General features: G+C 34.5%; 2 protein-coding genes across 4 annotated transcripts; one reads left to right on the forward strand and one right to left on the reverse strand.

Moving 5' to 3' along the window:
- Positions 1 to 28,875: 28,875 nt before the first annotated feature.
- Positions 28,876 to 30,129, forward strand: LOC144552029 (protein RGF1 INDUCIBLE TRANSCRIPTION FACTOR 1-like). Its single transcript, XM_078300135.1, has 5 exons — positions 28,876 to 28,945; positions 29,053 to 29,235; positions 29,332 to 29,406; positions 29,509 to 29,646; positions 29,735 to 30,129. The coding sequence occupies exons 1-5, from the start codon at positions 28,943 to 28,945 to the stop codon at positions 29,975 to 29,977; spliced, it is 642 nt and encodes a 213-aa protein (XP_078156261.1). The 5' UTR covers positions 28,876 to 28,942; the 3' UTR covers positions 29,978 to 30,129.
- An 8,378-nt stretch (positions 30,130 to 38,507) lies between these two features.
- On the reverse strand, positions 38,508 to 40,796 carry LOC144551591 (Exostosin family protein). 3 transcript variants are annotated; one of them, XM_078299622.1, is made up of 3 exons: positions 39,708 to 40,796; positions 39,314 to 39,633; positions 38,508 to 38,641 (listed from the first exon to the last, which is right to left on the reverse strand). In XM_078299622.1, the coding sequence occupies exons 1-2, from the start codon at positions 40,769 to 40,771 to the stop codon at positions 39,315 to 39,317; spliced, it is 1,383 nt and encodes a 460-aa protein (XP_078155748.1). In that variant the 5' UTR covers positions 40,772 to 40,796; the 3' UTR covers positions 38,508 to 38,641; position 39,314. The 3 variants fall into 3 exon arrangements, with proteins under 3 accessions (XP_078155748.1, XP_078155747.1, XP_078155746.1); XM_078299621.1 differs by having other exon boundaries at positions 38,508 to 38,681; XM_078299620.1 differs by lacking the exon at positions 38,508 to 38,641 and having other exon boundaries at positions 38,883 to 39,633.
- Positions 40,797 to 72,089: the final 31,293 nt, after the last annotated feature.

Here is a 72,089-nt window from a genome sequence, read left to right on the forward strand (position 1 = left end):
TTTGCTGCACTCTTGTAGTGTCAAGATAATATGGCATTACAAGCCTAATACAACACTCCAATTGATGGTGTTTGGAGCTCTCTATTAGTGTTTATGTATAGCAAGATAATAGGGCATTTACAACCCTCATACAACACTCCAATGGATGGTCTTTGGAGCACTCTAGTAGTTTTTCCATATGGCAAGATAATAGCATATTTACATCCCTAATACAACACTCTAATTGAACGTGTTTGGTGCACTCTTGTAGTGTGAAGATAATAGGGCATTTATAACCCTAATATAACACTACAATTGAAGTTGTTTGGAGCACACTAGTAGTGTCTCCATATAGCTTGATAATAGGGCACTTACAACCCTAATACAACACTCCAATTGAAGATGTTTGGAGTCCTCTAGTAGTGTCTTTATATTTCAAGATAGTAGGGCATTTACAACCCTAATAAAACCCTCCAATAGAAGGTGTTTGGAGCACCCTAGTAGTAGCTCCTCATTGCAAGATAATAGCGTATTTACAACACTAATGCAACACTTCAATTGAAGGTATTTGCTGCACTCTTGTAGTGTCAAGATAATATGGCATTTACTAGCCTAATACAACACTCCAATTGATGGTGTTTGGAGCCCTCTATTAGTGTCTATGTATGGCCAGATAATAGGGCATTTACAACCCTAATACAACACTCGAATGGATGGTCTTTGGAGCACTCTAGTAGCTTCTCCATATGGCAAGATAATAATGTATTTACATCCCTAATACAACACTCCAATCGAACGTGTTTGGTGCACTATTGTAGTGTGAAGATAATAGGGCATTTATAACCTATAACACTCCAAATGATGGTGTTTGGAGAACTCTAGTAGTGTATCTATAAGACAAGATAATGGAGCATTTACAACCGAAATACAACACTCTAATTGAAAATGTTTGGAGCACTATAATAGTGTCTCTATATAGCAAGATAATAGCGCATTTACAACCCTAATGTAACACTCGAATGGAAGGTGCTAGGAGCACAATAGTACTGTCTCCATATGGCAAGAGAATAGCACATTTATAATGCAAATACAACACTCCAATTGAAGGTGTTTGGAGCACTCTAGTAGTGTCTCTATATTACATGATAATAGCGCATTTACAACCCTAATACAACTTTCCAAATGAAGGTGTTTGGAGCACTCTAGTAGTGTCCCAATATGGCATGATAATAGGGCATTTGCAACCCTAATAGAATACTCCAATTGACGGTGTTTGGGGCATTTTAGTAGTATCTCAAGATGGCTAGATAACAGGGAATTTGCAACCCCAATACAACACCCCAATTGAAAGTGTTTGGAGCACTCTATAGTGTCGCTGGATGGCAATTTAATTGGGCATTTACAACACTAATACAACATTTTGAATTGAAGGTGTTTGGAGCACTGTATTAGTGTCTATGTTTGGCAAGATAATAGGGTATGTACAACACTAATACGGTACTCCAATTGAAGGTGTTTGGAGTACTCCAATAGTGTCTCTATGTGGCAAGATAATAGAGCATTTACAATCCAAATACAACACTCTAATTGCAGGTGTTTGGAGCACCCTAGTAGTGTCTTAGTATGCAAAGATAATAGAGCATTTACAACTCTAATACAACACTCAAATTGAAGCTGTTTGGAGCCATGTAGTAGCACCTCTATATGGCAAGATAATAGGTCATTTGAAACCCTAATACAACACTCCAATTGAAGGTGTTTGGAGCACTCTAGTGGTGTCTCAAGATGGCAAGATAATAGGGCATTTACAAACCTAATATACCACTCCAATTTAAAGTGTTTGGAGCACTCTAGTAGTGTCCTCTATATGGCAAGGTAATAAGGAATTTGCAACCCTAATACAACACTACAATTGAAGTTGTTTGGACCACACTAGTAGTGTCTCCATATAGCTTGATAATAGGGCACTTACAACCCTAATACAACACTCCAATTGAAGGTGTTTGGAGTCCTCTAGTAGTGTCTTTATATTTCAAGATAGTAGGGCATTTACAACCCTAATACAACCCTCCAATTGAAGGTGTTTGGAGCACCCTAGAAGTATCTCCTCATTGCAAGATAATAGCGTATTTACAACACTAATGCAACACTGTAATTGAAGGTATTTGCTGCACTCTTGTAGTGTCAAGATAATATGGCATTACAAGCCTAATACAACACTCCAATTGATGGTGTTTGGAGCTCTCTATTAGTGTTTATGTATAGCAAGATAATAGGGCATTTACAACCCTCATACAACACTCCAATGGATGGTCTTTGGAGCACTCTAGTAGTTTTTCCATATGGCAAGATAATAGCATATTTACATCCCTAATACAACACTCTAATTGAACGTGTTTGGTGCACTCTTGTAGTGTGAAGATAATAGGGCATTTATAACCCTAATATAACACTCCAATTGATGATGTATGGAGAACTCCATTAGTGTCTCTATAAGGCAAGAAAATATAGCATTTACAATTCAAATACAACACTATAATTGAAGGTGCGTCGAGCACTATAATAGTTTCTCAAGATGGCAAGATAATAGGGTCTTTAAAACTCTATTACGAAACTCCAATGGAAGGTGTTTGGAGCCCTATAGTAGTTACTCTATATGGCAAGATAAAAGGGAATTTGCAACCCTAATACAGCACTCCAATTGAAGGTGTTTGGAGCACTCTAGTAGTCTCTCTTGATGGCAATATAATAGCGTATTTACATCCCTAATACAACACTCCAATTGAACGTGTTTGGTGCATTCTTGTAATGTGAAGATAATATGGCAATTACCACCCTAATATATCACTCCAATTAATGGTGTTTGGAGGATTCTAGTAGTGTCTCTATAAGGCAAGATAATAGAGCATTTACAACCCAAATACAACACTCTAATTGAAGATGTTTGGAGCACTATAGTCGTTACTCTATATAGCAAGTTAATAGGGCATTTGCAACCCTAATACAACACTCCAATTGAAGATGTGTGGAGCACTATAGTAGTGTTTCCAGATGGCAAGATAATAGGGCCCTTACAACTCTAATACAAAACTCCAATTGAAGGTGTTTGGAGCCCTCTAGTCGTTACTCTATATAACAAGTTAATAGGGCATTTCCAACCGTAATACAACACTCCAATTGAAGATGTTTGGAGCACTATATTAATGTCTCTAGATGGCAAGATAATAGGGCCCTTAGAACTCTAATACAACACTCAAATTGAAGGTGTTTGGAGCCCTCAAGTCGTTACTCTATATAGCAAGTTAATAGGGCATTTGCAACCCTAATACAACACTCCAATTGAAGATGTTTGGAGCACTATAGTAGTGTCTCCAGATGGCAAAATAATAGGGCCCTTACAACTCTAATACAACACTCCAATTGTAGATGTTTCGAGCACTATAGTAGTGTCTTCAGATGGAAAGATAATAGGGCCCTTACAATGATAATACAACACTCCAATGGTAGGTATATGGAGCCCTCTAGTCGTTACTCTATATAGTAAGTTAACATGGCATATGCAACCCTAATACAACACTCCAATTGAAGATGTTTGGAGCACTATAGTAGAGTCTCCAGATGGCAAGATAATAGGGCCCTTACAACTCTAATACAACACTCCAATTGAAGGTGTCTAGAGCCCTCTAGTCGTTACTCTATATAGCAAGTTAATAGGACATTTGCAACCCTAATACTCCAATTGAAGATGTTTGGAGCACTATAGTAATGTCTCTAGATGGCAAGATAATAGGGCCCTTAGAACTCTAATACAACACTCAAATTGAAGGTGTTTGGAGCCCTCAAGTCGTTACTCTATATAGCAAGTTAATAGAGCATTTGCAACCCTAATACGACACTCCAATTGAAGATGTTTGGAGCACTATAGTAATGTCTCCAGATGGCAAGATAATAGGACCCTTACAACTCTAATACAACAAGCCCTCTAGTCGTTACTCTATATAGCAAGTTAATTGGGCATTTGCAACCCTAATACAACACTCCAATTGAAGATGTTTGGAGCACTATAGTAGTGTCTCCAGATGGCAAAATAATAGGGCCCTTACAACTCTAATACAACACTCCAATTGTAGATGTTTCGAGCACTATAGTAGTGTCTTCAGATGGAAAGATAATAGGGCCCTTACAATGATAATACAACACTCCAATGGTAGGTATTTGGAGCCCTCTAGTCGTTACTCTATATAGTAAGTTAACATGGCATTTGCAACCCTAATACAACACTCCAATTGAAGATGTTTGGAGCACTATAGTAGAGTCTCCAGATGGCAAGATAATAGGGCCCTTACAACTCTAATACAACACTCCAATTGAAGGTGTCTAGAGCCCTCTAGTCGTTACTCTATATAGCAAGTTAATAGGGCATTTGCAACCCTAATACTCCAATTGAAGATGTTTGGAGCACTATAGTAGTGTCTCCAGATGGCAAGATAATAGGGCCCTTACAACACTAATACAACACTCCAATTGAAGGTGTTTAGAGCCCTCTAGTCGTTACTCTATATAGCAAGTTAATAGGGCATTTGCAACCCTAATACAACACTTCAATTGAAGATGTTTGGAGCACTATAGTAGTGTTTCCAGATGGCAAGATAATAGGGCCCTTACAACTCTAATACAAAACTCCAATTGAACGTGTTTGGATCCTTCTAGTCGTTACTCTATATAGCAAGTTAATAGGGCATTTGAAACCCTAATACAACACTCCAATTGAAGATGTTTGGAGCACTATAGTAGTGTCTCCATATGGCAAGATAATAGGGCCCTTAGAACTCTAATACAACACTCAAATTGAAGGTGTTTGGAGCCCTCTAGCCATTACTTTATATAGCAAGTTAATAGGGCATTTGCAACCCTAATACGACACTCAAATTGAAGATGTTTGGAGCACTATAGTAATGTCTCTAGATGGCAAGATAATAGGGCCCTTACAACTCTAATACAACACTCCAATTGAAGGTGTTTGGAGCCCTCAAGTCGTTACTCTATATAGCAAGTTAATAGGTCATTTGCAACCCTAATACAACACTCCAATTGAAGATGTTTGGAGCACTATAGTAGTGTCTTCAGATGGCAAGATAATAGGGCCCTTACAACGATAATACAACACTCCAATGGAAGGTATTTGGAGCCCTCTTGTCGTTACTCTATATAGCAAGTTAACATGGCATTTGCAACCCTAATACAACACTCCAATTGAAGATGTTTGGAGCACTATAATAGTGTCTCCAGATGGAAAGGTAATAGGGCCCTTACAACTCTAATACCACACTCCAATTGAAGGTGGTTGGAGCCCTCTAGTCGTTACTCTATATAGCAAGTTAATAGGACATTTGCAACCCTAATACAACACTCCAATTGAAGATGTTTGGAGCACTATAGTAGTGTTTCCAGATGGCAAGATAATAGGGCCCTTAGAACCCCAACAAAACACTCCAATTGAAGGTGTTTGGAGCCCTCTAGTAGTGTCTTTATATTGCAAGATAGTAGGGCATTTACAACCGTAATACAACCCTCCAATTGAAGGTGTTTGGAGCACCCTAGTAGTATCTCCTCATTGCAAGATAATAGTGTATTTACAACACTATTGCAACACTGCAATTGAAGGTATTTGCTACACTCTTGTAATGTCAAGATAATATGGCATTTATAACACTAATATAACACTCCAATTGATGGTGTTTGGAGAAGAACTCTAGTAGTGTCTCAATAAGACAAGATAATAGAGCATTTACAACCCAAATACAACACTCTAATTGAAGGTGTTTGGAGCACTATAATAGTGTCTCAAGATGGCAAGCTAATAGGGCCTTTACAACTCTAATACAAATCTCCAATTGAAGGTGTTTGGAGCCCTCCAATAGTCACAATATATGGCAATATAATAGGGAATTAGCAACCCTAATACAACACTCTAATTGAAGGTGTTTGGAGCATTCTATTAGTCTCTCTTAATGGCAAGATAATAGCGCATTTACGTCCCTAATTCAACCCTCCAATTGAACGTGTTTGGTGCACTCTTTTAGTGTGAAGATAATAGAGCATTTACAATCCAAATACAACACTCTAATTGAAGGTGTTAGGAGCACTATAGTAGTGTCTCCAGATGGCAAGATAATACGGCCCTTACAACTCTAATACAACACTCTAATTGAAGGTGTTTGGAGCCCTCTAGTCGTTACTCTATATAGCAAGTTAATAGGGCATTTGCAACCCTAATACAATACTCCAATTTAAGATGTTTGGAGCACACTAGTAGTGTCTCCATATGGCATTATAACCGGACATTTACAACCCTAATAAAACACTCCAATTGAAGGTGTTTGGAGAACTCTAGTAGTGTTTCCAGATGGAAAGATAATAGGGCATTTTCAACACTAGTACCACACTCCAATTGAAGGTGTTTAGAGCACTCTAGTAGTGTCTCCATATTGCAAGATAATAGGGCTGTTACAACCCTAGTATAACACTCCAATTGAAAGTGTTTCGAGAATTCTAGTAGTGTCCTCTATATGGCAAGGTAATTGGAAATTTGCAACCCTAATACAACACTCCAATTGAAGATGTTTGGAGCAAACTTGTAGTGTCCCCATAAAGCTTGATAATAGGGCACTTACAACCCTAATACAACACTCCAATTGAAGGTGTTTGGAGCCCTCTAGTAGTGTCTTTATATTGCAAGATATTAGGGTATTTACAACCCTAATACAACCCTTCAATTGAAGGTGTTTGGAGCACCCTAGTAGTATCTCCTCATTGCAAGATAATAACGTATTTACAACACTAATGCAGCACTGCAATTGTAGGTATTTGCTGCACTCTTGTAGTGTCAAGATAATATGGCATTTACAACCCTAATACAACACTCCAATGGATGGTCTTTCGAGCACTCTAGTAGTTTTTTCCATATGAAAAGATAATAGCGCATTTACATCCCTAATACAACACTCTAATTGAACGTGTTTGGTCGACTCTTGTGGTGTGAAGAACACTCCAATTGATGGTGTTTGGAAAACTCTAGTAGTGTCTCCATAAGGCAAGATAATAGAGCATTTACAACCCAAATACAACACTCTAATTGAACGTGTTTGGAACACTATAATAGTGTCTCAAGATGGCAAGATAATAGCGCCTTTACAACTCTAATACAACACTCCAATTGAAGGTGTTTGGAGCCCTCCAGTAGTCACACTATATGGCAACATAATAGCTAATTTGCAACCCTAATACACTCCATTTGAAGGTGTTTGGAGCACTCTAGTAGTCTCTCTTGATGGCAAGAAAATAGGGCATTTAGATCCCTAATACAACACTCCAATTGAACGTGTTTGGTGCACTATTGTAGTGTGAAGATAATTGGGCATTTACCACCCTAATATAACACTCCAATTGATGGTGTTTGGAGGACTCTAGTAGTGTCTCTACAAGGCAAGATAATAGAACATTTACAACCCAAATACAACACTCTAATTGAAGGTGTTTGGAGCACTATAGTAGTGTCTCCAGATGGCAAGATAATAGGGCCCTTGCAACTCTAATACGAGACTCCAATTGAAGGTGTTTGGAGCCCTCTAGTCGTTACTCTATATAGCAAGTTAATAAGGCATTTGGAACCCTAATACAACACTCCAATTGAAGCTGTTTGGAGCACTATAGTAGTGTCTCCAGATGGCAAGATAATAGGGACCTTACAACTCTAATACCACACTCCAATTGAATGTGTTTGGAGGTCTCTAGTCGTTAATCTATATAGTAATATAATAGGGCATTTGCAACCCTAATACAACAGTCCAATTGAAGATGTTTGGAGCACTATAGTAGTGTCTTCATATGGCAAGATAATAGGGCCCTTACAACTCTAATACAACACTCCAATGGAAGGTCTTTGGAGCCCTCTAGTCGTTACTCTATATAGCAAGTTAGTAGGGCATTTGCGACCCTAATACGAGACTGCATTTGAAGATGTTTGGAGCACTATAGTTGTGTCTCTAGATGGCAAGATAATAGCGTAGTTACAACACTAATGCAACACTGCAATTGAAGGCCTTTGCTGCACTCTTGTAGTGTCAAGATAATATGACATTTATAACCCTAATATAACACTTCAATTGATGGTGTTTGGAGAACTCTAGTAGTGTCTCCATAAGGCAATATAATAGAGCATTTACAACCCAAATACAACACTATAATTGAAGGTGTTTGGAGCACTATAATAGTGTCTCAAGAAGGCAAGATAATAGGCCCTTTACAACTCTAATCTAACACTCCAGTGGAAGGTGTTTGGAGCCCTATAGTAGTTACTCTATATGGCAAGATAAAAGGGAATTTGCAACCCTAATACAGCACTCCAATTGAAGGTGTTTGGAGCACTCTAGTAGTCTCTCTTGATGGCAATATAATAGCGTATTTACATCCCTAATACAACACTCCAATTGAACGTGTTTGGTGCATTCTTGTAATGTGAAGATAATATGGCAATTACCACCCTAATATATCACTCCAATTAATGGTGTTTGGAGGATTCTAGTAGTGTCTCTATAAGGCAAGATAATAGAGCATTTACAACCCAAATACAACACTCTAATTGAAGATGTTTGGAGCACTATAGTCGTTACTCTATATAGCAAGTTAATAGGGCATTTGCAACCCTAATACAACACTCCAATTGAAGATGTGTGGAGCACTATAGTAGTGTTTCCAGATGGCAAGATAATAGGGCCCTTACAACTCTAATACAAAACTCCAATTGAAGGTGTTTGGAGCCCTCTAGTCGTTACTCTATATAACAAGTTAATAGGGCATTTCCAACCGTAATACAACACTCCAATTGAAGATGTTTGGAGCACTATATTAATGTCTCTAGATGGCAAGATAATAGGGCCCTTAGAACTCTAATACAACACTCAAATTGAAGGTGTTTGGAGCCCTCAAGTCGTTACTCTATATAGCAAGTTAATAGGGCATTTGCAACCCTAATACAACACTCCAATTGAAGATGTTTGGAGCACTATAGTAGTGTCTCCAGATGGCAAAATAATAGGGCCCTTACAACTCTAATACAACACTCCAATTGTAGATGTTTCGAGCACTATAGTAGTGTCTTCAGATGGAAAGATAATAGGGCCCTTACAATGATAATACAACACTCCAATGGTAGGTATATGGAGCCCTCTAGTCGTTACTCTATATAGTAAGTTAACATGGCATATGCAACCCTAATACAACACTCCAATTGAAGATGTTTGGAGCACTATAGTAGAGTCTCCAGATGGCAAGATAATAGGGCCCTTACAACTCTAATACAACACTCCAATTGAAGGTGTCTAGAGCCCTCTAGTCGTTACTCTATATAGCAAGTTAATAGGACATTTGCAACCCTAATACTCCAATTGAAGATGTTTGGAGCACTATAGTAATGTCTCTAGATGGCAAGATAATAGGGCCCTTAGAACTCTAATACAACACTCAAATTGAAGGTGTTTGGAGCCCTCAAGTCGTTACTCTATATAGCAAGTTAATAGAGCATTTTCAACCCTAATACGACACTCCAATTGAAGATGTTTGGAGCACTATAGTAATGTCTCCAGATGGCAAGATAATAGGACCCTTACAACTCTAATACAACAAGCCCTCTAGTCGTTACTCTATATAGCAAGTTAATTGGGCATTTGCAACCCTAATACAACACTCCAATTGAAGATGTTTGGAGCACTATAGTAGTGTCTCCAGATGGCAAAATAATAGGGCCCTTACAACTCTAATACAACACTCCAATTGTAGATGTTTCGAGCACTATAGTAGTGTCTTCAGATGGAAAGATAATAGGGCCCTTACAATGATAATACAACACTCCAATGGTAGGTATTTGGAGCCCTCTAGTCGTTACTCTATATAGTAAGTTAACATGGCATTTGCAACCCTAATACAACACTCCAATTGAAGATGTTTGGAGCACTATAGTAGAGTCTCCAGATGGCAAGATAATAGGGCCCTTACAACTCTAATACAACACTCCAATTGAAGGTGTCTAGAGCCCTCTAGTCGTTACTCTATATAGCAAGTTAATAGGGCATTTGCAACCCTAATACTCCAATTGAAGATGTTTGGAGCACTATAGTAGTGTCTCCAGATGGCAAGATAATAGGGCCCTTACAACACTAATACAACACTCCAATTGAAGGTGTTTAGAGCCCTCTAGTCGTTACTCTATATAGCAAGTTAATAGGGCATTTGCAACCCTAATACAACACTTCAATTGAAGATGTTTGGAGCACTATAGTAGTGTTTCCAGATGGCAAGATAATAGGGCCCTTACAACTCTAATACAAAACTCCAATTGAACGTGTTTGGATCCTTCTAGTCGTTACTCTATATAGCAAGTTAATAGGGCATTTGAAACCCTAATACAACACTCCAATTGAAGATGTTTGGAGCACTATAGTAGTGTCTCCATATGGCAAGATAATAGGGCCCTTAGAACTCTAATACAACACTCAAATTGAAGGTGTTTGGAGCCCTCTAGCCATTACTTTATATAGCAAGTTAATAGGGCATTTGCAACCCTAATACGACACTCAAATTGAAGATGTTTGGAGCACTATAGTAATGTCTCTAGATGGCAAGATAATAGGGCCCTTACAACTCTAATACAACACTCCAATTGAAGGTGTTTGGAGCCCTCAAGTCGTTACTCTATATAGCAAGTTAATAGGTCATTTGCAACCCTAATACAACACTCCAATTGAAGATGTTTGGAGCACTATAGTAGTGTCTTCAGATGGCAAGATAATAGGGCCCTTACAACGATAATACAACACTCCAATGGAAGGTATTTGGAGCCCTCTTGTCGTTACTCTATATAGCAAGTTAACATGGCATTTGCAACCCTAATACAACACTCCAATTGAAGATGTTTGGAGCACTATAATAGTGTCTCCAGATGGAAAGGTAATAGGGCCCTTACAACTCTAATACCACACTCCAATTGAAGGTGGTTGGAGCCCTCTAGTCGTTACTCTATATAGCAAGTTAATAGGACATTTGCAACCCTAATACAACACTCCAATTGAAGATGTTTGGAGCACTATAGTAGTGTTTCCAGATGGCAAGATAATAGGGCCCTTAGAACCCCAACAAAACACTCCAATTGAAGGTGTTTGGAGCCCTCTAGTAGTGTCTTTATATTGCAAGATAGTAGGGCATTTACAACCGTAATACAACCCTCCAATTGAAGGTGTTTGGAGCACCCTAGTAGTATCTCCTCATTGCAAGATAATAGTGTATTTACAACACTATTGCAACACTGCAATTGAAGGTATTTGCTACACTCTTGTAATGTCAAGATAATATGGCATTTATAACACTAATATAACACTCCAATTGATGGTGTTTGGAGAAGAACTCTAGTAGTGTCTCAATAAGACAAGATAATAGAGCATTTACAACCCAAATACAACACTCTAATTGAAGGTGTTTGGAGCACTATAATAGTGTCTCAAGATGGCAAGCTAATAGGGCCTTTACAACTCTAATACAAATCTCCAATTGAAGGTGTTTGGAGCCCTCCAATAGTCACAATATATGGCAATATAATAGGGAATTAGCAACCCTAATACAACACTCTAATTGAAGGTGTTTGGAGCATTCTATTAGTCTCTCTTAATGGCAAGATAATAGCGCATTTACGTCCCTAATTCAACCCTCCAATTGAACGTGTTTGGTGCACTCTTTTAGTGTGAAGATAATAGAGCATTTACAATCCAAATACAACACTCTAATTGAAGGTGTTAGGAGCACTATAGTAGTGTCTCCAGATGGCAAGATAATACGGCCCTTACAACTCTAATACAACACTCTAATTGAAGGTGTTTGGAGCCCTCTAGTCGTTACTCTATATAGCAAGTTAATAGGGCATTTGCAACCCTAATACAATACTCCAATTTAAGATGTTTGGAGCACACTAGTAGTGTCTCCATATGGCATTATAACCGGACATTTACAACCCTAATAAAACACTCCAATTGAAGGTGTTTGGAGAACTCTAGTAGTGTTTCCAGATGGAAAGATAATAGGGCATTTTCAACACTAGTACCACACTCCAATTGAAGGTGTTTAGAGCACTCTAGTAGTGTCTCCATATTGCAAGATAATAGGGCTGTTACAACCCTAGTATAACACTCCAATTGAAAGTGTTTCGAGAATTCTAGTAGTGTCCTCTATATGGCAAGGTAATTGGAAATTTGCAACCCTAATACAACACTCCAATTGAAGATGTTTGGAGCAAACTTGTAGTGTCCCCATAAAGCTTGATAATAGGGCACTTACAACCCTAATACAACACTCCAATTGAAGGTGTTTGGAGCCCTCTAGTAGTGTCTTTATATTGCAAGATATTAGGGTATTTACAACCCTAATACAACCCTTCAATTGAAGGTGTTTGGAGCACCCTAGTAGTATCTCCTCATTGCAAGATAATAACGTATTTACAACACTAATGCAGCACTGCAATTGTAGGTATTTGCTGCACTCTTGTAGTGTCAAGATAATATGGCATTTACAACCCTAATACAACACTCCAATGGATGGTCTTTCGAGCACTCTAGTAGTTTTTTCCATATGAAAAGATAATAGCGCATTTACATCCCTAATACAACACTCTAATTGAACGTGTTTGGTCGACTCTTGTGGTGTGAAGAACACTCCAATTGATGGTGTTTGGAAAACTCTAGTAGTGTCTCCATAAGGCAAGATAATAGAGCATTTACAACCCAAATACAACACTCTAATTGAACGTGTTTGGAACACTATAATAGTGTCTCAAGATGGCAAGATAATAGCGCCTTTACAACTCTAATACAACACTCCAATTGAAGGTGTTTGGAGCCCTCCAGTAGTCACACTATATGGCAACATAATAGCTAATTTGCAACCCTAATACACTCCATTTGAAGGTGTTTGGAGCACTCTAGTAGTCTCTCTTGATGGCAAGAAAATAGGGCATTTAGATCCCTAATACAACACTCCAATTGAACGTGTTTGGTGCACTATTGTAGTGTGAAGATAATTGGGCATTTACCACCCTAATATAACACTCCAATTGATGGTGTTTGGAGGACTCTAGTAGTGTCTCTACAAGGCAAGATAATAGAACATTTACAACCCAAATACAACACTCTAATTGAAGGTGTTTGGAGCACTATAGTAGTGTCTCCAGATGGCAAGATAATAGGGCCCTTGCAACTCTAATACGAGACTCCAATTGAAGGTGTTTGGAGCCCTCTAGTCGTTACTCTATATAGCAAGTTAATAAGGCATTTGGAACCCTAATACAACACTCCAATTGAAGCTGTTTGGAGCACTATAGTAGTGTCTCCAGATGGCAAGATAATAGGGACCTTACAACTCTAATACCACACTCCAATTGAATGTGTTTGGAGGTCTCTAGTCGTTAATCTATATAGTAATATAATAGGGCATTTGCAACCCTAATACAACAGTCCAATTGAAGATGTTTGGAGCACTATAGTAGTGTCTTCATATGGCAAGATAATAGGGCCCTTACAACTCTAATACAACACTCCAATGGAAGGTCTTTGGAGCCCTCTAGTCGTTACTCTATATAGCAAGTTAGTAGGGCATTTGCGACCCTAATACGAGACTGCATTTGAAGATGTTTGGAGCACTATAGTTGTGTCTCTAGATGGCAAGATAATAGCGTAGTTACAACACTAATGCAACACTGCAATTGAAGGCCTTTGCTGCACTCTTGTAGTGTCAAGATAATATGACATTTATAACCCTAATATAACACTTCAATTGATGGTGTTTGGAGAACTCTAGTAGTGTCTCCATAAGGCAATATAATAGAGCATTTACAACCCAAATACAACACTATAATTGAAGGTGTTTGGAGCACTATAATAGTGTCTCAAGAAGGCAAGATAATAGGCCCTTTACAACTCTAATCTAACACTCCAGTTGAAGGTGTTTGGAGCCCTCCAGTAGTCACACTATATGGCAAGATAATAGGAAATTTGCAACCCTAATACAGCACTCCAATTGAAGGTGTTTGGAGCACTCTAGTAGTCTTTCTTGTTGGCAAGATAATAGCGCATTTACATCCCTAATACAACACTCCAATTGAACGTGTTTGGTGCACTCTTGTAGTGTGAAGATTATTGGGCATTTACCACCCTAATATAACACTCCAATTGATGGTGTTTGAAGGACTCTAGTAGTGTCTCTATAAGGCAAGATAATAGATAATTTACAACTTAAATACAACACTCTAATTGAAGGTGTTTGGAGCATTATAGTAGGGTCTCCAGATGGCAAGATAATACGGCCCTTACAACTCTAATACCACACTCCAATTGAAGGTGTTTGGAGCTCTCTAGTCGTTACTGTATATAGCAAGTTAATAGGGCATTTGCAACCCTAATACAACACTCCAATTGAAGGAGTTTGGAGCATTCTAGTAGTGTTTCCAAATGGAAAGATAATAGGGCATTTTTAAACCTAGTACCACACTCCAATTAAAGGTGTTTAGAGCATTCTAGTAGTGTCTCCATATGGGAAGATAATAGGGCTGTTACAACCCTAATATAACACTCAAATTATAAGTGTTTGGAGCACTCTAGTATTGTCCTCTATATGACAAGTTAATAGGGAATTTGCAACCCTAATACAACACTCCAATTGATGATGTTTGGAGCAAACTAGTAGTGTCTCCATATGGCATGATAATAGGATATTTACAACCCTAATACAACACTACTATTGAAAGTGTTTGGAGCACTCTAGTAGTGTTTCCAGATGGAAAGATAATAGGGCATTTTCAACCCTAGTATCACACTCCAATTGAAGGTGTTTAGAGCAGTCTAGTAGTGTCTCCATATGGCCAGATAATACGGCTGTTACAACCCTAATATAACACTCCAATTGAAAATGTTTGGAGCACTCTATTTGTGTTCTCTATATGGCAAGGTAATACGGAATTTGCAACCCTAATACAACACTCCAAATGAAGTTGTTTGGAGCACACTAGTAGTGTCTCCATAAAGCTTGATAATAGGGCACTTACAACCCTAATAAAACACTCCAATTGAAGGTGATTGGAGCTCTCTAGTAATATCTCCTCGTTGCAAGATAATAGCTTATGTACAACACTAATGCAACACTGCAATTGAAGGTATTTGCTGCACTCTTGTAGTGTCAACATAATATGGCATTTACAACCTAATACAACACTCCAATTTAAGGTGTTTGGAGCCCTCTATTAGTGTCTATGTATAGCAAGATAATAGGGCATTTACAACCCTAATACAACACTCCAATTGAAGGTGTTTGGAGCACTCTAATAGTGTCTCCTGATGGCAAGATAATAACGCATTTACATCACTAATAACAGTCCAATTGAAAGTGTTTGGTGCACTCTTGTAGTGTGAAAATAATAGGGCATTTACAACCCTAATATAACACATTAACTGAAAATGTTTTGAGCACTCTAGTAGTGTCCTCTATGTGGCAAGGTAATAGGGAATTTGCAACGCTGATACAACACTCCAATTGAAGTTGTTTAGAGCACATTAGTAGTGTCTCCATATATCTTGATAATAGGGCAGTTATAACCCTAATACAACACTTCAATTGAAGGTGTTTGGAGCCCTCTAGCAGTGTCTTTATATTGCAAGATAGTAGGGCATTTACAACCCTAATACAACCCTACAATTGAAGGTCTTTGGAGCACCCTAGTAGTATCTCCTCATTGCAAGATAATAGCGTATTTACAACACTAATGCAACACTGCAATTGAAGGTTTTTGCTGCACTCTTGTAGTGTCAAGATAATATGGCATTTACAAGTTTAATACAACACTCCAATTGAAGGTGTTTTGACCCCTCTATTAGTGTCTATGTATGGCAAGATAATAGAGCATTTACAACCCTATATAACACTCCAATGGATGGTCTTTGGAGCACTATAGTAGTTTTTCCACATGGAAAGATAATAGCGCATTTATATCCGAGATACAACACTCTAATTGAACGTGTTTGGTGCACTCTTGTAGTGTGAAGATAATAGGGCATTTATAACCCTGATATAACACTCCAATTGATGGTGTTTGGAGAACTCTAGTAGTGTCTCTATAAGGCAAGATAATAGAGCATTTACAACCCAAATACAATACTCTAATTGATGGTGTTTGGAGCACTATAATAGTTTCTCAAGATGGCAAGATAATAGGGCATTTACAACTCTAATACAACACTCAAATTGATGGTGTTTGGAGCCCTCCAGTAGTTACTCTATATGGCAAGATAATAGGGAATTTGCAACCCTAATACAGCACTCCAATTGAAGGTGTTTGGAGCACTCTAGTAGTGTCTCAAGATAACAAGATAATAGGGCATTTGGAACCCTACTACAACACTCCAATTGAAATTGTTTGGAGCACTCTAGTAGTCCTCTATATGGCATGGTAATAGGGTATTTGCAACCCTGATACAACACTCTAATTGAAGAAGTTTGGAGCACACTAGTAGTGCGTCCATATGGCATGATAATATGACATTTACAACTCTAATACAACACTCCAATTGAAGGTGTTTGGAGCACTCTAGTAGTGTTTCCAGATGGAAAGATAAGAAGGCATTTTCAACCCTAGTACCACACTCCAATTGAAGGTGTTTAAAGCACTCTAGTAGTATCTCCATATGGCAATATAATTGGGCTGTTACAATCCAAATACAACACTTCTATGGAAGGTGTTTGGAGCACCCTCATAGTGTCCCTATATAGCAAGATAATTGAGAATTTGCAACTCTAATACAACACTCCAATTGAACGTGTTTGGAGCACCCTAGCAGTGTCTCATTATGGCAAGATATAGAGCACTTACAACCGTAATACAACATACCAATTGTAGGTGTTTGGAGCATTCTTGGAATGTCTCTATATGAAAGAGAAGATGGTAGTTGCAACCCAAATACAACACTCTAATTGAAGGTGTTTGTAGCGCTCTAGTGGTGTCTCTAGATGACAACATAAGAGGGTAGTTGTAATCCTAATAAAATAATTCAATTGAAGGTGTTTGCAGCACTATATTTGTGTCTACATATGGCAAAATAATAGCGTATGTACAACACTAATACAACAGTCCAATTGATGGTGTTTGGAGCCCTCTAGTTGTATCTCTATATGGCAAGATAATAGGGCATTTACAACCCTAATACAATAGTCCAATTGAATGTGTTAGGAGCACTATAGTAGTGTCTTTAGATGGAATGATAATAGAGCTATTACAACCCTAATAAAACACTATAATTGAAGGTATTTTGAGCACTCTAGTAATGTCTCTACAAGAAAAGAGAAGATGGTAGTTGAAACCCAAATACAACACTCCAATTGGAGGTGTTTGGAGCACAATAGTAGGGTCTCCAGATGGCAAGATAATTAGGCATTTACAATCTAAATACAACACTCCAATTGAAGGTGGTTTAAGCACTCTAGTAGTGTCTCTATATAGCAAGATAATAGCACATTTACAACCCTAATGCAACACTCGAATTGAAGGTGCTAGGAGCACTCTAGTAGTGTCCTAATATGGCATGATAATAGGGCATTTGCAACCCTAATACAATACACGAATTGACGGTGATTGGAACATTCTAATAGTATCTTTATATGGTAAGATAATAGGGAATTTGCAACCCCAATACAACACTCCAATTGAAGGTGTTTGGAGCACTCTAGTAGTGTCTCTGGATGGGAATATAATTTGGCATTTACAACACTAATACAACGTTTCAAATTGATGGTGTTTGGAGCACTGTATTAGTGTCTATGTTTCGCAAGATAATAGGGTATAAACAAAACACTAATAGAGCACTCCAATTGGAGGTGTTTGGAGTACTCCAATAGTGTCTCTATGTGGCAAGATAATATCATATTTACAACCCAAATACAACACTCTAGTAGTGTCTTACTATGGAAAGATAATAGAGCATTTACAACCCTAATACAACACTCCAATTGAAGGTGTTTTGAGCAATGTAGTAGTGACTCCATATGGCCAGATAATAGGTCATTTGAAACCCTAATACAACACTCCAATTGAAGGTGTTTGGAGCACTCTAGTAGTGTCTCAAGATGGTAAGATAATAGGGCATTTACAACCCTAATATAACACTTCAATTGAAAGTGTTTGGAGCACTCTAGTAGTGTCCTCTATATGGCAAGGTAATAGGGAATTTACAACCCTAATACAATTCTCCAATTGAAGTTGTTTGGAGCACAGTAGTAGTGCCTCCATATAGCTTGATAATAGGGCACTTACAACTCTAATACAACACTCCAATTGAAGGTGTTTGGAGCCCTCTAGTAGTACCTTTATATTGCAAGATAGTAGGGCATTTACAATCCTAATACAACCCTCCAATTGAAGGTGTTTGGAGCACCCTAGTAGTGCTTCTCATTGCAAGATAATAGCGTTACAATACTAATGCAACACTGCAACTGAAGTTATTTGCTGCACTCTTGTAGTGTCAATATAATATGTCATTTACAAGCCTAATACAACTCCATTTGAAGGTGTTTGGAGCCCTCTATTGGTGTCTATGTGTGGCAAGATAATAGGGCATTTACAACCCTAATACAACAATCCAATGGATAGTCTTTAGAGCACTCTAGTAGTGTTTCCAGATGGCAAAATAATAGGGCATTTTCAGTTGAAATACAACACTCCAATTGAAGATGTTTTGAGCACTCTAGTACTATCTCCAGTTGGAAAGATAATAGGGCATTTACCATCCAAATACAGCACTCCAATTGAAAGTGTTTTGAGCAGTCTAGTATTGTCTCAATATTGCAAGACAGTATGACATTTATAACACTAATGCAACATTCCAATTGAAGGTGCTAGGAGCACTCTAGAAGTGTCTCCATATGGCAAGATAATAGCGCATTTACAATCCTAATACAACACTCCAACAGAAGGTGTTTGGAGCACTCTAGTAGTGTCTCCATATGGCAAGATAATAGGGCGTTTACAATGCAAATACAACACTCCAATTGAAGGTGTTTTTGAGCACCCTAGTAGTGTCTCTATATGGCAAGATAAGGCACTTCCAACCCCAATACAACACTCCAATTGAAGGTGTTTTGAGCACTCTAGTAGTGTCTCTGGATGGTATAATAGGGCATTTACAACACTAATACAACATTTCAATTGAAGGTGTTTGGAGCACTATATTAGTGTTTGTGTTTGGAAAGGTAATAGGGCATTTACAAGCCAAATAGAACACTCCAAATGAGGGTGTTTGAAGTACTCTAGTAGTCTCTCCAGAAGAAAATATAAGAGAGCATTTACAACCCTAATACATCACTTCAATTAAAGGTGTTTGGAGTACTCTAAAAGTGTCTCTATATAGCAAGATAATAGGGTATTTGCAACCCAAATACAATACTCAAATTGAAGGTGTTTGGATAACTCTAGTAGTGTCCCTGTATGGCAAGATAAAAGGGCATTTACAACCCTAATATAACACTCTAATTGAAAGTGCTCGGAGCACCCTAGTAGTGTCCTCTGTATGGCAAGATAATAAGGTCTTTACAACCTTAATACAACATTCCAATTAAAGATGTTTGGAGCACACTATTAGTGTGTCCATATGGCATGATAATAGGGTATTTACAACCTTAATACAACACTCCAATTGAAGGTGTTTGCAGCATTCTAGTAGTGTCTCCAGATGGAAGATAATAGGGCATTTTCAACCCTAATACCACACTCCAATGTAATGTGTTTTGAACACTCTAGTAGTGTCTCTATATGGGAAGATTGTAGGGCATTTACCACCATAATACAACACTCCAATTGAAGGTGTTTGGAGCACTCTATTAGTGTCTCATGATAGCAAGATAATAGCGTATTTCCAACCCCAATACAACACTCCAATTGAATGTGTTCGGTGCCCTCTTGTAGTGTGAAGATAATAGGGCATTTACCGCCCTAATATAACACTCCAATTGATGGTGTTTGCAGAACTCTAGTAGTGTGTCTATAAGGCAAGATAATAGAGCATTTACAACCCAAATACAACACTCTAATTAAAGGTCTTTGGAGCACTATAGTAGTGTCTCCAGATGACAAGATAATAGGGCCTTTACAACTCTAATACAACACTCCAATTGAAGGTGTTTGGAGCCCTCTAGTAGTTACTCTATATTACTCTATATAGCAAGTTAATAGGGCATTTGCAACCCTAATACAACACTCCAATTGAAGATGTTTGGAACACACTAGTAGTGTCTCCATATGGCATGATAATAGGACATTTACAACCCTAATACAACACTCCAATTGAAGGTGTTTGGAGCACTCTAGTAGTGTTTCCAGATGGAAAGATAATATGCAATTTTCAACCCTAGTACCACATTCCAATTGAAGGTATTTAAAGCACTCTAGTAGTGTCTCCATATGGCAAGATATTAGGGTTATTACAATCCAAATACAACATTCAAATTGAAGGTGTTTGGAGCACTCTCCTAGTGTTCCTATATAGCAAGATAGTTGAGCATTTTCAACTCTAATACAACACTCCAATTGAACTTGTTTGGAGCACCCTAGCAGTGCCTCATGGTAAGATAATAGAGCATTTACAACCGTAATACAACATACCAATTGAAGGTGTTTGTAGTATTCTTGTAATGTCTCTATATGAAAGAGAAGATGGTAGTTGCAATCACAACACTCCAATTGAAGGTGTTTGCAGCGCTCCAAGTAGTGTCTCTAGATGACAACATAAGAGGGTTGTTGTAATCCTAATAAAACAATCCAATTGAAGGTGTTTGGAGCACTATAGTTGTGTCTACATATGGCAAAATAATAGGGTATTTACAACACCAATACAACAGTCCAAATGAAGGTGTTTGGAGCATTATAGCAGTGTCTCCTCATGGCAAGATAATAGGGCATTTACAACCCTAATACAACACAACAATTGAAGGTGTTTGGTGCACTCTATTAGTGTTTCCAGATGGAAAGATAATAGGGCATTTACAATCCAAATACAACACTTCAATTGAAGGTGTTTCGAGTACTCTATTAGTGTTTCTATATGGCACGATAGTAGGGTATTTACCACCCTAATACAATAATCCAAGTGAATGTGTTTGGAGCACTCTAATAGTGTCTTTTGATAGCAAGATAATAGCGCATTTACAACCCTAATACAACACTCCAATTAATCGTGTTTGTTGCACTCTTGTAGTGTGAAGATAATAGGGCTTTTACAACCCTGAACTCTAGTAGTCTCTATAAGGCAAGATAATAAAGCATTTCCAACCCTAATACAATACTTTAATTGAAGTTGTTTCGAGCACTCTAGTAGTGTCTCCAGAACGTCAGATAATAGGTCCTTTACAACTCTGATACAGCACTCGAATTGAAGGTGTTTGGAGCCCTCTAGTAGTTACTGTATATGTCAAGATAATAGGTAATTTGCAACCCTAATACAACACTTCAATTGAAGGTGTTTGGAGCACTCTAGTAGTGTCTCCATAACGAAAGATAATAAAGCATTTACAACCCTAATAACGCTCTTATTAAAGATGTTTGGAGCACTCTAGTAATGTTTCTAAAAGGAAAGAGAGGAGGGTCGTTGCAACCCAAATACATTACTCCAATTGAAGGTGTCTGCAACACTCTTATAGTTTCTCCAGATGACAACATAAGAGGGTAGATATAACCCTTACAAAATATTCCAATTGAAGGTGTTCGGAGCACTCTAGTAGTGTCTCTAAAAGGCACGATAATAGGGCATTTACAACACTCCAAATGATGGTGTTTGGAGCCATCTAGTAGTGTTTTTATATGGCAAGATAGTAAGACATTTGCAACCCTAATACAACACTCCAATTGAAGGTATTTGGAGCACTCTAGTAGTGTCTCTAGATGGCTAGATAATAGCGCATTTACAACCCTAATACAACACTCCAATTGAAGGTGTTTGGTGCACTCTTGTAGTGTTAAGATAATAGGGGATGAACAACCCTAATGTAACACTCCAATTGTTTAGAGCCCTAGTAGTTTCTCTATATGGAAAGATAATAGGGCATTTACAACCTTAATACAATACTTCAATTGAAGGTGTTTGGAGCACTATAGTAGTGTCTCCAGATAGCAAGATAATTGGTCATTTACAACCGTAATACAACACTCCAATTGAAGGTGTCTACAACACTCTAGTCGTGTTTCTATAAGACAAGATAATAGGACATTTACAATCCAAATACGACACTCTAATTGAAGGTTTTTGCAGCACTCAATTAGTATCCCTAGATGGAAAAATAATAGGGCATTTACAATCCAAATACAACAGTCCAGTTGAAGGTATTTGGAGTACTCTAGTTGTGTCTCTATATGGTAAGATTGTAGGGCATTTACAACCCTTATACAACACTCCAATTGAAGTTGTTTGGAGCACTCTTGTTGTGTCTCCAGATGGCATGATAATAGGATATTTACAACCCTAATAGAACACTCCAATTGAAGGTTTTTGGTGAACTCTTGTAGTGTCTCCATATGGTAAGATAATAGGGCATTTACAACCCAAATACAACACTCCAATTGATGGTGTTTGAAGAACTCTAGTGGTGTCTCTATATGGCAAGATAATAGAGCATTTAAAACCCTAATAAACACTCTAATTGAAGGCGTTTGGAGCACTCTAGTAGTGTCTCCAGATGACAAGATAATAGGGAATTTACAACCATATTACAACACTGAAACTGAAGATGTTTGGGGCAGTCTAGTGGTGTCTCTATATGGCAAGATAATAGGGCATTTGCAACTAGCACAACTCACCAATTGAAGGTGTTTGGAGCACTCTAGCAGTGTCACCAGATTTTAAGATAATATGGCATTTACAATCCAAATGCAAAACTCCAATTGAAGGTGTTTGGAGCACTCTAATAGTGTGTCTATATGGCAAGATAATAGGACATTTACAACTCTAATAAAACATTCCAATTGATGGTGTTTGGAGCACACTAGTAGTGTCTCTAGATGACAAGATAATAGGGCATTTACAACCCTAATATAACACTCCAATTGAAAGTGATTAGAGCACTCTAGTAGTCTCTAGATGGCAAGATAATAGGGCATTTACAACCCTAATACAACACTTCAATTGAAGGTGTTTGAAGCACTCTAGTAGTGCCTTGAGATGGCTAGATAATATGGCACTTACAACCCTAATACAACACTTCAATTGAAGGTGTTTGGAGCACTCTAGTAGTGTCTCTCTATGGCAAGATAATATTGCATTTACAACTCTAATACAACACTTCAATTGATGGTGTTTAGAGCACTCTAGTAGTGTCCCCATATGAGTAGATAATATGTCATTTACAATCCTAATTGAACACTCCAATTGAAGGTGTTTGGAGCACTATAGTAGTATTTCCAGATGGTAATATAGTAGTATGTCCAGATGGTAATATAGTAGGACATTTACAACCCTAATACAATATTCCAATTGAAAGTATTTGGAGCACTCTAGTAATTTCCTATATGGCAAAATAATATGGTTTGTACAACTCTAGTACAACACTCGAATTGAAAGTGTTTGGAGTTGTAAATGCCATATTATATTGTCATATAGAAACACTAGTAGAGTGTTCCAAACACCTTCAATTGGTGTGTTGTATTAGGGTTGTAAATGTCCTATTATCTTGTCATCTAGAGACACTACTAGAGTGCTCCATGTTGTATTAGGGTTGTAAATGCCCTATTATCTTCCCATCTGAAGACACTACCAGAGTGCTCCAAACACCTTCAATTGGAGTATTTTATTAGGGTTACGACTACCCTCTTATGTTGCCATCTGGAGACACTACTAGAGTGCTGCAAACACCTTAAATTGGAGTATTGTATTAGGGTTGCAACTACCCTCTTCTCTTTCCAAACAACTTCAATTAGAGTGCTGCAAACAACTTCAATTAGAGTGTTGTATTAGTGTTGTAAATGCTACATTATCTTGCCATATAGAGATGCTACTAGAGTGCTCCAAACACCTTCAATTGGTGTGTTGTATTAGGATTGCAAATGTCGTATTATCTTGCCATATAGAGACACTACTAGAGTGCTCACCTTCAATTGAAGTGTTGTATTAGTGCTGTAAGTGCCCTATTATCTTGTCATCTAGTGACACTACTATAGCGCTCCAAACACCTTCAATTGAAGTGTTAGGTTGCAGATACTCTATTATCTTACCATATTGAGACACTATTAGAGTGCCCTAATACAACACTTCAATTGAAGGTCACACCTTCAATTGGAGTCGACCCCGTCATGGAACAGCATGGTTACGGCATGGCACACGTGTTTGTTACTTATCGTGACTTACGTGTCCCGTGTTGTGACTATAATTGGAAAATTTGGCACGGCACACCAAATTGTTGGGTTTTTGGGTGAAAAACTGGTAAAACCCTGTACTGGCTTAAGTGCGGAAAAAGGTGTAAAACAAAAATTTTACGTCTAACCTAAGCCGAGAATCTATCTCCATAATTGATTTCTAAAACTAAATTGATTTAACAATTAAATAAATTAATATAACATTATACATTGGTTCCAAATTCGAATTGGAACTGCTGATGGCTTTGTCTCGCTGCTGCTGCTGCTCCTCGGACAACAGCACCAGATGTCTAGTGCCTCTATCAGTAGTATACCAGGAATGATCAGAGAGTGAGTATTTCTTCAGCCAGAAACAAGTTGTCTCGCGTTCTGCAGATACCCTGATTCATAACTTACGTGTAAAAGCATAATTACCGCTGACTAAGCAAGATTACAACCGCTTATCACTCGAATATATACGTCTATACGTATATATTTATAACCTCACACAAATCACTATTTGAGAGGAAATTCGAGAAAGGAAGGAAAATAGAAAGGTATGTCATTCTCCAACCCCTCCACCCCTTTATATAGGAGTAGTAGGTTACTTGCGCTCCAAGTAACGGGGGATTGAATAGTAATGGACCTGGAATTTTGGGCTTTGATCTTTTGGGTTTCTTAATTATATTCTAAATATAATTAAAGTCCAAATATGTTAGCCTATATATATATATATAATTGTTCTGAATAGTTATATATATTTGCGATTGCGGTTGTAATAACTATTACACAATGTGTCAAACACGCTTGTAATTTTAATCTTTTTAAGCCTATCATCTCTATGATATTTCTATATTAATTATAACATTTATAATTAATATTTTGCCATCTTATTTATTAATTATAACTATTTATAATTAATAATAAGATTCTCTGATCCCGTTCCTATATGGTGTGACCCGATAGGATCTGTGTTATGTTGGCAGTAGAGTTAAAACTTCTACAGATCATAGTTGGCACCTGGCAGTGCACTGTGACCCCCAATTACACAAATGATGTTGTCCAATACAATATCACGATCCTGCAGTAAACTTATTAATTTACTTGTGTTAATTCCATCGTCTCATAGTAACAGATCAGGTTCAGGGTAGGTATGTGTCATCCCTGCAAACCTAATCTTTTCTTGATCTCTGAGTAGATTATTTTATATGATTAATCTCTATTAATCATACCGTATACGTATAATCCTACTCCTATCAAGGGGCCCAGTGTTACTATCACTCGTATAATAATACGAGGGACGATAGTACTTTTGGTGTGCATCTCTTCCTCCGCACAAGTCATGTGTACTGAAATGTCACCTTTATAACTACCCTTTTATAGACAGCGTTTGATAACACTTACAAATACACATTTCTTATGTAGGAAAGACCACACCTCATACTATAGAACTTAACACGAATGAAACTGTTAATGACACAAACACATTACCATATAACGTTTTATTCTGGGTCAGTCAAATACCATGTTCATAACATGTAACCATGTGATTAAATGATAACTCTTTGTCTATGGTTTGTGAAACTTAACCATCATTTAATCCACATGCTAACCTTATAATGGCTAATTAGAGTTCCTGCTAATTACCACGGTTAGCGACTATTTAGAGTATATATCATCTTTATTATGAAGTTTCACAACTTCGGTTCTCAACCTACAATGATTCATAAAAGCAATAAAACTCATGGAACAAAATAATTTTTATTAATCATCCAATTCATGAACAAAGTATAATTCTGATTGACTGCTAGATTACTACCTAACAAAAATATCTAGTCACGGGAGTCACATGTAATTAAGACTGTCAAATCTTGACCAAATAGTGAATCTTGAATTAACTAACTTAAATTATAACAAAATTATCACAGGAGTCACGTTTGGTCATGGCATGACTCACGTGGTGTGACCATTTGCATGCCGTGACCACTCTTGACATTTTGGTCACGGCAAATTTTTTCCATTCTAATTGTTGCTTGTGCTTAAACCATCTGTATCCTTTCCAGCAACCTAAATTATATTTCACCTAAATCAGAGTGAGATTAGAGTGAAGGTAGTGATTGTCTGGACTTAGAGCCTTTGTTGCTCGCCTACCGTTGTGCTTGATTCTTTGTTTGAGCCTATAGTGCACACTTTTTTATTATGTGGACTATTAGAGTGTTGTATCGCCGGTCGCAACTTGTATTCCTTTCTTCTTGAGTAATAGGAAAGCGTGTCCAGTTTAGGTCGTAGTGTCCCTAGTGTGGGAAAAATGGCACGGCAGAGCCGTCTCTGTCACGGAACAGCACGGCACTTGTTACTGTTCCGTGCCATGACTCATGTGTCGCGTGCCGTGTGCCGTGACCACCCCTTGATATTTTGGTCACGGCATGGCACGTAATCACGTGAGTCACGGCACGGCACGCGAGTCATGTGTAATTAGGACCGTTAGGTCTTAATCAAATGGTGAATCTTAAAGAAACTAACTTAAATTATGAAAAAATAGTTAAACATGAGAAACGTGACTAGTTACGTTTGAACACGGCACGTGAATAGTCTCAGCACGCGAGTCATGGCGTGACTCGCGTGCCGTGACCACCCTTTGACATTTTGGTTACGGCACGGCACGAGACCAAAGTCACAGCACATTTTTTCCACTCTAGGTGTCCCGAAAACATAGGTTCTTTAGTTGGCCAAACTCTGTTAACAACTCCTGTGTCACCCTCTCAATTTATTTTACTGCATTTTATTATTCTTTTATTTACAAGTTCTTGATTTCGCCAAGAACTATTTATTAACACATGCGTACACATAGATTTAGTTCTTATACGTTAATACTTAGTCAATAGAGCTTTAATTTTTTAAAGGCCCTATATTCACCCACTTTAGATGTCGTTGTGGACAACAACAACATACATAATCATCTAAATCAAACAACCAAATTAATCAAACATAATTAATTATACCTAGAATTAATGACTAGTTTTCCACTTTAATACACTATCCATGTGGATCAACACCCTGATTTATACTATATGATAGATTCATATGCTTGTAAATCGAATGTAGAGCAGACAATTAGAGTTATAAATATTATTAGTTCTGATTGTTAATCCATCACCTAACAATCTTTTTAGTCCAATGTCTAACATCCCAAGGGGTAAAGATAATGACTCTGTTAAGTGGGACTTGTTAGACTACATATATATATAAGGCTTATTCTTGTTTTCTCTGTTCTATTTAGTTGATCAATGTATTTTGTGTTTGCTTAACAACAGCTATGCTGCTTTTGTATCTAAGATAGATGTAATACTGGCTAAGTAATTGGTACCTCTTTGAGGTACCAAAACTTGACTTTCTTGGTTTCTAATGGAAATGGTGGGCTATACCACTACTTTAAAAAAAAATGAATTTATATCTCTATTTTTAAATTTTGGAAAATGATAATATTAATCCACTGTATAAATTCATCCTTAATATACATGTTACTCTATACTTCAATCTTATTCGAGTTCAAGCTAAATTATTTTTCTATTGTAGATCTTCCAAATTAGCATGCCACTGACAATGAAACAAACAGTTCAGAGTTCAGACTTTAGATATCTCTATTATAAATGTTTAAGTCGCACATGGATATCGTCCTTAAAATGAAAAGTAGCCTGTACAGTGAGTGTCAATTTTATTTGATTATTTTCCTTTTATAATATTATTAATTTATAAAAATAAAAATAAAAATGCATTTGCTGGCAGGAGTGTTGTGGGAAAGTGGGAGCACCATTCCCAAAACGGGGGCAAATTGCCGTCGTTTCCATCTCTGCATCCTGATTTTCTATGTCATTCTCTTTGTTACTATTCTATAGCGAGTCAGAACGCTCCAATACACACATCTAATTACTATAGGAAGTCTATGTGAAATAACTACATGAAATCTGAACTTTACTCTGAGAGAAAAGTCGCCGTTTTTGGTCTTGTCATTATACGCCTAACCCCCTGAATCCCCTCACCTTTAACATTTTTTTTAGGGTTTTAGTCACCGTGCTAGCTTAGCTTAGCATAGCTAGTACCCTACAAGGGTGTTTTTAATAAACGAAACCAATTGTTGTTTCTGTACATGGGTACTCTCAGTTGAGCATGAATACCTCACTTCCTACTAAACTCCGGTCACCACACACACTACACTACACTACACTAGCCAGTAGCCAGAGCGAAAATACAATACAAAGGAGGTCGATTTTGGTTGGTAGAAAATGGAAAACTCATTAATTGGCCGCGCAAGAATTTGAAGTAATTAAAAAGAAAGATTGGGCTTTTATTTTTGTTATGTATACGAGGCATTCCCTCTACGCTCTGTTCCGCTTAAATATTTATCCTCTCTTTCTTTCTTTCTTTCTTTCTTTCTTTCTTTCTTCAAGAAAGCAAGCGTAAGCTATTCGCCTTAAGGTTCATTTAACATCCCTCGAATTGAAAGCAAACATGGTTAGTATAGTATAATCTCTTTCAATTAGAGCATGGTTCTCTCCAATTGCTGGTGCAAGGGGGTAAAGTTAACAGATTTCTTTTTATCTTTCTCTGTGTTTTTGAAGGTGGGTTTCTCAAGTTACATGCCCAATTGGCTTGAAGCACTTCTTGGAGAGAAGGATTTCTTCTCTCCATGCACAGTTCATGAAACAGGCAAGAAAAATGAGAAGAACATATTTTGCCTTGATTGCTGCCTCAGTCTTTGCCCTCAGTGTTCATACCATCACCACCACCACCGATTTCTTCAGGTGTATATTCATGCAAATTTAATTTCTGTTTTCTCAGTTTAATTTTGTTGTTTTGGGTAATAATTGGGCTGAATTAAGAAGTTTTTTTTTGAAAAGATTCGGAGGTACATGTATCATGATGTTGTCCGAGTTGCGGAATTTGAGAAGCTTATAAACTGCTCCTCTGTTCAGGTTAGGGACAAAAATCAATCTCTTTTGATAGTTCTTTACTCAATTTGAAATTCTCAAAATTGATGCAATCGATTCTGACGAATATATATTTTCAATTTGAAGTCTTACATAACCAACAGTCATAAAGTCATATTCTTGAATGAGCGATCACAAACTAGCAACTTTCGTACCGCCAATTCCTGCCGATACTGCGATCGTTCTTTACCGGACCAATACATCTACTGTTGCATCTCATGCAAGGTACAGCCAATTTGCTCTCTTTCTTAGTTTTCAATTTCGTCTACTCTATTTTAGATTTCTTGCCAAAGTTTGAATCTTTTTCAATTAGGTGAAAGAATTGATGAGGTGCGGTGTTGGAATTGCGAGAGAATTAAGAGAATGTGATTTCATGCCAATTGATGAAGGTCAATTTACATCGGACTCCATTTTGGAGTTACCTGAGGTCTCTTGTTGCAGTTCAGGCGGGGGCAATACCGTAAGTTTGCACAATAAGGCAGTACTGGTGCCAACCGGTATGGAGGCATCGAGCCGAAGGAAGAAAGGGATTCCGGTACGGGCTCCGCTTTTCTGATCAACTGGGTCTGAACAGTTGTATTTTGGAGGGAATTGACAGGATTCAAGAAGAACCCAAATTTTGTAAAGGAAAACATTAATTGCATTTTTTGAAGGGGCTTTTTAGGTGTTGTTTTACATCTATAGGCCCTGAAGAATGTTGTAATTTTAAATCTCCCATGGTATTACTATTAGTGTTTCAAAGGCATCCGGTGCAAAATATTAATTATTCAGTTGTGTTTTTAACTATCAATAGAGCTTTTCAACTAAAATTAAACAGAGAGGACATCAAGTTTGGGACAACTGTTTTTTTTTTAGAGTAAAATTGGATATCAAGCTACTTGGCTATTTAATATTTTTATTATACAACAAAAAAATTTCTTTATCTGAATTTTGAACTTATGATCTCTCACATAAAGATCATGTATCTTTGTCACTGGATCAAATATTAGTTCTTGAGTTTGGGATGACTATATATTAACATTTCTAATGAGTGAGGCAAGGGTAATTTTCAAGGTGCCAAATTAGTCGGCACTATGATACATGACTTGGTTTCTAAAGTCTAAACCGTCACTCATAACCATTTTATATGATTTTTATATAAAATTGTACGATAAAATTTTATATTCTTTTTAAATTTTTGTACTATAATTTTTAGATAATTATAAAAAAGTATATTTTTATATTGAGATTATGTTGAATGGTTGGGATCAAAGTAATTAGATTTAAAAAATGAAAACATAAATATAAAAAATAATCAGTTTTCGAAATCTTTAAGGCAGTAGTCAATGTACTTCAGTACTTGTCAATGTAGTAATATTCGGTCTATTCGGCCAAATATTCGGTTGCAATCTGAATAGAAAATTTATATTTAGTCTGAATATGCGGTTTAGCGTGTATTAACAATGATAAAAATACTGGTTTAGAGTGTATTAACAGTGATAAATATACCGGTTACAGTAGTTTATACCACATATTACCGTATACTTGTTTATATATATATATGAATTCTTATTTCAAATCTGTATATATAAGTCCGTATAAAAATCCGCATATGCGGTACTACATATAAACCGAATATTAAAACACCGGTACTTGTAGCTCAGCCGCTGAAATATCACTTGTTTAAGTTCGTTTCTGTTGGGTAGATAACTAGATATTCTCGTCTTTATTTATTTCTTTTCTCTGATATGCTGTCGGGTTGACTTAGATATCATAAAAAATGGTAAATTCTATTTGTTTGTATAATAGAAAATTTATAATAACTAATGGATGTACACTAATCAGATGTACATAAAATCATGAATCCATGCATTATGAAAACAAAATGCCAAAATGGATCTTGGGTGTGTCCGTGTGTGCAATTACTCTTTTTGTTTTGACTGTAGTTACTGCGGGGTTGAATTTATTGTGATATAGATTTTGAACTTAATTTTTCACCTTCCCTCCTCTGTATATGTTGTAATTTACGAGGAGAAATTTCATGGTTCCAAGTAAAACACTCTTTGATTGTTTTACAGCTGTCTACCATAAACCTTATATTTTTTTCCTTTTCCTTTTCCTTTTTTGTTATTTGTTTATTTATGAACAGGATCCTCAGCCTCTGCTAGCTTTGCAGGGGTTCAAACAATAGCACAGTGACAGAAAGGCTACTGCACCTTTGCATTAATTCCAGGAAATAAAAGTGATCTAAAATATTGGAAAGAAAATTGATAGAAGAACTCAAGAACAGGTGGTATTTGAAACTTCTTGGTACATGACAAAATTGTCTTCTAGCAAACGTGATAAATTTTCATGTGCTAACAGAGAAATCAGAATTTCAATGTTTTTTTAATAGAACAGTAGAGTTTCCAGCCTTTCAATTTCAACTTCTTTTTATTTTATTTAGTGTCTACGTAGAGTTTTTTTTTTATTCAGATTTCAAATTTATGATATTTAGTGGTAAAGTGCAACACTTTATGTGTAGAAGATTGTGATTTCAAAATTCAAATAAAGGATTCTAAATAATTATCAAATAGAATTTGAAAGTCTAAATCTTTATCTTTTTATCTAAAAAAAGGAAAGATAAATCAGCATTAAATTTGCATTTGTAAACCAGTAAAATGGGCAAAAAGACCCTGGTTTATGGTTTCCTCTTATTAAGAATGTTTTTTATTTGCTCAAAAAGTCAGCATTTTCCAAAAAATTTTTAAAAAAAACAACTCTATTTTTTTGTCAATGAATAAATTATAAATGTGGATGTCTATTTATTATGTGAATTTCTGTTTTGTAACGCCTGACATAAAAATTAAAATTGAGGTGAATAAATTAATCACTTTTATTCTTCTCTTCAAAGAAATATGGTTCATCTTCATCTATCCAATTATTATTGTAATTAATTTAGATGTCTATTTATTATCGTACACACATAAAAATTATATGAATAAAAACTAGTCATTATTTACATTTTCTTTTATCTTATTTTATAATAGTCTAATCCGTACTGCGCTTGGTATAGACGTTCAGATCTTTAGATTTAACATGCGAATGCATAATTAGATTCGGTGGAAGTACACTTTGTACTTCAATTATATTAGATCACATATTTTTATTCTTATTCCGAAGTACATCTATCAAGCCTTGTGTATCTTCTCAGAGTATCTACATGATCCAAAAGGCTCCTTTTAATAAAAATTAGAACTTATTCAATTTTAAATATTCACAAAAAAAAGTTTGTTTCAAATTTTGAACTGCAAAATAACATGATCGAAATGTTGAAAAAATAAATTAGGTGCAACATGTTATCAATTTCTTGCATAAAATATTATACGCCATAACCCGTATAATAATAGGAGCTTTAATTCAGTTTGATTTGTCAAAATATACTTAATGGTTGAAAAATAAGACTATGGAAGCTTGAAATCTAGTTCAAAGTACAAAAGAATGCTATTTTGAAATCTAATTCAAACGAATAAATTAACTTCGATCTGTGCAAATTTATTTTGGTAGAATCAATGGACACTATGCCATGTACAGTACTAAGCATGGCGAATTTTATTACGAACCTATAAATTGACATCAACTAAAAATATGTACAAGATATATATTACATGAGAAGGGATCCAATTATTACAATTTTGAGTTACCACAAGGTTATTACAATTATTTTTTACATTTTCAAAGTCTAAATCGTCGATCCAAACTGTTCAACAAAATCTCCACAATAAAATGTGCTTGCAGATCAAATTTTACATTTTACATTTTACAAAGACTAGTCAAGTTCAGACCATTGAATTTTGTACCCATCTTAATAAATAGTAAAAAAAACTTTAAAAAAAAAATGTAAAATTTGATCTGGAAGCACATTTTATTGTGGAGATCATGTTGAACGGTTTGGATCAACGAATTGGACTTTAAAAATATAAAAAATAATTGTGATAACTCAAAATTGTGGTAATCGGATCCCGTCTCATATTACATATATTATTTATCTACGAGCTGAAAAAATCGAACGATGAATGTTCAGATAGGTCACACAATTATTTCGCATTGATGTAACAAAATTTGCATCTTAAAGCGTACTATGCTTGCCAATTATTGTTTCTAAATTTTAACTTGACTACTCTCTCTCAATACTTGTCAATGAATCACAAAAACTTCAATCTACATGTTTATAAATTTATCCATGCTACATTTAGAGGTTTAATGGGCGGGCGGGTACGGGTACCCCGAGTATACCCGGGACGGGTACGGGTACGGGTACGTCTCGGGTACGGGTAGGACGGGTACGGGTATGGTCGGGTATATTTTTCAAAAATCACACCCTACCTGTCCTATACCCGTACCCGTGTACTCTTGACGGGTAGGGCGGGTACGGATATTTTTTTGTTTTTTTTTGGTTTTTTTGTTTCTGTTTTTTTGTTGGTTTTTTTTTTTGTTTTTTTTTTTTTGCTTTTTTTTTTCTGTTTTTTTCTGGGAGGGAAAAACATAATTTTTGAATTTTGAATTCGGATGAACAGTACTCGGGTACTAGGGTACGGGTATAGTCGGGTACGGATAAACTCGGGTAGGGTATGGTCGGGTATTGGTCCAAAAAAACTGGTCCGGTCCGGTTTATGCCCGTACCCGCGTACCCGAGTACCCGAGTACCCGACCCATACCCGGGCTCGGGCACGGGTACCCCGGGTGGCGGGCACGGGCGGGTATGGTCGGGTATACCCGACCCGGGTATTGTTAATCCACTAGCTACATTCTTTTTTCTTTTTCTTTTTTTGAAAATCTTAGTAGAAGCTACTAAGTAATCCACTAGCTACATTCAACAAATACAATAAATATTGTACATAAAATTTCGCTGACATACAATTTAGAGTGTGTTGTGTGTGTCAGAAAGCGCATACACTTGACCTATACTAGAAATTAGATTCTTCATCCATTTATCTTTGTGCAATAATCAGTGGTCATTATAGGTGGAAAGTACCTTGCGAGAAAAGCGTTAGTCAATTGGGTTCAACATCCAATAACTCAAACTATGCTTTTGGTCTCCAAATGAGTAGAGAAATAAGTTGAGGCGAAGATCGTCCCGTTCTAACCCATCTACTCGAATCTGTCCCTCTGCACCTTGTTCGTTTAGGTTGACTTATTTATTAGGAATTGGAGATTGTGCACGGTTCTTTGACAAACTGCATACACTTGACATGTATGAGAAATTAGATTAAATGAGTAAGAATGATTAAAAAATCTGAACTCTAAAATAACTTTTTTCTGCATACACTTGACAAGTAAACGACGTGAGCAGACCGTTGTTTTCAAGCTTTCCCCTTTTTTTCCCTTTAATGAAGATCTTCTACCCCTCTCTGGAGGAATTTTTTTTGTAAACCATAAATAATTAAATGAATTTTACGAAATCAATATGATGGCTTTTTTTTTTTTTGAAAAACCACAAGGACCGTGGGAACCCCACGGTCTCACAATTGCCTTCTCCCCAGACCGTGGAAACCCCACGGTCTCAACCATTTTTTTTTCCGGTTTTCCCAATTCTTCGCAATTGTTGCACAATTTCTGCCGTAGGAGATCCCTATTTTTTTTTCTTTTTTTCTCCATTTTTCTCCAGACCAAGTGGTCTGCACGGTCTACACAAAATTTACTCCAGACCGTGCGGACGGTCCGGTCTTCATTTTTTTTTTCAGTGTTCGTTCTGGTCTTCATAATTACGAAATAAATAATTCAAAAAATACTACATGCATCTACACTAAAAAAAACTACATGCACAAAAACCATGCATCTACATAAACCATGCAAATAAAAAATTCATTCAACAATTACTACATGCATCTATACTAAAAAAACCTACATGCAAATAAACCATACATCTACATAATTATGAAATAAATAATTCAAAAAATACTACATGCATCATCTACACTAAAAAAAACTACATGCACATAAACCATGCATCTACATAAGCCATGCAAATAAAAAATTCATTCAACAATTACTACATGCATCTACACTAAAAAAAAACTACATGCAAATAAACCATGCATCTACATAATTACGAAATAAATAATTCAAAAAATACTACATGCACATAAACCTTGCATCCACATAAACCATGCAAATAATAAATCATTCAACAATTACTACATGCATCTACACTAAAAAAAAAACTACATGCAAATAAACCATGCATCTACATAATTACAAAATAAATAATTCAAAAAATACTACATGCATCATCTACACTAAAAAAAACTACATGCACATAAACCATGCATCTACATACAACATGCAAATAAATAAATCATTTAACAATTACTACATGCATACTAAAAAAAACTACATTCAAATAAATTACTACATAAACTATTTTTTAATACTACAATTACAACATAAATCATTTATACTACTAAAAAAATACACATAAACTATTTATACTACAAAAAGAAAAAATTATACATAAACCATTTATTTATACTACAATTACTACATAAACCATTTATTCTAATCATTTATTCATAATTGTGGATATTTATATTAAAAAAAATCGTCAAACTAATAATTATTGAAAACTGGACTGAACCGTCAAAAAAAAAAAAAAGAAGACCAGACCGTTCGCACGGTCTGGAGTAAATTTTGTGTAGACCGTGCAGACCACTCGGTCCGGAGAAAAAAAGAAAAAAAATAGGGATCTCATGCGGTAGAAATTGTGCAGCAATTGCGAAGAATTGAGAAAACCGAAAAAAAAAGGTTGAGACCGTGGGATTCCCACGGTCTGGAAAGAAGGCAATTGTGAGACCGTGGAAATCCCACAGTCCTTATAATTTTTCAAAAAAAAAAACCATCATATTAGTTCCGTAAAATTCATTTAATTATTTATGGTTTACAAAAAAAACTCTCTCGAGCACACCTAAGAGATCCTTGGACCAACTTTTGGTTTTTTTTTTCACCCATTATAACCCGAGTCTGTACAGCTCCTCAAGGGGAGGCAATTTATACAGAACAATTTTCAATTTTTACATGACACTTTTTTTGGATAGACCATTTTACCCTTCAGTGAATTCGGACTCAAGATTGGCTAGGTATAGAAAGAGAATCGAGAGGATATGAACAGAATTTTTTATTTTTAAAAATAGATGAATTCTCTAAAAATTTATATCTCATAGAAATAATTAAATCGTTAATTGAAAACGTAAAGAAACCAAATTATTCTGAAATTTTTATTAATAACATGTAAAAATATTAAATTAAATTAAATGAAAATAATAAATCTTTCTGTAAAATTCAAAAAATAACATTTGTATTGAATAAGAATTATTCAGCGGACTTAAAAATATCAATTTCACTTAATAATCTAACGGACTTGAAATTAAATTTTATTTTAATATTAAATGGCCCTGCTTGATTTGATGCTTTTCAGATGACACGTGTCATCATGATTATTCAATGCTTGGTCCGCCAATCAAGTGAGCCATCAGCTATATATTTTAGTTATTAAATGAAGGATAAAATGGTCTTTTCAAAAAAAATGTTCTGTAAAAATTGAAAAGTGTTCTGTATAAATTGCCTCCCCTCCTCAAGGAGCAACCTATTTCTTTATTGTTTTTCATTCTTTCTTCCCCAAATGAAAGCACGGAATCCTAGGCACAATAATAAAAATATTTTCCTATCTCTATCCAACATCATCGGCTCTCAATTAACATACTCATGAGTCTAGCACTATAGATAGCTTCGTCTCGTGAAGCTCTTTCTATAAACATCCCAATTGATAGGTATTCTCCTTCTCTTTAGAAATTCACTTTGTTTATTCAAAGTTTTTATTCTTGTGTATTGAGCAATTTCAAGAAATTAGATTTGAAACCTCTGTTAAACCCTTGTTCTGAGCTTCTGTATTTGCTAATTATCCAATCTTCACCTTATTTAATCTTACTATTAAGTCGTTGCGTCATCATAGTTCAAACACAAATCTCACTGTATTAGATTTTGGTTTTACCTATGTTTTTTTGTCAGGGAGGATTTTGATTTCAAGGCTTCAAAAAGATTTTTTTTTTTATTATTGAAATAACTTTGCATAGTATGTAAATAAAGTTAATAATTGCATTTTTGTTTTTTTTTTAGGTAGTTTGAGGATCTCCTAAGAAATAATTTTTACTGTATTTGATATTTGTTTTTCTATCTTTTAAAATTTATTTTTTTGTTTTTAATAAAATAATTTTGTTGACCACGTGATCTTTCAAAACAAGATACTGATTGCTTTTCTTAATTTAATTAACTAATAACTTTAGCTAAATTTAATTACTTGTTAATTGTAATAAAACGGTTGAAGAAAGATAATTAAATTAAATAATAAGAAAATTGTAAGAGTATCTAGGTATTTACAATAATATACACATATTTTACTCATAGTAAGTCTTCATTCTTAATCTTATTATTTTGCCGAACAAGTGCTCCTTAGTATGGTTTAAATTCTTAATCTACCATGTCTTAAGGAAGGCTACCCAACACCCCCGTTAGAATCAAACCAAATAGGAATAAAAAAACGAATCACAAAGGAAAAAAAGAAAAAAAATTGCTAGAAGTCACTAAACTTTGTTCTTTGTTATGAATTGATCACTCAAGTTTGATTTATCATTTTATAACCACTAAATTTTTAATTTGTTCGAATCAAGTAATTTTACAACCTTTTCATCCAAAATATTAATAGAAAATATTAACTAAATATACTTGTTCCGTTCAAAATACTAAATGGAAAATTTATGTATTATTAATTTTTTGAAAGAAAAAATTATAAAGTGACTTGATTAGAAAAAATTATAAATTCAGTAGCTATAGAGAAATAAATCAAACTTAAATGACTAATTAGTAACAAAAAAACAAAGTTTAGTAACCTCCCACGAAATTTAGCCTTTATTTTTCCTTCCAATTTATCAAAATCGAACACGTTGACATTCAAATTGTAGGAAACAATTGCAATAATTTGGTTGTTCACGGTACTTATTATGAGTCTGTACTTTTACATTTATGCTGCATTTGCCTTCCTTCCTACAGAGTTTCCACAAATTAAAAAATCAAGATGAAAAAAATGAATATATTTGTTGCAATATTAGCAAAGATCATAATGACTAGGTTTAAGAATTTCTTAAAGAAAAAGATCTTAGTATGATCATTCTGATAAACTCGCCACCAGGACTTCTCTCTAAACTAAATGCTGTCCTTGATGCAAAACCAAAAGAAAACTTTTATGAGCACTATAAAATTAAGAAGAGTAATTATCAGCTTCACAAAATGCTTGCACTTTGAATTCATTTATATAAGAGGATTACAAAAAGAGATGCCAAAAGACTAAAAATAGCAAAAATTGAAATTGTGCAGATTCCATGGTGGTGTCACCTGTGGCATAAGTGCATACCAGTTTACCGGTGAACAATAACAAGATGGGAGATAAAGATGGACAAAATCTATTACCTTTATTTAAGTTCACCACATCGCATACAAAAGCTGATGGAAGTCGAACTAATCCTTTAGTTTTGCCGAGTTTTAAAGGGAGGGAGAGAGGCAAAAGAGGATTTCGATGAAAAAATAATTGCATCCTAACTTTGAGAGAAAATAACTAGGAAAATTTATACAAGGACTCAAAGCATGGTGTCCCCATTTATGCCTAAAATGTCAACTTGACGAGGCAATGGTACTGGGTATTTTGTACTCTCCATCTCTTCCCTCCTATCTTTTATAACGCACCCTTCAAAATCTCAAGATAACACTAAAGAAGAAAAAAATCTGGGCAGTAGTTAGTAAACCTAGTTCAAGCAAACATTCAACCACCTATTTAGTGTGACTAATCACAATTAATCTAGAAAAGGAAAGCAACAATCACAATAACCTCAAAATCCAAATGCTTTCTGATCCTCCTCATCGTCGTCAATGAAATATATCTGATTTGGATCCCCCTCCTTAATTGCCTCGACTCGCCTCTGCAGCCGTCTAAGAACCCCATCAATCGCCAAATCAAACGCATCTTTCACACCTTTAAAATCGTCACCACCTCCATGTTCCATGTACATAACTCTAGGCGCCATCTCCAATACTCTCTCCCTCATTCTCCTCACCTTCTCCTCAGGAATTGCCTCGAGCACATCGGCAATATGTACCCCACCAAATACGACCTCCTCTTTCGGTATGAAGACCGAGAACTCATCATACCTATCAAAGAGAGAATGTAATTAAATTTTCCCATTCAGTCTTATGTTTCATACAGTGCTTCAGGACAACCATACCTTGATTTTGGCAGGTGCCACCCATATGGCTTCTTTGCCGAGGACACCTCAAAGAACACAGGTATGCACCCGGCAATAATGGAGCTGAATGCAGACCGACGGGTCGGGGTGTCACTTGGAGGCTGGAGGCAAAACTTAGATTTCAACATAGGAACTATGGAGAGGAGCGGGTCATTGGTACACACACCTGCAGAGCAGTCAACTAGAGTGCATAAATCGGTGCGGTTAGCACATTGAGAGATGATGGTGGATCGAATGTTGGGCCGGGAAGTGGGGGAGGCAGCAGCTTTTACATTCGCGCGACCTCCTGCAAAGAGCATTAGAGTTGTACGTATCGACCTGGCAGCACGAAAGAGCCAGTCATTGAGCCGAGGCAAGGAAGAAGGATGAAATGAAGTCATATGTGGGATGGCATGTTCTTGCCATGGCCATGGCCGTGAATCGAGGGTTAACATGGTGAAATTCACAAACTCAGGACGGCGCAAAAAGGAGGTGCCCCAAGAAACCGGATTGGCCTCTGGGTTCTGGTTATAATCCCATGCCACACCCGCAAGGATGAGAAAAATGTCATGGCCATGGTGGCGAGAGAGAACCTGGGGATGGTTCGAATGGAGGTACTGGTAAAGTGCAAGGCCGTGGAGAGAGGAGGAATTGAAAAGGGGAGGCGAATAAAGGAAAGGAAGGGCGTCAAGGGAGGCATAGTAAGGAAGGAAGATGGCGTCGGCGTCAGCAGCAGAGGCGGAGAGGCAGGGGTAGGTAGAGAGAAGGCGGTGGTAGAAGAACGGTTCGAGGAAGCGGGGCTCAGTGCGGAACCAGCAGGGAAATCGGTCGAGAATGCGAGGTCCGAGGAAGTGGTTGTCGACGAATTCGCAAAAAGGTTGAGAGTCGGAGAGGGCGAGGAAGGAGGCATTGCATAAGAGGAGGAGGTCGGAGTTGAAGCGGGGAGGAAGGGGGAGGATGTGGATCCGACGACCAGCGCAGGAGTCGGCAAGAGAGGTGGTAATGCTGAGGGAGGAAAGGAATAGGAAGAGGAGGGGAGGGGGAATGGGGATTGGTTTTGCCATGGCGGGGGACAGACAGGATCTTGCAGAGATGCTAGTTGAGAGAGTTTTGGAAAGGAAGCTTGTTTTATGGGCCGGGCCAAGTGGATATTATCAGGCTCCTAATATTGCTCTTTAGATATTAGTCGGAAGTGGGCCGCCAAGTCCATTGTTACGAAATTATATTGATGGGTTTTACGGATATAGAAATTTATAAATTATTTACGAAACTCCAATTCATGATAAAATATTAGAATTATTTTAAGAACAATGCTGAAATAAATTTTAGTTGTATCGTTAAAAAAAGTTATTGGAAATTATATATTTCTTTCTAAGAATAATAATATTAATATAAGAGTAGAACTAGGGTGTTCTTAAGATCGCCAAGTCCTTTTGTGAACTGAACTCTAAAATCTATCGGATTGGCTTTCAATGACGAATTCAAACCGTTTAAATCCTTCTACCTTACGAGTGATGCATCTACATGCAAAAAAATTTAAATTTTAAAATAATTTTGTATAGAGTCAATTGGTCAAGAGGCGTCCAAAAAATGAATGCATTAAAATTAATTTATAAACCTTCTAATTTTGAGCACTTTACTTTATAATAAATTAATTCGAAACTTTAAAATTTTCACATGTAAACGCATCACTTATAAGGTAGAAGGATTTCAACGGTTTAAATTCGTCGTTTGAAGCCAATTTAATAGATTTTAGAGTTGAGTTCACAAATAGCCTTGATGAACTTAGGAACATCCTAGTTCTACTCTTAATATAATTAAATAAAACTTATTAAACAATAATATACAATACTAATTAAATATTATTTATTTACTACGATTTTGCTCACAAACTTGTTATTCAAAAATCAAAGAAATCAAATACAAATTATATTAACAAATTGATTATTAAGATGATTAATAATAAAATGACTAAAGACATAAAAGTAAAACAAAGTTAACAAAGAATATCATTTGCTCAATTTTTTAAGAAAAGAGATAAACGAGCATTCATGGAAAAAAAAAATAGAACGAGTGAATTTTATTTTTCAATAAAAATAAATATAATATGATATTTTCTTCCGAACAACTTTGGAAATTTTATCCGTGGAAAAAAAACTGCTCCACACATCAGAACAAAACCTAATTGTAATCAAGGTTCTAAATAGCGATTATCGCGTCATCGCTCTTAAGGTCCGAAAAAATTATGGCGCAATTATTGCGCAACGATAGCTAGCTATTTAGAACTCCGATAAAAAAAAAAAAAAAAAAGTCAAAATCAGCTATTGTGCAACTAAAACTAGCTGTTTAGAACCCTGATTGTAACTCTAGTTTCTATTGAAGCCAAGTATCCAAACCGCTTAATCATGTGCTAAATAAATTTGAAACTTTAAAATTTTTGCATGTGCATATATCACTCACGAAGTACATGAATTTCAATATTTGAATTCGTAGTTCATAGTCAATCCGATAGCTTTTTGGAGATGTGCTCACCAGCTCCTCTTGGTGAGCACATCACACCCTAGTTTTGTTCTAAATTTTGTAGTACGTAGGAAGAGATATGCGCAATTAAAATACGAAATTAATTTTTACGAAACAAAATATTGCAATTATTATCATTTGTGAGGGCTGATATGCAACATGGACAAATTCTTACACAACCAACGTTAGCGACCTTGCATAAATATAATACGTTACATGTGACTCATAATCATAATTAATTGCTAACTAAGGTCGAAGCAATGCGAGACTTTAAGTCTAATCTATTAAAAAATAAAACAACCGAATACAATTAATACAATTATTCCAAGTGTAGAGTGTATTATGTAAAAGAAGAAGAAGTACGTACTGTGTATTTTTATAAGAAAGCAGCTAACAGTCCTTCCAAAATCTCCGGATATTTTTAACTAATTCTGTAAACATCAATACTAAATCATGTAAACATCAATACTAAATTCTGTAAACTAATTCAACAAATCCTGTAAACATAAAAACGCGTGACAGCTGTTGGGGGCCACCTTCTGTGAACATACACATAATATCATGTAAACATACACATATTATCCTGTAAACATACACATATTATCATATAAACATACACATATAATTCTGTAAACATACATATTGTACTTGAAATTATAGCAGTTGAAATTATGGCAATTGTGACAATTAAAAACGCGTCAGAACTAAGCTAAAAAAGAAAGACTTTTATACACGGAGATTTTTGAAGGACTGTAGCCCAGAAGATATTACTTTTTTTCTTTTTATAAGTAAGACGACAGTCATAAGCGAGAGAACTAAAACATACTTTTCGTCGAAATTTGTTTTCCATTTCATCTTTGGAGAAATCTCAAACCTAAATGCCGACCATTATTTTTCTTTTCTTTTTAATATTTTTTAAGAGTACGTCTGCTGACTGCTGTCCAAATGCAATCCACGTAATTCATACGTAAAACCGGCTTATGAATTAGTTGGCGACAGCTTGCTAGATTGAATGAGTTCATTTTCTCTTGTTTGTTTTTTTACTAAAAAGAAGAAGTTGAATTTGTCGTCACCACCTCAACATTAATTTATAATAGCCAACGTGCGTCGTAACCTAACAAAAATGTTTCTATATATAATTAGAGTTAGGCTGGGTTGCTATGGATAGCATAGTGGCCTCTATGCTACGGCTCAATATTCGAGTTTTCAAAATTCAAACGGTCGATCCGAACCGTTCATCTTATTCTCCGTATTAATATCTGCTTGGAGACCAAATTTTACATTTTTATGAATTTTTTTACTATTTATTAAGTATTTTACAAAATTGTTGATCCAACGGTGGCTGCACAAAACAGTAAAACCGTTGGATTAGCGATTTTCAAAGTGGCTTAATAAATAGTAAAAAAATTCAGAAAATTATAAAATTTGGTCTCCAAGCAGATATTAATATGGAGAATAATATGAACGGTTCGGATCGACCGTTTGAATTTTGAAAACTCGAATATTGAGCCGTAGCATAGAGGCCACTATGCTATCCATAGCAACCCAGCCTAACTCATATAATTATATATCAACACCTAACCGGATCGACCAATACATGCCTCTCTCTCATTTGAATGTGCTGTCTACACTCTACAGTCGAGGATGCATTTATGCTTAAGGTGGTCCCTCGTCGGATTCAGTAGAATATTCTACCGTATGGAATGAAAAATCATCACCGTTCGTATTAATATACACAAATTGTAAATAGTTTAGTGTCAATCTTAAAGATTATTTGAAAATCACATTAGAAACTTAGGATTAATATTATCTGCATTGCTTAATACAAAACTGGAGAAATTATTGATCCTTCTAGAAACCACACGTCAACATGCTTACGTAATATATTCAGAGCATATGACAATCTAGATGATCGTTGTTGTAACTAAATTAGTACATTTCAAGTGTCAAAATTTACTATAACTGGCCAGGCCCACAGAATCAAGATTCCACCAAGTTTTTCAAATTTATGTTCCAATTAATAAAAAAATGAAAATCTCAAAATACAAAACTAAGAAGGTTCTCAAATTTTTTTTTTTTTTTTTAAAATATGAGTTGAAAATTAAGACATCCGACACATTTCAAACCATGTGCATTAATACAGATGATTTCTTTAGTTTGTGAATTTCAAATCCACGACCTCCTACTTTGAGGTCAAGCAACTTAAGAAGGTTCTGAAAGTTATATACTTGTATATGTTTTTCTGGTTAGGTGGTCTTGTCATTAAAAATATATATATATATTGAAATGTCATCTAATGTGGTATTCTTTGAACGAAGCAAGTACAGTTCTTTTTCCAGTTAATACATTGCTTGACATTTTCTTTTTCTTTTTTCTTATGTGGAAATGATATTTCTTTACGTTTAATTGAGTGAAAGGTAGACTTCAAGATTTTAATTTTTTTTTTTTATATTGAGCTGAAAATTTAATTTCTAAACAACATCTCTCATGCAGAAAACTTTCGATCCGTTTTGCTGATAGATCACGGATTTATTTTGATTATTATTATTTTTTTGAATATTTGTAAACAGCCACAAAAAATTTAGTCATTTACTAGCAGTAAAATTTGGAATTTTTTATCGACACACTAGTTTTAAGTTATATTTCAGTTTTCAAAGGGAAGATTATTTTATTGGTCAGGACAATTTATTTCACGCTTGCCCCAATTGACAGTACGTAGTGTCTCACTTGTAAACAGAGGTGAATTCACGTTTAATGAATGAATAGGTCAATCGACCTTCATTTATTTTCAATTTTTTTATATTTATACTCTATTTTAATATACTTTAAATTAAAATATTATGAATAGTGTGAAATTGATCTCATTCGTAGTAGAAATTTTTTATATATTTGACTTTCATTCACATTTGACTTCTATAGTCTGAAAGTCTAGCTCCGCCCCTGCTTGTAAATGTCATTTTATTGATATAAATTATACGTGAATTCTATATATATAGAATTATGTCAAATATGAATCTCATATAAATTTGAATTTTTGTAGATCCCACACGTACAAAAATATAAGGGGAATTTTATGTACATCCCTTAAAAACTTTGAAATTACATATTTTCCCTTTAAAAACTTCGTAATATATATCATATTTACCATTTTAAAACTTCAAAAACTCAAAAATTTACTCTTTTAATGTCTTTTCTATTAAAATTAATTTTAAATTTATAAAGTACCCATATCTTACCCTTCATTAATAATATAAAAAAAATGTAGTGTGTTATAGAAAAATGACGGTCTTCTAATTGAACAGTTTCCAAGGGAAAATTGATCATTTATCTACTTCTGACGCCTCACGCTTATACAATGACATTTAAGTATACGCTTGTGTAAGTGTCAGAAGTACAAAAATGTAAAATATGGATACTTTATAAATTTTAAATGAGTTTCAATAGTAAAACAATAAAATGAATAAATTTGTGAGTTTTTGAAACTTGAAAGATAAATATTATATTATGAATATACTCAATTTCCAAGTTTTTTAGGGGTATACATGAAGCTCCCCCAAAAATATAAAATAACGTAACACACTATACATGATGCGTGAATTCAAGACAAAAATATTCCGTACCAAGACAAGTATTCTTCTATTAAAAAAATCACAACATATGAAAGATTTGATTAAATAAGGTAAAAAAAAAAAAAAAAGTTGCTCCTAGCACTCTTCACATTTACCCAAGACAGTTTATCAATGACAAAACAACAATAATAATAAAACTTTAAGAAGGAAAATTGTTTCAAGGTTAATTTGTTCCTCATATTTTTACCAAATCTTGCCGCGCATAATGAATTTCGACTGGATCATGTCTATGGCATATGAGTGAACTAAGAAGCATGAAGTAATTCTTTATCATTAAATATTGTTTAAAATCACCAAATATCAAGTCATTATTATGACCCATGGGGTATATTAATTGAGAATGGTTCAAATGTCTTCATTTTTTGTGTCTCCATCATACCTTTCTTTAAAAGAATTTTAATAAATTAAATTTTAAAACTAAATAGTCAAAATAAAACTGTTGGATATGATTTAAATCATTTTATCTATGCAGTGTAAAAATTTATGACATTTGAACTTTATTTTGGTTGTCATCAAGAGCTTGTAAAAATATACTAATGTGGATAATTTCAAGACGTTGATTTTTTAAATGATTGATTCACATGAAAATAAAATCGAAACGTGATATATTTTTTATGAGCACATAGAGAAAATAACATAGATCACATTCAACGGTTTTATTTTAACGTTTATGATTATTTTGATTTATTAATGCTTTTAAAAATAGAGATACGATGGAGGCATAAAAAATGAATGCATTTGAACCTTCCTCATATTAATTTCATATATTTTTAATGTGATATGACATTTTATTAAATTTGTACCGAGTCTTGCCGCGTTTATCAACATTCTTAATTAAAAATCCTCTCTAGTCTACAATTGGATGGTAAGTGAATTTTGATTTGGTCATGTACTATGCATGGCTTAGAGAGTGAACAAAGAAAAATTATAATTTTTCATATAATTTTAATGTAATTTGATATTTCATTAAAAATTTTATTAAATGTAGAATGCTGTAAAATTTTAAATTATTTGATGAATTTATGATGAGCGTAATGTATAGATTATATTATAATTATTGAATTTTCAATCAAGTTATTTTTACGATTAACAAGATTACCAAATTAATTACTTGTCTAAAACTCTCCACCATTACGTATTTTAAAGTTATTTAGTGCCAGCATGGATATATTTTCTGACATTAGATACAAATTATGCCTCAGTTAATTAAGATTTCAGAAAAAAAAAAAAAAAAAGGAATTAATGGTACCTAGAACCATTTAATATTTGATGTCTAAGTATTCAATTTTAACCTTCCGATTATAATTAAAAGTTCCAAACGACCTTCGTCACCTAATTAGACGGCTCATTGACATTGACACAATATTAATGGGGCCACTTTAATAAAACAAAACAGAAAAAAACAGAATCACATTTGTCTTGTGTTATTTAAAACAAATCACATTTGTCTTTTGTTATTTTAAAATAACAGTGGCTGCGAACAGCGATGTCAGCTGGTGACGTTGACGTATCTTGTAGGCCCCTCTGCTTCTAAGTTTTCTAAATTTAATTTTTGACGGTCTAATTTCAATCCGCTGCTAGACTTAGGGGGTATGCTTTGAGATTCGTGCCATGTTAAGAGAACGGACACTCCTAAATTCAAGCTCTTGGAGGTTTGAGGGGGCATCGTGGATCCTTATTTAATATTCTATAGACGTTTGAAACCCACTTCTAAGCCTACGGGCCTTTTGAATCAAAAAAAAAAAAAAAAATCTACTTATGAATTAAAAATCAATTTCAATAAAAGTACGTTATTACCCTTAAATAACTCTAATGATCTTGCTTTAAATTTAGAAAATCAACTAAGCTGTCAATTATCTTCACTACCTATTACTTCCTTAGATGTCCCCTTACACTGGAAAGAAAAAAAAAAAAAAAAATTCAAACTCAAGATCGGCAGCCCCTGATTAACAAAGTAGAAAATAAATTACAAGCCTAGAAAGGAAATTTACTATCTTTAGGTGGCAAAATTTAACATGTTAAATTATGTTCTATTAGCAATTCTCTTATATTGGTTGTTCATTTATAGACTCCCTGTTAATATTAGACAACAAATAGATAAAATTAGAAGAATTTTTTTTTTACCATAATAACTCCTCCATTTAGGAAAAAATATCACCTAGTCAAATGGGAGCAAGTATACCTTGGTAAGGATCAAGGTGGCCTAGGGGTAATGAAATTAGAAAGAAGGAATGATACTTTAGGTTTAAGGATTCAACTATCTCAGGTAAATGGAAGGAAATATTAAAAGACAAATATGGCCCTTCATAATTTCAATCAATAGATATTCCTCCTTCTGGTCTGATATTTTATTTATAAAACATATAGTAGAACTTGGTATTAATAGATCAGTAGGAAATGGTAAATGCACTCATTTTTGCCTTGATAGATGGGCAGGTGAAAGTTCCCTTCACTGTATATATCCAAATCTCTTTCAAATTTCAAGTGATCCCCTTATATCAGTTTCCACTGTCTTTAGAAATCCCCTTCACATCTCCCTACAATTCTGCCAAATCTCATCTTATGCCACAAATGTTGAATAATTTAGGGCCTGTTCTGTTAGTTTATAATAATCTAGAAGTCAATAATACGATAATTTATCATAAAGCTTTGTTCATGAATTGAATGTTTATTTATATATCATTTTGTTGCCTTGAGTATTATTAAATTTATGGATCATTTCGAGTTCATGACTGAAATTGTGAAACTCCATAATATAGATGATATATACTCTTAAAATGTCACTGACCAAGGTAATTAGCAGGAACACTAATTACCGCGATAAGGTTAGTATGTGGATTAAAAGATGGTTAAGTTTTACAAACCACCTGACACGAGATGTCATTTTAATCACATAGATACATGTTCTAGGAACATGGTATTTGACAGACCCCGAATGAAACATTAAATAGAATTGTGTTCGTGTCATTTATGTTTTCATTCAGTGTCACGTTCTACAGTATGAGGTATTTATCGTTCCCACTGAGAAATATGTATGTGTGATTGTTATCCACCGTTGTCCGTAAAAAGCAGTCATAACGGTAGCTTTTCCATATGTATAGCTTAGCTGAGGAAGTGATAGTTTACCAAGAATACTATTTGTCCCTCGTATCTCTATACGAGTTATAGCATCACTGGGCCCCTTGATAGAGTTAGATTATCTGCTAGCGGTATAATTACAAGAGTAATTATATTTGATAATCTGCTCAAGATCAAGAAAAGATTCAGTTAGCAAGGATGACACACATCTACCTTGAAACTGATCTGATAGCTATGAGACAGAAGAACAGACACAAGTAAATTGTTTACTGGATCGTGATATTGTACAGTACAGCATCATCTGTGTAATTGGATGGTCATGATGTGTTGCCAGATGCCACCCATGATTATAGAAGTTAAAACAGTTTTAACTCTATTGACCAACATAACACAGATCATATTGGGTCACACCATATAGGAGTTAATCGGAGAATCTTATTGTTATTGATTATAAATTGGTTATGATCAATAGTAAGATGGTTATAATTAATTATACGTGTTATAATTAAATTATAAATGTTATGTAAAAATAACAAGCAAAAACATTGGTTAATTTATAAACGTGTGTGACACGTTGTATAAAAGTTAACCGGTTAATTTATAAATGTGCAGGACACATTGTATAAATTATCGAAACAACAACCGCAAGAAAAATATATATAATTGTTCAGAATAATTATACGAATATTATTTGTGTTCGGGCCGAGGGCATTCGGGTCTTTTCAGATTCGTCCTTATCCGCATGACATGTCATCGATCCTATCCAGATGACACATCATCGATACCGAAACAAACAACCGAAGAAATATATATATAATTGTTCAGAATAATTATACGAATATTATTTGTATTCGGGCCGAGGGCATTCGGGTCTTTTCAGATCCGTGCTTATCCGCATGACATGTCATCGATCCTATCCAGATGACACGTCATCGATCTTATCCACATGACACCTCACCCCCTAGGTGGCATGCCTTGTCATAGGGGTATTTTGGTCTTTTCACACCATTTTAGAGGCTATAAATAGAGGGGTGCATGAAAGGATTAAATAACTAATTCATTCGTACCGGTTTTGTGTCGAAACGGATCGGTATTTTCTCTCTTTCTCGGTTTCTCTTTCAAATAGTGTTTTGGTTGAGAAAATAAAGTTATACGTACTTGACGTATAATCTTGCGGGTTGTTGTGGAGTATATTTACGGGATCGATGAATAGTGTTTTATCGAATTTAGCGGTATGTCAGTTTTGCATATTGATGAAACTGAGCAACCGAAAATTCGTGTTTACGGGTTTTCGTCTTTTTCCCGTGAATAGTGTTTTTGCAGAATTCCGCGATTTACAATATTTCTGGCAGAAGAAATAAACCGCTCTCTGGTTAGTCCTGGTGGATAACCGATAGAGGTATCACACGTGTGATACTCCGAGTCAATTTCTTCCCTGGTGAGGCTCTACTCGCTCGGTCTGCATTCCAACTATGATTTGGAAACAAGGTATAAATATGTTATATTAATCTATTTAATTGGTAAGTAGATTAAAGTTTTAGAAATCAATCATGGAGTAGATCTGTAAAAGGATTAAATTGGGTTTTGATGTCAAAGGAATACTGAAGGTGGACCGCCTTGGAAAGTTTCCTGACATACCCCGTTTAATCCTGAGCTTAAGTTGGCTGTAGAAATTTTTGTTCTACGGTCATTCCGCAACTTCAGCCTAAAAGGGGTTTTGGTTAGCACCGCGAAACCCCAACATGTTCGGTGTCCCTATTGAGAATAGGAATAGGAACTGAAAATTACTGTTCACGTTGGAAAAAAAAAATTCAATCTGAGTGAAATTATTTTTTCTCTCATGTGAACAGTAACACGCCAAACAGGGCCTTAGAGTTTTTATATGGGAAATTTTACAAAGTGCCTTCTTTTTCAAAACATAGAACAAAAGACCATCCTTTCAAAATTATTAACAAAATGTCCTTGTGGACCCCACTTATTCCATCTCTTTCCCTCCCTCTTCCTTCTCTCTATTTACTTCAATTTATTTTTTGCTAATGTAAAATATACAATTGTGATTTTATTTAAGTTTTGAATAGCTTTTTATTTTTTATGTGTATAAATGATTTAGAATAAAAAAATTACGTGTGAAATTTTATTTGCTAAAATCAGAAATATAATATTAGTGGATACGTAGAATATATATATATATATATATATATATATATATATATATATATATATATATATTTTTATTTGAAAAATATACATATGGATTTTTTAAAAATTATTATAAGACATGGTATTAACTTATTTTATAAAATCTAACATATAAATATTTTTAACATACGCCATTTTATCTAGTTTATTTGGTATAAAATTTAATATTCTTAGTTTTCACAACTATGAGAATTTCATCACATCACATGTTAAGAAAATTTAGCGAAGTACTTATGCTTCAATAAAAATATACTAATTATGCATATGATATAATCTTAATAAATTTAGAAATAAATAACCAATGCAGAAATAATGCCAACAACTTTGAATCGGTTACAATGCAAGTAATACGACTCGCTAGTAAATACATTATGGTGAAAAATTAAGCTGAATTTGATAATTAATCGGACCAGATATGCACTTCAAAGGTGTAAAAAATGTATCCCAAACCATCACACCACTCATTGCTATAGTATTTGAACTCAATATATTTTGCAACCGACCATACTCCAGACAGTGTGGTCGGATGCTGACGAATACGTATTCCGATAAGTATTATGTGCCACAAATACAATAGTTCAATTTTTTTTGACTAATTGATACCCTATCCGTCCGACAAGCGCATACCATTATTAATTTACAACACTGATATGGAGAACATTAGTACACTGTGTTGCTCATAATCAGTCTGTTTTATGGAGAAATTTAATTGCATTTTTTATATGTACGATTAACATGCATTAATTAGCATTATCTCTCGAAATCTACTGATTTGACATGTGATCACAAATCCGTTACTTGTGCAAGGCTGCAAGCGACTCGACAAGGTCAGAAATTATTAAAAATGGTAAATACCGGTCTTAGACTTGTGTGTTAAACTTGTGTACTTTTAAAAAATCATATAATAGTGTTCAGAAGATCATAGTAAGATTTTATGTACATGTAAAATGAAGCACTTTGATCAAAGAAGATTTTGGATTTGACATAAACATTAACCCAAATCCAAAATATAGTATATACTTTGAACAGCCAAGTAATTAATAGGAACTAATAATTAGTCAAGTATATGATCTTATTTGGAAGATTTGCAAACCCAGTCAAGATTAAAAAAATATAATTTCTTTCCAAGCAATATATATGGTTTTGTTGTTCTTGTCATCAATATTCTCCAGATATGATACAGATCCAACTACTATATACTGGAAAATTTTACAAAGTGCCTTTCTTTTTCAAAATATAGAACAAAATACTTTTCTTTCAAAAAATTTAACAAAATGTCCTTGTGGACCTCACTATTTCCTTCTCTCTTCTCCCTATTTACTCCCGTTTATTTTTTGCTAATGTAAAATATACAATCGTGATTTTATTTAAGCTTTCAATAGCTTTTATTTTTTATATTTGTATAAATGATTTAGAATAAAAAAATTACGTGTTAAGAATAATTTAGTGAGATACTTATGCTTCAACAAAAATATACTAATTATGTATATGATATTATTTTAAGGAATTAAGAAATAAATAACCAATGCAAAAAATAATGCCAACAGCTTTGAATCAGTTACAATGCAAGTAATACGACTCGCCAGTAAATACATTATGGTGAAAAATTAAAAACTAAACTTTGCTGAATCTGATAATTAATTGGACCAGATATGCACTTCGAAGGTGTAAAAAATGTATCCCAAACCATCACACCACTCATTGCTATAGTATTCGAACTCAATATGTTTTGCATTGGTTATATATTTTTTAATTTATTAAGATTATATCATATACATAATTAGTATATTTTTATTGAAGCATAAGTACCTCACTAAATTTTCTTAACATGTGATGTGATGAAATTCTCATAGTTGTGAAAACTAACAAAATTAAATTTTATACCGAATAAATTAGATAAAATGTCGTATGTTAAAAATATTTATATGTTAGATTTTATAAAATAAGTTAATATCATGTTTTATAATAATTTTTAAAAAACCCATACGTATATTCTTCAAACAAAAAAAAAATATATTCTACGTATCCACTAATACTATACTTTTTTATTTTAGCAAATAAAATTTCACACATAATTTTTTCATTCTAAATTATTTATACACATAAAAAATAAAAGCTATTCAAAACTTAAATAGAATCACAATTGTATATTTTACATTAGCAAAAAATAAATGAAAGTAAATAGGGAGAAGGGAGAGGGAGAGAAAGAGTGGGAACAACTGGGGTTCACAAGGGTATTTTGTTAATAATTTTAGAATGAGGATATTTTGTTCTATGTTTTGAAAAAGAAATGCACTTTGTAAAATTTTCTTTTTTATATGAAGCAAAATGCTAAATAACTCAACGTTTCGGCCTGAATTATTCATCGTTTAAATCAGCAATGAATAATTCATTAATGAGAAAATTGGTTATTTACCACTCCAAAACTTTTAAATTTGAAATTATAATAATGCTATTCTAAACTTCATTAATTTTTAATTTTGTCACTCCAAATAATTAATAACTAAAATACCCTCTTGTTCTTCTCCTGCCTCCTCTTCTTCTTTATATTCTCCTCCCATGATCATGACCATGTCAAAAACGGAAAAAAAAAAACTCTCAAATTTAATGAAATGAGGTTGTGCTGCATACATTTATAAAACCATTTGTTTGAAATAATAGATTAAATCTGATATCTAGTAATGACAGCATCATCCCCAATTAAAAAAATCACTTTGAAAATTGTATAGTCGGTAAAAAAATTTATTGTATATATACCAAAAAGGTTGTACTACTAAAAAAATAATAAAAATCCATGGAGTAAAAAAAAAATGCAGGATCAGTGCAATTATTTTGGTTAGTTTAAGCACATTATACAAGGAACTATTGACCGTCCAATTTGATCCTACGACATGGCCATGGCTATGGAAGGAGAATATAAAGAAGAAGAGGAGGCAGGAGAAGAAGAAGAGGAGAAGAAGGGAGGGTATTTTAGTCATTAATTATTTAGAATGGTAAAATTAAAAATTAATGAAATTTAGAGTGGTATTATTACAATTTCAAATTTCATGATGATATTTTTCAAATTTAAAGGTTTTGGAGTGGCAAATAACCAATTTTCCCTTCATTAATTCAGCAAGTAAAAACGTTGAATAATTCTAGCAAGTAAAAACGTTGAATAATTCAGCGTTCTCAGGCCGGTAAAAATGATTAAAAATTAAGTGTTTGTGGTATAAAATGATATTTAAAAGATTTGATATAGGTTTAATTTGTTTTTGTTTTTGTTTTTGTTGAATAATTCAGCGTTCTCAGGCCGGTAAAAACTAAGAAAGTTCACCAATGAGTTAATGACAGACAACAATCATGAAATTTTAATTAAGAAAGAGAAACACACATCTTTATAGTTGATTCCTTCTCTCAAATTTACCAAGTCTGTAATCTCTAGTTGGATGATAATGGAAACTTTGATTGGGTCATGTTTTATGGCTAATAAGGTGAACAGGGAACAATTAAGCCATTATTTGTCATTAATATAATTAAAAATCACTAAATATTACGTCATTCTATGGCTTATGGGGTATACCAATTTTTATATGTTTGTAATGTAATGCAATTTGATATATTTCTTTAAATGTAGATTGTTGTAAATTTTAAATCAGTTGATGAAAGATAAAACCTACATCACATTTGATTATCTTTTAATTTACGATGAACATTATGTATAAATTATATTATAATTCTGATGTAATTATTTAATCTTAATAGTCCAATTATGATTAAATAGTTTGAAACATATATTATTACTTGGAGAAGAGTTTCAATACCTCGTGCCTTTCATACCTCATTATACTTCATATTTTATATCTTTATTTTTATAGTTCAAACTGTCGATCCGAATCGCTTAACACGATATCCATACTAAAATATGCTTGGGATGAAATTTTATAATTTTTTGAAACTTTTTTACTATTTTCTAAGATAGGTAGAAAATCACTATTTTTAAACAGTAAAAAAAAGGAGATTTTGTATGTATCTTTAAAAGAAGTAAAAAAATTATAAAATTTCATCTCCATACATATTTTAGTATGAATATTATGTTGAGCAATTCGGATCGACAGTTTGAACTTTTAAAACAAAGATATAAAATATGATATTATTTAATAAAGTTCCAAACAACCTTCAACACCAGTCTAATTAGACGGCTCATTAACGCCCCTATAATGTTAATGGGGTCACTTTAATAAAACCAATAAACACTTACTAAAATAAAATAAAACCAATAAACAGAATCACATTTGTCTTGTGTTATTTAAAAATAACCATGGCTGCGTAGATGTCAACCTCTGCTTCTAAGTTTTCTAAATTTAAATATTGATGGGTCTCTTTCTCTCTGTGGTGGCGTCGTGGATCCGAGGTGGATACTTATTTAATAATGTAGCTAAGGAATAAAATATTGCGACTATAAAATGGGAAGATTTGTTAGTAATTGTTTGACTATAAAGAGCCGCGGGAAGAAACAGGTTCAATTTTCTTTGTTTTTTTTTTAATCATTTTAGCCCTTTTCTTTTACCATGTCGGCATGTCCATATACGGAAATTGCTTATTTTAACCATGAACTTTGCAAAAATTCAATTTTAGTCCAGTCCCCGCAAAAATGGAAAATGCCTCTTGATTATAAAAGCTGAAAAATGCAATATGTGTAAACGGATGGAATTCGGAGCGGTTAATTCTTAGAATAATTATTTCAATCCCCACACTCCAGTACCGCATTGTACCCCCATCTCTTAAACAGATTTTAACTTCCCATAAACTAACTTAACTAACTAGTTTAATTAAATTTATTCACAACACTATGATCTTCCAAGTTTAATTAAATTCATGGGTATAAATACTTGAAAGATAATAAATTAATACTTGCATGTCTAACTTGATATAACTATATAGAGGGACCACTCAAACTACATGGGAGAAGAATCATACACGTTTTTAGAGGTGAGTTTTTTTTTCAATATCTTCCACATTTCTCACGTTCTATGAGGAATTTTATGAATCTAAAACCATGAACGTATTCTACGCAATTTTATCTTTCAAATGAGATCCATAATGACGTACTTTCGGATTCATTGTCACACAAGTATTTATACCTCATTGTGCAAGTATTTATACCTCATCGTGCAAGTATTTATACCTATACTTGTAAGTATTTTATCCCTAATCGTGGACCCCGCATCTTCGCATCACATTTCCCTAATCGTCCCTGCGTCAACCTTTATCTAACAAAAATAGTTGACCACATAGGTATAAATATTTCCGGGCATAGGTATAAATACTTGTAATACTTGATATTAATACTTTTAAATGTCAGCAGTGTCGTATGTGAAAAATACTAGGTGTAAATACTTAAATGACGAGGTATAAATACTTGTGTGATGACGAGCTCGAAAGTATGTCATCATGGATCTCATTTGAAAGATAAAATTGCGTAGAAGACGTTCGTGGTTTTAGATTCGCAAAATTCCTTATAGATCATGAGAAATGTGGATGAGATTGAACAAATAAAATTGGGGGATAATGGGGGAATGAGAGTGCGGGTACTCATATCACGTCCCTAATTCTTATATCAAATTTGTATATGTTTTTCAATAGACAAATACGAATAGTAAATAAATATAAAGTTTAAAATTAAATTTGTCTTAAACAGATATGGATACATATACAAAATGAATAATTATCAAATAACCGAATCATAAACTTTAAGTTGCACATGAAAATATAATGAATAAAAAAATAATATAAAGAGATAGGACTCGTTATATTAAAAAATAATTGAGAAAAAAGGATGAAAATAAAAAAACAAATAAAAACTGAAAAAAATGTTTGGAATGGAGAAAAACGGAGAGGAGAAGAAATAAAGATAAAGGCAAAAAAAAAAAAAAAAAGTAACGTAGCTAAGAAGACAAGAAGTAGCACCTACAAATAGTCCAGAGTTCCAGGGCCGGTACTTAAGATTTTGAGGTCCGAAGCGGGATAAAATTTTGAGCCCTTTTATATATACCGGTGTGGTAAAAAAATGGTATTAATGGTCGATTATATGCCTGTTTAATCGTTAACGACGGTTAAAGTGTTACAAATACACTTATTGGAGATATATTAGTGGATTTTTCCAATTAATCGGCCGATTATTCTCTATCATTCTCAATTATTTTGTTTATTCTCGTTTGATCGTCCGTTTATTTTTGTTTATTCCAGTGATTATTTATTTTTATTCCAGTGATTATTTATTTTTATATTGCTTTTTTTTCTGTGACTGTGTGATAATAAGTCTCATAAATCATGTATTGCAGTTTTATTTGTGTTTGGCTATACATCCAATTTTTTTATATTTTTTTTTCTTCTTACTTGCTTTGAATTAATTGATTAATTACTCTATTATTTATATACCATATAGTTTTTCTTACTTACTGATATATTTTTTTCAATTAGTATGACATGTTCATATATGAAATTAAGTTGTTATCACAAACTAAATTTAGTGCTTTTATGTTGTAATGTTTCATGTCTTTCAAATAATATATTATTAGTATTAATTTTTTCAATTAGTACGACATGTTCATATATGAAATTAAGTTGTTATTACAAACTAAATTTAGTGATTTTATGTTGGAATGTTTCATATCTTTCAAATAATATATTATTAGTATTTGAAAACGCTTAATTCTAAAAAAATTTATTAAATAAATATATTGTGCACATGTAAAGTGTGTGTGTATTGTTAAGCGTAGTGTCATGTTATAATAATAGAACTAAGTTAAATTAAGTTTATTTGATAAGTTTGATGACTTAAATTAATTATTTTTAATAAATTATGAATACACACACACACATTTAATAAAAATTCAAAATCGTCCGCATAATTTTGATTAACTGGCCGCATATCGATTAATTGCTTGACGGTATCTTGTTCATTCAACAAACACATATATACTATTATTTACAATACTGACTTATACAATTTTTAGTGGCCAGTACACGTCTGCATCTATTAATCAGATTCGACGAGCCAATGTTGTGCTGGGATGCTCTCAAGCGGCAATGCCTATGTCATATCTTGGTATGCCTTTGACTATTTTCAAACCGAATAGACAGGCATATGTACCTCTGTTGGAGAAAATTCGGATGAGAATTGATGGATGGCAAGGTAAATTCTTATCAAGGGGTGGTAGAATTCAACTCATTAAATCGGTTCTCACTAGTGTTCCAATTTATATGATGACCTCCTTCTTTATTCGGAAATGGGTAATTGGTAAAGTTGAGTAAATGTGTAGGGATTTTTTGTGGGGTCAAATGGTTGGTCAAGGCAGAGGTGTTCATCTTCTAAATTGGGAAACTTGTTGTATGCCAGTTACAAAATACTCCTTATAGGAGGCCGTGAGCAATGGAGGCATGCACATCTCTGGTGTGCTTATGCCCCTACAAAGGTTAAATTCTTTACTTGCCTCTTGCTATATAATAGGATTCTTACACATGAGGTTATGGTAAAACGGGGTTTCAATTGTGATCTTGTGTGTGTGATGTGCTTTATGAATCTAGTGGAGAATGCATTCCATTTGTTTTTTCAATGCAATTATGCTAGACAAGTTTGGGTATGCATGGGATCATTGGTGCAATTGGATGTTTCGGCAGATAGGTTGTGGGAGGCATCTTGGAGTAGTTACAAGGTGGTGGGCAGGGAGTCTAAACGGGTATGGATGACCCGGGTTATGGCTGTTCTATGGGGTGTGTGGAAACAACGGAATGCATATATTTTCAGGCGTCAATGCAAACCACCATGGTTGTTGGCACGTGATATCAAGGAAGAGACAGAAATGTGGTTGAAATGTTGTAGAGGTGTAGCTATACTTGGTTAAGAGAAGGGGAGGGGGGTGTTGTTCTTTTATTTTTATTTTTTCTTTAGATTCAGAAGTTGTAAACACATCTATTATTGTACACTTGGTAGTCGCTAACTGGATATCAAAAAAAAAAAAAGACTTATACAATTTTTTTTTATTTATATACCAATAGATTATACATATTTATAGAAAAGTTTGAGCTCTAATATATTATTTATTTTTAATATGTACATATTAATTTTTTTAATATATGAAAAAAAAATTGAGGCCCTCTCGAATTTTGGGGTCTGGAGCGGTTGCCCTGGCTACCCAGCATCAGGGCCAGCCCTGGGAGCTCATGCCAAATTATAGTTCCATACTTGCTATTTAAATGGACTTGAGACGTATATATGTATCTTGGACGCTATTGTTGAAGTGATTTTGGGTTTAGATTCTCTATAGGGTTCGAGGATATATTCAAATATATGTTTTTTTTACGGGTCAGAAAATTTATCTGAATTCTGATCCGAATCTTTTCCGAATTTTTAATAAATATATATAACTGTATCATAAAAAACTTCGGAGTGAATTCGGACCATATAAGTTTGTTTAATTTTTTTTTTTTAGAAAATATAAAAATGATGGGCTCTGAGTGAACAAATTGCCGACAATACTTTTTAGAGGAGGGTTTAAATGCCTCCATGTTTTTGTGCCTCCATCATGCCTCCATCTCCCTCCATCATTTTCAAAGTTCAAACAGTCGATCCGAACCGCTCAACCTAAACTCCATACTAAAATATGTTTGGAGACCAAATTTTATATTTTTAGGAATTTTTTTACTATTTTTTTAGATAGGTAGAAAAATACTGTTTTTAGATGGTTCAGATTTACTGATTTTGTACCTATCTAAAAAAATAGTAAAAAAATTCCTAAAAATATAAAATTTGGTCTCCAAACACATTTTAGTATGGAGGTTAGGTTGAGCGGTTCGGATCGACTGTTTAAACTTTGAAAATAATGGAGGGAGATGGAGGCATGATGGAGGCACAAAAACATGGAGGCATTTGAACCCTCCTCTACTTTTTATGGGTTATAATTAATTGCAGTAATATTATCGGTTTCTACTTTCTCTACCTCCATAATCTTGGTATTTTCGACTTTGCAGGGGTACCGGAGAAAAATGCCCTTTAATAAATAAATATTTACATAGGCTGACCTGCTTGCACTAGAAGGTATTGCCGGTGGATGTCACATCGTACAGGCGTCGTAGAATAACGTACAGTTGGAATCCTTTGACTTGTTTGCTATAATTTTTTTTTATAAACCATAATTAGAAAAAAAAAATTATGAAACTAACCTGATTTTTTTTTTAAATCATAAAAATTGAAATGTCATTTTGGTTCTCTATTTTTTTGAACTGAATTGTTATTTCGGTTCCAGCCATTTTCACAGATTTTGAGAAAAAAATACGTTGAAAAATTGTAAAAATACATGAAACCGAATTGTCATTTCGGTCCCAAAAAAAAAAGAAAAAAAAATTGAAGACCGCTTATGATTTTTGTAAAAAAAAAGAAGAAGTAATCACGTAGGTTTCACAAAAATCTTTTTTTCTAATTATGGTTTATAAAAAAAATTCCTTGTTTGCTGAGGTCTTGAATTAGTTTGTGTTTACGCGTTGTTATTCGGCTTATTATTCTTTTTAATTAGGTGTAATTATTATTTATTTCTTCTTTTTGTTATTTCAATTTTTATCACCACGCTACGTATATAATAAGAACAAGAATTGCTTTCCGGTTAAATGATTAAGACATATCTTTTATGAAAGAGGTGGCATATTTAAAATCCGAATAAAATTTTGTTATAAATATTTAAAGGCAATGAGCTTGTTCTATATAATTATTATAAAAGAGTAATTAGATGGTTTGTACAAATCTCAATACTAAAGATGAACGCTCGATCCCTAAAAAAAATGAACACCTTCTAGTCATATTATAAAACGTTAGAAGAAAGAATTTGAACAATGTTTTGAGTAATGCAAAAATGTAGGTCTTCTATATTGTGAATTATAAAATAACACATTTTTCTAAGAGGTGAAATCAGTGTGGGGCTTGATTTTCCCTAGATTTTACTATAAAATAAACTCTTTCTATATTTAGGACACTTTCTCAGAATTTGTATTATTATATATAAATTACGAAGGAGTTAACTTAAATTGTTTAAATTTGTTAGAACACTAGAATACGCCTAATACATTTGTTAATTTAATTGTACAATTAGATATTTTTTGGAATGTGGATCATGATCCAATTCATGTCCAATCTAAAGTGTAGCCTACTTGACTTTGTGTAGTTAAGAGATTATATACAAGTGCTCAATAAAACATAAAACTGGCATGTATATTTAGGATGAAATAATTTGTTATCCGATTGTTTCCATCCATTATTCCATTACACTCTATGCATTTATTGATGGGTAGTGACATATAAATGATATTATAAAATAGATTGGTATTTTTCTCTGATATTAAGATTCGGTTCAAGTGATTTCATCTTTTCATCCATCACTCAAAAGAGAGAGGAGTCATATATTCTCTTCTAGAATAAAGAGAGAGTACATCAGATTGTTTTCTTTTTAGAACTTCGGCCATTTTTATTAATAACCCAAAAAAAAAAGTTTTTTACAAAAATAACCTCAAAATCTAATTTTTTTCAAATATAACCAAACCGCCAGGGTTGCTGGCGGTCCACTTCTATAGCGGACCGCCACTATTCCTGGCGGTCCACTTTTTTTTTTTTTTTTTTTTTTTTTTTTTTTTTTTTTTTTTTTTAGAGATCTGATTTTTTTTCTTAATATTTTCATTTGTGAAGTTTTAGTTTTTTTTTTTGTTTAGGGTATTTGTCAAAAAATTAAAGACTTGGTCTTTATTAAAATTTTAAATTTCAAGTTCTGACAGCTTGTTGGTCTTTTTTTTTCGGTTTTTATAATATATGTATAATATATACATATATACAAACATACATACATACATACATATATACATACATACATATACACATACACATACACATACATATATACATATACAGTTTTTTTATGATGTATTTATTATGATTGCAGTTTTTTTATGATGTATTTTGGACTGTAGCTCTTTATTATGATTGCAGTTTTATTTTATATTTCATGTTGGTTTTTATGTTTTTTCTGCTTTACATCGAAATGGTCTTCTGAAATTACAACGTATCTTTCACGACGTCGGAATAATAAGTTCACAAATACAATTAAAGTTCAACGATACAACTGAAGTTCACAAATATTCATAACTTAGTTCACCTAAGCAAAATAATAAGTTCATCTTTCACGACGTCGGAATAGACCCAATAGACGAGAAGATTTTCTGGTGTCAGCTGCAGGAGCAGCAGTACTTGTAGACCCTTGGCTACTAGATGATTGGGTCGCAAGAGGTGGTTGTGTTCTACCAGTTGCTTCAGCAACAACTCTCGCATTTTCTCTTTCATTGTGTTCGTTTATGGCATCTGAACATAACAACAGAATTCAGTTATTAATATAATAAAATCATAAATTAATTCCGAAAAATGCTACATACCTGCCCTGCGCCTGTCAGAAACGGAACGGCGAGCCTGATTTCCCGATGGCCTCCTACCACCCATCTCGTCCATGGTCATTATAGCACGTTTGTGTCTCCTCCTCCCCTTCCTTATCCATCCTTCTGAAGGGAGTATTCTATCACCGACATACGCAGGCCACTCATGCTGGTTAGGATAAGAATGGAAAGATCCACCCCAAGTAGAAGCAAGGTAATCGGTACGATACATGTCAGCGACATAGTGATCCTCGCAGAAGTTTCTCACTCGGCATACCGCCATCACGTGACTACAAGGAATTCCAGTTAGTTGGGGTCCTTGGCATGTACATGTCACCTCTCTTGCCTCTCGGAATTGCACTACGTACTTGAAAGCCCTCTTCACAAACTCCATAGTGCCATCTGCTCTACGGCTGGAAGGAACGTACTCATTTGGATTGTGCACTTCGAATTCTGTACCATCATTACCCATCGGGATCACGGTCATAGTTGCACCTTTGTTCCTGTGTTTTCTTAGTTTCTCCTCCACCCTTATTGAAAATGACTGGTTCATCCTTATTAATTCTGCGGCCTTAGCACGCCGTTCCTGAAACCAGGTATTTAACTTGTAGAAAGTGTCTTCTACAACTGCAGCCACAGGCAACGTCCGGCTCTCCTTGAAGACTGCATTCAGCGATTCAGAACCGTTGGTGGTCATAATTCCCCAACGGTAACCTCCATCACGTGCTTGAAATATTTTCTCGTATGCTGGTGGCTCTTCGACATCTCTGGGGTTATTTTTGCCCACCTTCATTAAGTAGAGATTTGCTTTCGGCATATACTACATATAAATAAGGAAATAAAATAATATAAGTAAACAATTAAAATAAAAATATGTTAACAAAGTACAATAAGACATGTAAACAATCAACAAACACATACCTTTGCAAATTCTCTACTCATCTCTTCCACCCTTCTCGGCTTCTTCTTTTTGCAATTACGTCTGAATGTTTCTAGGACCCAGCTATCGTTTCCGGTTGCCTTGCTAAGGTTCTCCGCAACGTGTTGCATACACAACCTGTGCACACACTCGCCAGTATGTGTTGACCAACCGTATTCTTCACGATCAAAAACATATTTTATTCCTTTGTGCTGGTCTGATATTACAGAGAAAAACTTTGTTGGCCCAACCACCCGTCTTCTTAAAAACTGCATAAAGAATCCCCAGTTCTCACCATCCTCTTTCCGAACAATTGCAAACGCCAAAGGCAACAACTGGTTCTCAGCATCATATGCACATGCTATCAGTAGCCTCCCCTCGTAACGGCCAGACATGAAGCATGCATCAATGCTGATAACGGGTCTGATGAATGGCACAGCTTGGATACAAGGACCAAAAGCCCATGCTATGCCCTTGAATTGTTGAACTCCCTCTATTAGTACTCCATTCTTGTCATAAATGGGGCCATGCCACCGCTGAAATACGGTGCCAGGATTTGTACTTGCCATAGCCTGGAGCAATGGTGTCAGATAGTTGTATGAATCCTTCCAACTACCGAATACTCTGCAAATCGCAAGTTCACGACCTCTCCACAACCTGTTATATTTTGGGATTACATGTATGTATTTGTGTCTGACGGCCATAGCCACCGCCTTGATGCTCATCGATGGATCCAACTTAATGTCTGCCTCAATTGCATCGGCAATTAGTGATGCTGTCAGGTTTGAATGGTCTGTCCTTGTGGACGCAGACTTGCATGTATGAGGTGGTTCACACTTTTTAATTATCCATGCTTCCCCCGAACCCGCAGGGGTTGCATAAAGGCGAAACTCGCAACAAGGGGCATTTTTGCATATCACAACCAATCTTTTTGATTCCCTTTTTTCTAATATACATTCCCAGTTGCCGTGAACGTGAGTCTCGTGAATTTTCTTTACAAGTTCATCTATGTTGGTATAGACTTGCCCTGGGGCAAGTTCACGATTGTATACAACACGAGGACCAAAGAAACTAATGTCAGCCTCTTCAAAAGCTGTGGTATCGTTGAATGTGGCGACAGGATGCCTATTCCCCCGACCCCTGATTGGGAATTTTTCTTCCCTGGACAAACCTGGTACATTTGCATCACCATCTGATAAGTCATCAGATTCCCAAATTCCTTGGTATTCATCTCCAGTTTCCATTTCTCTTTCCGGTATGGCATCAATAGCATCAACATCAATATTAGTATCATTTCGATTAACGGATAACTGTATCGGTACTGACTCTGGTATAGCTGGAAATGTAGGGATTATGGGTGCCTGTCTGGGTGGTGGTGGTGGTGGTACAACTTCAGTAAACTCACAGGAGTTTTGGTACCCCGGGTTGTCATAACAGGGACTGTGGTACCCCTGGTTGTCATGAGGGGAGTGGTGGTACCCCTGGCTGTCATGAGGGGAGTGGTGGTACCCCTGGCTGTCATAAGCCGAATTGTCATAACCTGAAGGTCCAACAGGGGGAGCCCTAGAAGGTCCAGCCCCAGCCGCACTAAAAGGTCTAGCCCCGGCCTGGGGAACCCTCCTGGAATATAAGTCTATCATCGCGACCCCCCTAGACTCAAATTGTTGGTACACAGCCTTCCACAACTCCTCATCTGTTATAGGAAAACTCACAAAGTAAGGTTTACCCGCCCCAGCCCGTTGTGTGTCAATTCGGGTAGCCAATTCTAAGTCATACCGGTTGGGGTTTACACCAGTCTTTTCGTATACTAGTTGCTTAAGTTCAATAAATGTGGTTCTTTCATTAACCTGCAAGCCGAATGAGGCATCTTTCGAGTAATACACGCCCTCTACACCCTTAGTTAGCTTACCGCCCACGTACAGTGCAACCAGCATTTTTTCCTTAACAAACTACATTTAAAAAAAAAATTCATAAGAATTACAGTATAATAGATTCATTATTTTTTGCAATTTAAAAGTTAATTATAATATTAATTAAAGACTAATTTATAGTATTTACATACTGCGGGTATAATAATTATTAATTAAAAATTAAACAGAAAATAATTAAATAAAAAATAAAATACCTGTAGCAATCGCCTCTAAATCGCCTAAAATCGCTTCAAAATCGCCAAAATCGTTCTCTCTTTCTTCTCTGTGGTTTAACAAATGAGACTGTGTGATGGAGAGAGAGAGAAAACGTGCTTATAAGACAGCTAGCGGACCGCCAGGGATACTGGCGGTCTGGTCCCTAGTGGACCGCCCAAGCTGTCAGAACTTGAAATTTAAAATTTTAATAAATGCCAAGTCCTTAATTTTTTGACAAATACCCTAAACAAAAAAAAACTAAAATTTCACAAATGAAAATATTAAGAAAAAAAATCAGATCTCTAAAAAAAAAAAAAAAAAAAAAAAAAAAAAAAAAAAAAAAAAAAAAAAAGTGGACCGCCAGGAATAGTGGCGGTCCGCTATAGAAGTGGACCGCCAGCAACCCTGGCGGTTTGGTTATATTTGAAAAAAATTAGATTTTGAGGTTATTTTTGTAAAAAACTTTTTTTTGTGGGTTATTAATAAAAATGGCCGTTAGAACTTGGTAGTGACTTCCATCAGAAATTTATTTCAACACATGAATTGATATAGTGAACAACTCGTTGGAGCGCTAAAGAGATTGGAAATAGAATAAATAAATATTTAAAATTTTATTTTATAAAAGAAAAATAATATTAATTCTTATGAAAATTAAAAAAATTATAAAACAAAAAAGTTTCTATTTATAAAAGATGCAATGTCCCGTCTCTTCTTTCATGTTTGCTTCAGGACTATAGTCAGAATTTTTATCGTAGAAAATTTTAAGACGAATTGAGAACTGTAGTGAATTATTTAATTCAAACTGTCAATTGTTCATAATTGTTCAGAAGTAGGTAACAACTTGATTAAAAAACATGACTAGGATGATATTGATGTTATTTGACATCAACTCTAACATCTATTATATAGACTTCAAACGGCTAATTCAAACTGTTCAAACTAATTTAATTTATGAGTAACGTGTTTACATGCAAAAAATAATAATATTTTTTGAGTTATTTTATATCAAGTTAAAAGGATAAAAATATTAAAAAAATGAATGCATTAAAATTAACTTAAAAACTCTTACATTTGACTGCTTGGTTTGATACTAAATAAATTTGGAAAATTATAAATTATGTATGTAAATATAGTTAATGAAGTAGATCAGTTTGAACTGTTTAGATTCACTGTTTGAAGTATATTTAATATGTTTTGAAGTTGGTGTTATGTAAGTTAAAATGAGACTAATGTTATACCAGCTGGATTCCTGATTAAATATAGACATAGAAAAAATATGTAGAAAAGTTTGCACTCTAATTACGCTGGGGTGAGCATAGGAAATAGACAGTGCCGCTTAAGGCGTAACGCCAGGCCAAAAAAATTCGCCATGGCGAGTAAGGCCCCCCCCCCCCCCCCCCCCACAAACCCAATCTCCCCTTTTCTCCTCCGCTTCCTCTCTACCTTTCTCCTATCCATATTTTCCATTTGAGTCAGTGTTTCTATCTGGTGGATCTGGTTACTGTTTTCGGTGCTTCTACTTAGCGGATGCGGATCTGGCCGCTGCTCATTTGTCCATTGTCGTTCGAGCCAGTGCTTCCATCTAGCGGATTTGGAAACCATTATTTGGTTCTTTCACTTCATAGATCTGATCATCGCTCTTCGCATCCTCCTTTTGTGGGTTTTTATTCTTCAATACCAGCGGTTCGCTTTTTCTTTCCTTCTCCTGAGCTCTTCTTCTCCTCTTTGGCAATAGAAGAATGGGTGAAACGAGTTATACATCTAGTTACTTTATATATATATGAGAATAAATGTTCAGTTAGGAAATAAATATCTGTTTTTGTGATAATGATGTTATGTGTTGTTTTGTGCTACTTTCCGCCTCTTATTCTTCTTTCTCTGTTTCGAGGTGACTGTATTAGACTGGTTGATTTAGTTTTCAGTCTAGTTTGATTCAGTGCCTGCTCAGTTGATGGATGACTGTCCTGGTCCGGTCAATTCAGTTCCCGGTCTGGTTTGGATTCAGTGCCTTCTCGGCTGTGATCTGCGTACAGAGGACACTATCGCTAGGTTCCTATCACTCTAATCAAGCAATGATGATTAATTTGCGTCCACAGGATGCACATACCCTTGTGCATTTTTTGTTTTGTTTAGCTGTGTGTTTTTCATAGACACTAGTTATCTAACCTTATGTAACAACTACTTTGTAACATTTTCTATCAGTAAAGCTGCCTACGGATTTTCAGCCAAAAAAATGCTCCTATTTATTAAGATGATTTGAAAATTGTTGTTTTTATGAAAATTCTGCACCATTAAAAAACAACGATTTTCAAACCATCTTAATAAATAGTAAATAAATTCCAAAAAATGTAAAATTTGGTCTCCAAGTACATTTTTAATATAGATTAAACATTTAATGGTTTGGATCAATTATTTTGAACTTCGAAACTAGAGATATGAGCGCGAATTAAAACATCTCATTAATTCACGAAGTAGTGTAGCCTTACTCATATATATATATACACACAACAATTTTCAAACCATCTTAATAAATAGTAAAAAATTTTCAAAAAATGTAAAATTTGGTTTCCAAGTACATTTTAATATAGATTAAACACCTAACGGTTTGGATCGACTATTTAAAACTTTAAAACTAAAGATATAAGCGCGAATTAAAACACTTTCATTAATTCACGAAGTAGCGTAGCCTTACTATATATGTTACTATATATGTGTGCGTTTGTTTTTTTACAAAAAGGGTTAAAAGTTGATGAGAAAATAAGACGGTGCAGATTCTCAGATTGTCGAATAATTAATGTAGAGAACTTCGAGTCACGACTCACGAGAGGCATGAAGCATGCAAGAGAACCGGGTCAAAGACAACTACCACCTCGAAGGTCGTTACTCGTGACTTTTCTTAGTCTCTTCTCTCATCGCCGGCCTTGCTTTCTTTTCCTCTTGACAGTTGACACGGAGATCTTTTGTTTTTGTTTTTTTATTTGAAAAAAATCATATGGAAAAAGAACGAAACACCGAAGATTGTAGTCTCTGTCTATGACTATATATGCCACCTATCACCTGCATGTGAATGAATCTAAACAAAATTGTTTGGCTGGCTAGGATCACTTGATATCTGCCACCAATTAAGATAAAATATTGCAATTATTTCGACAATTTTTATCCTTTTTTTTACCGCTTGATCTTGTAACAAATAAAGTCGAAACTTTTAAAATTTTGTATGTACATACATCACTCATGCAGTACATGGATTTCAACGGTTTGAATTCGACGTTTGAAATCGATCTGATATACTTTTGAAGTCGTGCTCACCAAATCTTCTTAGTGAGCATATCACACCCTAACTTTGCTATATATATATATACCCTAACTTTGCTAAAAACAACGATATTCAATCAATCTAAAAAAATAGTAAACAATTTACAAAAAATGTAAAATTTGGTCTCCAAGCACATATTAATTATATGGAGAACAAGATGAACGGTTCAGATTGATCGTTAGGATTTTGAAAACTCGAATATTGAGCCATAGCACGGAAGGCCTCTATGCAACCCATAGCATATTAGCCAAATCACACACACACACACACACACACACACACACACACACACACACACACACACACACACACACACACAGAGTGTGGCTAATTTGCTACTGGAAGCACTTCGACCGAGGTGCTTCCGGGGCTATATTAGCATATGTGATGTTCAAACAACAAATCCAAACCGTTAGATATTTAATCTATATTAAAATCTACTTGGAGACTAAATTTTACATTTTTTTGGAATTTTTTTACTATTTATTAAGATGGTTTGAAAATCGCTGTTTTTATTAAAATTCTGCACCATAAAAAAACAACAACTTTCAAACCATCTTAATAAATAGTAAAAAAATTCCAAAAAATATAAAATTTGGTCTCCAAGTAGATTTTAATATAGATTAAACATCTAACGTTTTGGATTTGTTGGTTGAACATCACATATGCTAATATAGTCCCAGAAGCACCTCGGTCGAAGTGCTTCCGGTAGCAAACTAGCCACACTATATATATAGGGTGTGGCTAATTTGCTGCCGGCAGCATTTCTGCCGGCGGTGCTGCAGCCCATTTTTTGTTTTGTGATGTCCAAACAACAAATCCAAACCGTTAGATGTTTAATCTATATTATAATCTACTTGGAGACCAAATTTTACATTTTTTGGAATTTTTTTACTATATATTAAGCAGGTTTGAAAACCGCTGATTTCAATGCTGCAGAAATTTACTGCAATCAGCGGTTTTCAAACCAGCTTAATATATAGTAAAAAAATTCCAAAAAATGTAAAATTTGGTCTCCAAGTAGATTATAATATAGATTAAACATCTAACGGTTTGGATTTGATGTTTGGACATCACACGGCTAAATATAGCCCCGGCAGCACCTCTGCTGAAATGCTGCCAGCAGCAATTTAGACAGACCCTATATATATATATATATATATATATATGTATATGTATACACACACACACACACACACATATGTATAAAGAGAGTTGGGCTACGATACTCCGTGAAGTAAAGCGAGTGTTTTACTTCATGTCTATATCTTCAATTTTAAAGTTCAAAACGTTGATCCGAACCAAGGTTCTAAATAGCGATTATAGCGGCATAGCGGGGAGATAAAAAAAAGGCTATTGCGAATAGCGTAGCTATAGCGGAAGCTATCACACATAGCGATTTTCCCTTTTCAAACTTTATATTCTATATTTCTACTAATTATCAACATAATCAATATTAGAGAATTGACGTAACAACTAAATGACTACTAATCTAAGTCTATACTTTTTATTAATTACGCAAATAAGAAGTGAAAAAATCTAAAAAGTAACATTATTTAATAGTTTATACTTCATAGTATTACATATTATAATAGACAAAGAGCAATTAATTTTATAAGGTAAATGAAGTCAATATACATATTTAAACATTTTATAATTATAATAATAATCAAAATCAGCTTTCAATTGAAACAAACAATAATAATTTTACAAATGAATACTATAAAAAGAGTAATCAAAATGAAGAATTAGTATTTGAATATTTCTCGATATAGAATGATAGAATAAATCACAAATAAAAATAGAATCATATAGTTTGGTTTAATATACTTATCGTAGAAGACCAGTAGCATTAGAAATAAGAATAGAAGTACAGAAGTCCATATAAATTGCAAAAAAAAAAAATCATATAGCATAGCGGTAGCTATAGTGGGTCTCATATAGCGGTAATAGCGGTCAGCTATTATAGCTATAGCGGTCGTAGCTGAGTTAGCGTAATTTTATCTCATAGCTTAGCGTTTATGGTCCGAAAAAGCTATAGCGTAGCTATAGCGCCGCTATAGCTAGCTATTTAGAACCCTGATCCGAACTATAAAAATTGATCTCCATATTAAATTGTGCTTGGAGACCAAATTTTACACTTTTTAGAAACATTTTACTATTTTAATGGAATATTTTTACATCACTGTTTTTTATGGTCCACGATTTTCTGAAAAATAGTAAAAGGTTTCTAAAAATTATAAAATTTGGTCTCCAAGCACAATTTAATTGGATATCAACTTGAACGGTTCGGATCGATATTTTAAACTTCAAAATCTCTCTCTCTCGATCGATCAATGTTAACTTGTTATCTAGGATTATATCTTATAATACAGTTATGCAATGTTTAACTAATATAGCATTAATTAGCATGTTAATATGTTTATAGATCCAGCAAAATCAAATCAAATTACAACTTTAATGGTATTGCAAGCGCATGGATTAAAATGAAGCTGGACAATATATATATAGCATCAGTGATTACACACAATTACATAATATTTCTAAGAAACTTAATTAACACGTATATTAATAGGTCATGATGAAGACGGTGAAGTTATCATGTTGCAATCTAAACCTTACTAATACAAAATTAAATCAGCTAATATATATATATATATGAGTTAGGCTGGGGTGCTATGGATAGCATAGTGGCCTCTATGCTACGGCTCAATATTGGAGTTTTCAAAATCCAAACGGTCGATCCGAACCATTCATCTTATTCTCCATATTAATATCTACTTGGAGACCAAATTTTATAATTTTCTGAATTTTTTTACTATTTATTAAGCCACTTTGAAAATCGCTAATCCAACGGTTTTACTGTTTTGTGCAGCCACCGTTAGATCAACAATTTTGTACAATACTTAATAAATAGTAAAAAAATTCAAAAAAATTTAAAATTTTGTCTCCAAGCAGATATTAATATGGAGAATAAGATGAACGGTTCGGATCGACCGTTTGGATTTTGAAAACTCGAATATTGAGCCGTAGCATAGAGGCCACTATGCTATCCATAACACCCCAGCCTAACTCTATATATATATATATATATATATATATGTATGAGATGAGCTATAGTGAGTTGCGAAGTAAAACGCGTTTCTA

The sequence above is a fragment of the Carex rostrata genome, chromosome 3 (genome assembly GCF_964058835.1).
Source record: "Carex rostrata chromosome 3, lpCarRost1.2, whole genome shotgun sequence".
NCBI lineage: Eukaryota > Viridiplantae > Streptophyta > Magnoliopsida > Poales > Cyperaceae > Carex > Carex rostrata.

What these genes read in the sequence shown, in the direction of transcription:
- LOC144552029 (XM_078300135.1), top strand. An exon ending in TAAACTGCTCCTCTGTTCAG is followed by an intron (nt 29,407 to 29,508) that starts GTTAGGGACAAA and finishes TTCAATTTGAAG; the next exon opens with TCTTACATAACCAACAGTCA. An exon ending in ACTGTTGCATCTCATGCAAG is followed by an intron (nt 29,647 to 29,734) that starts GTACAGCCAATT and finishes TTTTTCAATTAG; the next exon opens with GTGAAAGAATTGATGAGGTG.
- LOC144551591 (XM_078299622.1), bottom strand. Translation starts at nt 40,771, where the DNA reads ATGGCAAAACCAATCCCCATTCCCCCTCCCCTCCTCTTCCTATTCCTT. An exon ending in TGGCACCTGCCAAAATCAAG is followed by an intron (nt 39,634 to 39,707) that starts GTATGGTTGTCC and finishes TCTCTTTGATAG; the next exon opens with GTATGATGAGTTCTCGGTCT.